Source organism: Populus alba, chromosome 8, assembly GCF_005239225.2.
Source record: "Populus alba chromosome 8, ASM523922v2, whole genome shotgun sequence".
NCBI classification, from domain to species: domain Eukaryota; kingdom Viridiplantae; phylum Streptophyta; class Magnoliopsida; order Malpighiales; family Salicaceae; genus Populus; species Populus alba.
In genome coordinates this window covers 16,449,014-16,521,102 of record NC_133291.1, presented here as the reverse complement: position 1 = coordinate 16,521,102, position 72,089 = coordinate 16,449,014, and the positions used below count along the sequence as shown (strand labels likewise).

The 72,089-nt window shown below is 32.6% G+C and overlaps 3 protein-coding genes and 1 non-coding gene across 5 annotated transcripts in view; 2 read left to right on the top strand and 2 right to left on the bottom strand.

Moving 5' to 3' along the window:
* LOC118039438 (uncharacterized) overlaps nucleotides 1-5,617 on the top strand; it is a 5,676-nt gene extending 59 nt beyond the window's left edge. The window contains exons 1-3 of one of the 2 annotated variants that reach the window (XR_012170509.1): nucleotides 1-2,142; nucleotides 3,213-3,928; nucleotides 4,149-5,617. The exon at nucleotides 1-2,142 is cut by the window's left edge and continues 59 nt beyond it. This is a non-coding gene — a transcript (uncharacterized protein). Of the gene's footprint in view, nucleotides 2,143-3,212 lie in introns of both variants that reach the window. The other variant, XR_012170508.1, reaches the window with a different exon arrangement.
* Nucleotides 5,618-35,581: 29,964 nt separating this feature from the next.
* On the top strand, nucleotides 35,582-36,622 carry LOC118039461 (uncharacterized). The gene has a single exon (XM_035046165.2). The coding sequence runs from the start codon at nucleotides 35,582-35,584 to the stop codon at nucleotides 36,620-36,622; it is 1,041 nt and encodes a 346-aa protein (XP_034902056.1).
* Nucleotides 36,623-38,199: 1,577 nt separating this feature from the next.
* Nucleotides 38,200-44,243, bottom strand: LOC118039460 (zinc finger CCCH domain-containing protein 58). Its single transcript, XM_035046164.2, has 7 exons — nucleotides 43,796-44,243; nucleotides 43,567-43,712; nucleotides 43,322-43,387; nucleotides 42,856-42,975; nucleotides 42,436-42,741; nucleotides 42,035-42,352; nucleotides 38,200-39,313 (listed from the first exon to the last, which is right to left on the bottom strand). The coding sequence occupies exons 1-7, from the start codon at nucleotides 43,881-43,883 to the stop codon at nucleotides 38,918-38,920; spliced, it is 1,440 nt and encodes a 479-aa protein (XP_034902055.1). The 5' UTR covers nucleotides 43,884-44,243; the 3' UTR covers nucleotides 38,200-38,917.
* An 8,367-nt stretch (nucleotides 44,244-52,610) lies between these two features.
* Nucleotides 52,611-54,223, bottom strand: LOC118039437 (F-box protein At3g22700). Its single transcript, XM_035046133.1, has 2 exons — nucleotides 53,058-54,223; nucleotides 52,611-52,704 (listed from the first exon to the last, which is right to left on the bottom strand). Exons 1-2 carry the CDS (start codon nucleotides 54,221-54,223, stop codon nucleotides 52,611-52,613), a joined length of 1,260 nt encoding a protein of 419 aa, XP_034902024.1.
* Nucleotides 54,224-72,089: the final 17,866 nt, after the last annotated feature.

The window sequence follows — 72,089 nt, the reverse complement described above, 5'->3', positions numbered from 1 at the left end:
CGATGGACTGAACGGCGATTTACGTGTCGATTCCCGGCGATTTGAAGTGTTTGAAATTAATGCAGATTTTGAAGAAGGAAAAGACGACGATTATGAGTATGAGAGCGAGGAGGAGGAGGAAGAAGAAACTGTGAATGATTGTAATAGCGATGGCTTTTATGAAGGAGTTTGCTGACGGGGAAATGTGAATTTGTTAGATTTTGAGGGTGAAGAAGAAGTCGAGAAGGAGGAGAGATTGTTGGCTGTGACGCGGTGTTTTGTCAGGGCGAAAATTTATGTCAAAGCGGGAGACGGTGGGAATGGAGTGTTGGCTTTTCGGCGCGAGAGATTTGTGCCAATGGGGACCGTCTGGAGGGGATGGATGTAGAGGATGGAATGCTTCTGTAGAAGTTGGTGGTTCAATGAATTCTTCGTTTCCATTTAGGAATATAGTGTATTATAGGACGGGGAGAGGGGTCCATGGGCAAGGGATGAGCATGGATGGAGCGACAGGAGAGGATGTTATGGTGAAAGTGCCGGCGAGGATGGTTGCTAGGGAGTCTGGGAATGAGGAGGTTTTGTTGTAGTCATGCCTGGTGGGAGAGGGAATGCTGCGTTGAGGTGTGGGACTGATAAGGAACCTAAGATTGCGGAGAATGGTGAAGAGGTTTAGAAATAGTTAGGGTATTTTTAATCGTGATTTGTGTTTCACTGTTTGTTGTTAGGGCTACTTTCTGTAGGTTGCCTTTTGGATTGTGTGTGTATTATAAATTGTTTGATTTTAAGTGTTTGAATTGGCTTGTTAGTATAGTTTTTTGTATTGATACTTTTTGTAGTACTGTGATTTAACTTGATTGATCTTGCTTTGCTTTGATTAAAGCCATGATCATGAGAATGGTGACAAGTCAGTATAATATACATTTTGAACTCCGATTGGTTTGCTTTGATTAAAGTGATTGATCTTTCTGCTAACGTTCTGCATTTTTAATGTGCTGGAGTTGGTTTATCTAGTGTTGCATGACTAAGAATGCTATGTTTGATTATATTGTCGAGGTTAATACAATAAAGTTATTAAATTTCAATTGTTTGTTAGGCTTGAGGGATATAGCTATATATTCTGGAAGAGTTTGTTTTGATATGTGCTCATAAGAAAAAATGGCGTGCATGAACAGGTGGTCGAAGCTGGAGCTGGAGCTGGTCGCAGATGTTGGAATAGTGGGTGCCCCAAATGCTTGGAAAAGCACACTTTCGAGTGTCACAAGTGCTGCTCAGCCGGCATTTGCAAACTATCTTTTTACTACTTTACTTCCTAACCTGAGTGTAGTTTCATTTGATTATGATTCTACAATGGTTTTAGCAGACCTTCCAGGTTTACTTGAAGAAGCGCATCAGGATTTTGGTCTAGGTCAGAGTTTGTACTAGACACAGAAAGGTGTTCTGCCCTGGTTATAACACTAAGTTTTGTAGTTTGAGCTTGTCATGCTGCCCTGCCATGCCTCTGTAAGATTCTCCATCCTTGAGTTCTTTTGGGTCGCTGGAAATCACGTGATGTGCATGATATTTTTCTGACAATTGGATCAGTGACTTAATGCAAAATCTAATTTGATAAGAAGATAAAAAACTGAGTAATGTTGATCAAACAACAGTGAACTTAGACAGAGCTCATGAATGATAATTTGAATTAATGTAACAATGTGATCCATATCTACCATCTCTTCACCCATGGTTCTCATATTTTCTTTCTTTTCTTGTCTTTTTCATTAAGGACATTTGGATGGGCTTCATACTCGCCTTTTGGATGGGCATCATCCTCTCCTATTATTTGTTTGATATTTCTACTGATAGAGTCTATATTGTTTGGGATTCCTAGGTACATGTTTCTGATAGCTCTTCACAGCAGCCAGAATTTGAGTTTATTCTGTTTGTCTTGAGCTGGAAATGTTGAGTCCTGAGCTTCCTGAGAAGACCTATGTAGTTGCCTACAACAAAATGGAACTTCTGGAGGCATATGAGAACTGGCTGTTATTCAAGGAAAAGCAACAAGCACATGGGATCAAGACTTTTTGCATGAGTGCTGTGAAGAGAGAAAGTACACACATGAAGTGATCCGTGCTGCTCATAAGCTTCTGCAAGAAAGTAAAGAAGCCAATAAGGGGATTGAAGGTCAAATTTCTACATCTGATTTATTTTTTAAATTGACTTTAGTAAAGGCTTGGTAGTCATGCTTGTGCTTTTAAAATCATGTTTCATATCCATTATTTCAATCCTACAGTTTCTTGAAGAGCTTTCATCTGTTTTAGGTTGGACCCGTCCAGAAAATTTGAAATTTGAATCATGTTTCTGATATGGTACAAAAGCAGCAAGGAGCTCTTATCATCATTGCCTTTGAAATCTCTTATGAAATCCGTGCTGTTTATACTATATTTTTCTGTCACCTCTTGTATAAGCATCTTTGGTTGATTATGTTCTTGTTCATCTCGCCTCAGCTTGCCAAATATGATTTCAGATTATAATGTATTCATATGTCTTCTGTCTGAACATATGTTCCAGTGACCTAGCAAGGTGATGCTGACTACGTTAGGTTTCAGTCCAGGTAGAGGAGTGTGCAAAATCCTTGCTGTCATTTTTTACTGGAATCTCAAATTGAATTTTCTTCTCCTCTTTTTTATCTTGGCCAATGGATCACCAAACCGCAAACCTGCGTTGTGTACCTGGTTTGGCCAATTCAGTTGACAAGAGCATTTTGTGGATGTTAGTATCCGTACAATGATTAGGCACAGTAGAACCTTGCTGGAACGAACTAAACTTGTTTGGAATACAGAATCATAAGGAACTGTTTAACTTTGGTTGTGTACGATTCTCATTTCTGTATTATTATTTGCATTTAAGTTTCCTGGTTTTCATCAGTTGGGAAAAAATCATCATCTTGTTAAATAGCTCTATTCAATTGCTTCTATTTTCTATTAAGGATCCATTTTCTCCAATTATGTTTGTGCATATTTAATCAATGATTCAGTTGATACTCTATGATAGAACAAAATTTGCCAGAACTTGAATGCTTGTGCGTGATCATTGATTCCCATTTGACATTTGACTATACTTTTGTTGTCAGTTTACATTAGATCTGGCATATTGTGGATTGCATAATTTATATTTTTCAGATAACATCCTTTCATCCTGGTTGTCTCTACTCTGTGTTGCATCTGAAGTTTTTAATGCATAATTTTGAACAGATACAAAGATTCTGAGAGAAGATTCCAACATGTGTTGGAGGCTTTTGGTGTTAACAAGCCACTCTCGAAGATGGGAGTCAAGGAAGGTGACTCTGTGATTGTTGGAGAGGTGCGTAGAGCTTTTATCCTCTTGATATGTCAACTTAGCTCACCATGACTTTCTTAAACTCTCTCTCTTTCACATGTTCTTTCATAGATTCTAGCATGCAAACTTCCATCACGGTTAGTTGCCACTAACATTGGTGAGACCATGTAAATCAGGTAAGGTACATTATCAACTTTGAGTCCTAAACTGCCTCTGCTGAAGCCCACAAGCTTGTAACTGATTCAACAGAGATTCCAATTTTTAAGTGGATAACAACTCATATTTCTCATGATGTCCTATTCTTTTCTCAAGCCAACCTCATGTCCACCTGAAGTTTTTTTTTAATGATTGTCATTTTTTTATAGAATTTTATTCTAGTCCATTGTTAGCAGAATTCTGATTGGTCTATCGAATGTGAAGAAGTTATCATTTGATCCTACCAAATGGAGTGGGAGTAATCCTTCTGTTCTTAATTCCAAGAGTATAGTGACTGAGTTTCTTAGTATCATGACCATAATGATAGAATACATACATGGAGCAAAGTGACTGCAATTTATTGCTCTTCTGCTTATTGACAGAAAAAGGGGACTTCTTCAGAGAAATAGTGAAGCTTTTCCTTGAATATTTGCAAGTAAGCCACTAGCATAAAACCAACCCGCATGCCCTGTTCTTGTCTATATAACTGTCAATGCATTGTGTACAACTTTCTTATACCAATGACATTGTTGCTTTTATTGGGTGCTAACTAGCAGCTATAGCGTATTTTCTGAAATTACTCTGGGTTGCACACTTAGCAATCCTTTGTTACTTTTTTCTATTTGTTGGGGCTCTAAGGGGTTGAAGAATTGCAGGCTCTGAAGTAGCTTCATCTGCGATTTTCCACAGTGGGCAGATCATGGTTGCGGCCTATTTCATCCCACTGATGGCATGCAGGTTGCTACAGATTGCCACATAGAATAACCATGTAAAGCAAACATATGCCATCTGGGAAGATGTGATACTAGTTACCACTAGCAAAGGCAAATGAAAGTGGAGATCAACGCCCTTTTGGCCCTATCCTGTTGTCTGATAATGAGATTACTTAGATAGAGAACGTAAATCATAGATTCAGCACAAAATGCTAGAGGTCAGTATCTAGTTATCTATCCTTCTATTATTTGCAGGGGTGATGTTTAATAGATCTCGCTCAAATTGAAATAATGCTTGTGTAACCTCCTTGACTGAATTTGTCGAATAATTTTCTCAGACCGATTTTCTTTCCATTTCCTGCCTCTTCTCATCAGTTACAAAATTGCAAGTGGTAGATGTGACAAACAGATGGATATGCTATCTTTATGTCGACCTCTTCTTGAATTTATGTGGGATTTACCCCTCTAATGATCATTGGAAAGAGCTAGCAGAACAAGAATTCAGGTATGTAACGATTCGCTTCCGTGGTGGATCCTCCTCTCTGCTTTCTTGCCCCTGGAGGACTTTGGTGCTGCAATCCAACCGGTACAGCCCTTCACACTAGGATGGCAATGTATATCCATTGATCGGGATTTGTACTATTCATACCAAAACCCGAACCCAAAATTACTATCAAATTCCTGACTTGAACTCGGAAAGGTATGGATTTTTGATATATAAACCCAAACCTGATCGGTTGGGTGTCTATTGGGTATTCATAACCCGAACGTGAATGTTATAGTTTAGAACTATTGAATGCATAATTAGCTTGTTATATATGTAATCTTTTCAAAATTTGAGATTATTTTTTCTTTATTTCAGGTGGGGTTCGGGTAATATTCATTCTGAACCTGAAACCTAATATTTTACCTTTGAATTTTATTCAAATATGATCGATTCTAAAAAAAATCCTACGTCAGGTTTTCAGGGTGAAATTGCCGTCAGTATACACTGCTCGAAACGAACTGATTGGTTAAGGAATTACATGAGAAGATCTCGTTATGGGAATTCAGTTTCTTGGATCCAATCGATTTGGATTTGGATAACTCTAATATATCAGGATTTCCAGGCACTGGATGAGTAATCCACCCCCTGTCAGTTGGATCAAATATTTTGGGGTAAATTTATTCTTTTCCAATTAGTTTCTAAAAATGTTTTCCAATTTTTTTGTGAATCAATAAAATAATTCACCATATATGAAGACAAATACAACCTACGATTGTGGTCATCTATGTATAATGAAATATTCTACTTCAAAATTATTTTTTAAGAAGTTTTCACAGTTGGATAATTATTAAAATGTCTGGTTAATTAGGTTAACATAATGTTTTATTGATTCTAGAAAGAAAATCTCGTTATATATGTGTGTGTGTGTGTGAATTTAGGTGCATAATTATAGACAAAAAAAAAAGATACAAGTGAGCTTTTGCACTTTATATCATAGTGGTCATTATATAAAAAGTTAATAACTTATAATTTTTTAATAAGATACCATACGATCTTAACAAAAAAAGACAAAAACAATCTCATTGTGATTTCAATATGCATAGCTTTAAAACCAAGATTGTTTCGATAAATTGGCTTAGAATCTGTCTCTCTAGGATCTAAATTGATTTAGGTTTTAAAAAAATAAAGAAAGGAATTGATTAGATCTTATTTGTTAAAAACTTGGATTGACTCACGATCTAGTCCATTTGAGTAAAACTTGATAAAAAAAAACTTGTTTATTTTACATTATTTTGATATTTTTTTAAAAATATGAGTTAACCTATTTAAGCAATAACCTAGTTGATTTAAAAGGTTTAAAGACAATTCAAATTACTAGTAAAAAGCATGATTTAGCTTAAAAAAAATTCAAAATGCATTTTTTTTAAAAAAAATATTAAGACGATGGTATATTAGATCAATGGGGGCTTCACAACTTAACCTGTCAAACTCATGATCGGACCATGGATTTCATCAGGCTTAACAACTTTGTTTTCTCAAACTAAATTTTCCTTAATGAAATTATAATAAAAATAAATATTCACAAAATTAAACACCAACCAAATATTGAAATATTTATTTAAGACTACGATAACTTTATATAAAGCAAATTAAAAGCAAATTATGAAGATGAATTCAAAATCAATCGAATATTGAAAGGTGATAATGACCAAAAAAAAAAACTTTAAAAAATTTGAAATAAAAAAGAAGAAGGGAAAGTACTTGGCTTTGTTATCATACCCAACACAACAAGTTAATTTTAAAATCTCCTTACTCGACTTTTTGTGATCCAATGAACTTAGCGGGTATAAAAGTAACTCGAATGACCAGTAAAAACATACTTAGTTTTTTTTTTAAAAAAAAAATCTTAAGATGACTTTCTTTTAATATTGAGACGATAACATATTGAATCAACTTGGACTTCACGACTTAATTTGCAAAATTCATGACTTGAATCATGAAATCTGGTTTAAAACCTTTGTTTTCTTTGAACTATTTTGTTATTAGATGTTATGATAACAAAAAATAGATATTTGTAAAAATTAAGTATCGATTAAATATCAATATTTTTTTTTGATACTACGATAATCTTATAAAAAAAACTAAAAAATTAATTATGATGATTGATTTATAATTAATAAAATATTAAAGGATGAAATGTAAAGAAAAAACTGAAAAGTATAATTTTTTTTAAAACAAAATTAAAAATCATTTTTTAAAAAATACATATAAACTAATTACTAAAAACCTTTTCAATTGTCTTATAAGAGAATATAATTTCTTATCATTCCGTTGAAAAAAATTTAATATTTAATCATATTCTCATATTTGCATCAAAATATAAAAAGCACAACTATCATTATTATGAAACATGTTTGGCTTAATAGGTTAATAAGGTCTAAAAAAAACTCAATTCAAAATTAACATGGTTTGACTAAATATATATTTAGTATTATGGTGTAAGGTGTTTTTTTAAAGTATTTTTCAATACTATTATTTTGATATTTAAAAAAAATATATTGATATGAAACTAACCTAGCTCAACACGTCTAATTCAGAATTATTGATATAAACTAGCCTAACTAAACACGTCCAATTCATGATCGGAGAATCTAGCCGGAACGACTTTGGGGCTGGGTTTGATAACACGAGCGAGACGTGACAGATATAAAAAGGTGCTGGCAACTTGTGGAAAGGAAGTACGTAAAAGGGTGGTGTCTGCCATAAAACTAGAACAAAGGACAGAGGCTTCTTCTCATCCTCAACCATCCAATCTAAATCCAACAGTTGAGAATGAATCTTTGACCAGATATAACTTTAAGATTCGATTTCACTGTTCTACAAGCAGGCACAAATAATTTACATTCGTCGACAAATCTTCCCCGTGCATCTTCATCGTACTTATACACGTCCAGATATCTGACACGTGTCCATTCCTGATTTACGAAGAAGATTGAGCTTTCACTCTGGCTTAGCTCGAGCCTTAGGTAGGCCATATGATGACTTGGAAATAGTATCTCGTGGGCCCATGTGATGACTTGGCAATAGTGTCCGAAGTTCTGTAGTCTATGTACTAGGTTTGGTCTTCTTGAGGTCACGTGGCAGTGTCCCACTTGCTGGTTTAAAATTGTTTATTGTTGGGTGAAAGGACTTTTACTGTTTGACAAATAAGCAGATCTTTCCATGCAGTGAAATAGTAATTACTTGTACTTGGAATTCAGAGGCACGACTTGGGTATACGGGGACAAATTGGTCAATTAGCTTATAAATTAAAAAGAAACCGCAAATCAATAGGGAAATAACAAATTTTGCTGAAAAAACTTTAAAAAATCCCTTTTCATAACCGTGGTATTTTAATTAATTTCATGTTTTTGAAGAACCATATTAATTAAATATTACAATTCTAAACTATAATATAAATAAAAATTTTGGATCTATTCCATGAAAATTCTAGCAATAAATTTTTCTACTTCTAAGTCTAACAAAAAATGGTTCTTAAGATATTTATTATTTAATTTGTTAATCTAATATTTAATAGTTAATAATTTTAGAGGGTACATTTTTAATTTTAACAAAATTTAAGCAAATTTTTTTTCTATACAGAAACTACATACAAAATTTTACCTTGCTTAAAAAACCTTCTAAAAAACCACAATAACCAAACACAACAAATTCTTACATTTCATAATCACAAGTAGCATTTTCACATTTCATAATCACAAGCAAGCATTATGACTAAAAAAAACATATATACATGCAAAAAAAATCTCAAATACTTAAATAATACAATATTCTAGTAATTGAAATACTAAAACATATCAACATAATTTATTTATCTATTTACGTCTATATTCTGAACTAGATAATTCAGACTCATCAAAAACACGATTACATCTTACTCCTACTTATGCCTAAATAACCTTATCCTCTACTATGACATCATCAAGAGTTAAACCATGGTCTTATCTTACATGACAATTTAAAATATAATTACATAAATTATTAAATATTGTTAAGTAATGAAAAAATATATTTAAATATTGTTACGATCCCGGTGGAAACATTCTCCACTTGATATCTATCCTGTAATCACATGATTGAAGTGTTAGTGGGTCTGGTGGACATGTACTATAACTCATGCTCTTTATGATCATAGACACGCTCTCTGTAAATGCCATCTTCATGTTTTCCAAGAATGTCGTCATTGTAATTTGGCCATTCAATATGAGAAGAAGATTTGCTACATTGCGTATGTGACATCGTATATAAGAGTACATGTGTTTTATATGAAATTAAATAAGTTTAACATGTTTTGCCAAAATATCATAATATATTTGACCAAATATTTGTTGTCATACAATTGTATTATCATCCATACATTGTCAATTAAGACATGTTTTTCATTATGGCATATGTCATTGTATATTTCACACCTATAATATGCATGACCCTCTTGCATCCATCTTGTTATGAAAATGAGCAAAAATTCATTGATCACAATTGAATTTTCATTAAGAAGAGTTTGTTTCAACTCAAGATCCAATGTAATCACTTTATTCTAACTCATCTGGTAATGAACAAAATGTTATGCCATATGTTGATCTATAGCTCTAAAACGTGTAATAATTATTAAAAAATTATATAAAGTCTTAGTGATTCTCAGCATAACATGCCAGACCGTGTGAACATGAAATATCCCATTATTTATATCAAAAGTAACTACAATCATTTACTTCCCATCATATCGCCTATATAAATGTGTGCTATCAATACTAATAAGTGGTCTATAGTGTTTAAAACCTTCAATACAAGCTTTAAATGAAAAAAAAAAAAAAAAAAACTCTCTAAAAAACCATTGTATTATTATCAAGATTTTATTTGTGCATCGAACCAACAACTATTTCAGGATTTGATTCCTTTATTTCCAACAACATCTTGATAATGTTTCAAAAAACTCCTCATATGAACCAAAAAGATGCCGAGACACCCTTTTGTTTTGCAACCTATGCTTTTTCATATGATATTTTATATTTGTAACGCAATTTTATTTCATCCTATATGCTTGTAACCATCATTGAAAGATTATTCATCATAATGGTTGTTCTAGCATTAGCAATAAAATTTGTATTGAGTTGATGATGATATTTTTGGACAAAGATCTAAACACATGTATGTAATCCTTTTAACTCTTCAATATCAAATGAATCCAATCTTTAATGATATCCCCCACACAAATACAGCTTACATTTCCATGTTTGCATGCATTGTATTGAACAAATACCAAGTTCGATCATTGGACTCGGTATTCAACCAAATATATAATGTGCCACCGCCTAACTATATTAACCAATTTATTTTTATTATTGAATGTGTGTCCAACCTTCAAATCAAACCTCCTTGACATATGTTTATGACTAAATGCCCAATAACAAGAAAAAACAAAACTAAACCCAAAAGCATCTCCAAATTCAGGAACAAAAAGTATTATTTCATCATCAACACTTACTGTGATATCCAGGTCTAACATCTCATCATCTTCATTGTCACTAAACTCAGAATGGTCAAATCTATATGGATCAACAAATGAATGGACAAACATAGTGTTGTAACCCATTTTTGGATCCCCACAAAAAATAAAATAAATAGCCAAAAGAGGTTAGAAAAATAACAGGAGGCATGAAGCGCCCAAAAAATGGTCAGAAAAATTAGTCAAGGAGGTTAAAAATACAAAGATGGATTTTTGACAATATATTCTTGAATGATGAGAGCCCTGGTGGATAAGAAAATTTGATTTTTGAGGAGAAAAGTTCAAATTTGGAGGTTTATGGACTTAATTGGATTTTTAATTGATTTTTTAGAGGATTGGAGTGCAAGAAAAATTGATTTTTAAGTCAATTTGGGCTTTAATTAGAAGAAATTTAAGTTCTGGGGCCAAATTATATTTTTTAGGAATTTATTAGGTCAAATCAAGGGCTTAATTGCATAAATATTGAAGTTTAATGGCCAATTAGGGGCTTAATTGTGAAAACCTGAAACCAGGGACCAATTTGGAAAACGAAGATAGAGGGGGCTGTATTGAATTGATTCAGGGGCCTAATTGAAGAAATTGAAAGTTTATTGATCAATTGAGGGCTCAATTGCATAAATCAGAGGACAAGGACCGAAGTGAAAAAAAGCGGTGGGAGACGGAAACTGAAAGGGATGCAATTGAAATGTACAAAATATAATTGAGGGCTGATTTGGAAGTTGACGTGCTGGCGCCATTTAAATGAAACGGTGCGTTTTGTCCAAAACGACGCTGTTTCATGGTTTTTTTTTTTTTTTTAAAAAGGAAAAGCTCTGAACGGTGTCGTTTTGAGACACTGTTCCTCTTTCTTCTTCCCCTGGACGTGCAGCAGGGGAAGAGAGAAAGATTTTTGTTTTTTCTTTAAATGTTGCTGCCTCTCTCCTCCGCCAACGCCTGCCACGACCCGAAACCCCACGCCCTCTCATGATGAAAAGTCGGGGGAGCCGCGCCTTGCCAGTCGCACCCACTGGCCAACCGACCGGCGCTGCCCTGCTCCCCATGCAGCCATGATGAGGCCCCGCTCCTTTTATAAATGGAGACTGAACGCCGGCACGCGAGGAGGAGGAACCGAGAGGAGGGAGAACCAAAGAGAAAGACGAAAAAAAGAAAAAAGAGTGAAACCGAGAGAGAAGGAGAGAGAGAGAGAGACAAAAAGAAGAGAGAGAGAACCAAAGAAACAGAACGAACCGAAAAGAACGAACCACTAAGTAAAAGCCGTTTTTTTCTCCACCCCTGCAGCAGATACATTACTGTTTGGAGCCGCCGTCCGTTCCACCACAGCACCGCCAGTGAAGCAGTCAGTCGCCGTCCAGGAGGAGCGACACCGCCACCATATCCTCTGCGCTAGGTACACTCCTCTGCCCCCGTGATCTCTTTTGTTCGCCTGCTTTTCCTTCTGCATGCAGAATATTCACGCTGCATGCAGGAGGCCGGTTCTAGCCCAGCACTGATGGTTTGCTCTAACTGGGCCAGGTCGTTTCTGGCCCAGTTATGATGCGTTGATGGGCCAGATTGATTCTAGGGTCTGGCCCAGACAAAGAAAGGAGAGTTTGTTATTTTGGGCTGAGTCCGGCCAGTTAGTTGGCCTGGCCCGGCCCACATACTATTTTATATTATTTACTATATTGTTTTTATATTATTTATATATATGTGGATATATATCAAAAAAAAATTAAAAAATATTCTGAAAAAATCCTTGAAAATTATTTTTGATTTTCCTGCATATTTTTATCAAAATGGCTTAATATTGGTTTATATTTTTATACCATAAAGATACAAATCCAGTATTAAAATACCCGATTTTCGTCAAAACATCAAAAATTTTTTTAAAATAAAAAATGTTTTGCTTTCAAAAATTCTAAAAAATCCTTAAAAATATTGTTGATTTTCCTGCATATTTTTATTAAAATAGCTTAATATTGAGTTGTATTTTTATACCATAAAGATACAAATCCAATATTAAAATACCCTGTTTTCGTCAAAAGATCAAAAATATATATATATATATTTACATAAAAAAAATGTTTTTATTTTAATGCATACGGCCTACTATATATATATATATATATATTATGACATCGTATTTTTGCACAACAAAGAAAATTTCGAAATAATATCTGTATTAGCATGCATTTTGGCTTTAATAATCAGTTTATTCAAGCCATGAGAACTAGGCCAATATTTCAAAAATTCCAAAATATTATTGTGTTTTTTTTTAGTATTTGGGATTACGAATTTATACGTAAAACGTATTCCTAATATTAAAAATAAAGTTTTTGAATAGACGTTAGAACGATTAGGATTTTACTCGATAAGATAAAGACCTCCTTACCGAGGAGAATTTTTCTTGAACCATGGACAGACCAACAACTAGAAACACAATAACACCTTAGTTTTTATCAGACAATCAAACAATGCAGCTTACCTTAGGTAAGGCGTATTTGGGGTGTTAATACCTTCCCTTTACGCAACCAGTCCCCGTACCCGATCTCTAAGACCAGTTAGGGTTCCTAGTGACCAAAATACTAGGTGCGACTCCCATTCCATTTTCTACCAATGAATTCCTTGTCTATACTTGCCACATAGAAATAGATATACATTTCCTAGATTTAAAATGGGAAACAAAATATATTTTTCGCCGCGACGCCGCACACGTGCGACACATAGTATCATCAATCTTTTATAGCAAATCATACGATAATAAATTGTTTTTATCTCTACCAACTGACTTTGAAGAATCGAAAAAAGTTGGAAAACACAAGAATTTTAGTCCACTATTCACATACAATACCATATTGTTCAATCAACTTTGAATTAAAGAATCAATCATTATCTTAAAACTATCATCAAATACAATCAGTACAAGATAATACTAATATTCACCAATTTGATACCTCCAAGTTATTTCAACATCAATACCATTATTTTCCACCCAAGTCCATGACAAATAATTTGTTTCATTTTCATCTATAACATGTCTAAATTATCATTTAATAATAAAATGCTTCTGTCATTATATGAGATATTAGTGTTTACATCAAGAACAATAGTCCTACTGTAATGCCATGACATAAATATGTTATAAGACATTTTGTAAAAAAAAAAAAAAAATTGGATTCTAGTCAATTGAACATAATTTTTACTAAATTGTATCACATCAACCTAACTAGCAAAATTCATAGCAAATTCAATCAAATTCCTAAAATTTAATGCTAAAGCATACTTGACAAAAATGAAATCTAATTGAGATTCATGATATCAAATATAATTGATATTTTCATGCTCAATTGCATCAAATCAAACCTAAATTCATAGAAAATTAAAACAATTCAAAGAAAATACTAAATTAAGCAATTTAAACAATTCAATGCAACGTGTAATTCATGATAACTTTAACACATTTTTTATAACCCAATTTTGGACCCCCCCTCAAATTTATTTCCTTTTTTTTTAAATTAAAAATCCAAGAATATTTTCGGGACACAAAAAGATAAGCCTTCAAGTTGTAAAAGAACAAACACAAGAAGAATAGCCAAATTGAGATGTTTTGACAAGATGGGATGAAGAAAGGAAGAAAATTGGGGTTAAAATAAAAAAAAAAATTGACCAAAATTAGAAGAATTAATTCAGTCTAAGGACTCAATTAAACTTCTAACATGTTTAATTGACTTCTTTAAAGAACTTAATTGAAGAAAAATTAAGTTTGAAAGTCAATTAAGTAAAAATCAGAAGAATTAATTAAGTTTAAGAATTTAGTTAAACTTCTAATGGGCAACGAGGATTCAATCAAGGACTCAATTGAAGAAAAATCAAATTTGAAGGTCTAATTCGGATCAATTTGCAAAGATTGGTAGATTAGAGACACAATTGAAACTTTGAAAGGCTAAAGTAGTGCAATCACGAGTTCAATTGCATGAAATTCAAAGTTTGAAGGCTAATTGAGGGGTAAATTGAAGAATCCTAAAACCAAGAATCAAGGTGAAAGAGGTGCGCGCATTCAGGGTCTGAAATGGATTAAAATCAAGGGCAAATCAGAAGAAACTACAAGTTTAAAAGTGAATTGAGGATGAAATTGAAGATATACAAGACCAAAGGCCATATTAAAAAAAAGTGCTAAAAAGTGAGGGTCTAAATTGACATAATCATGGATTTAATCAAAATAAATAATGAGAAATCAACCCAAACAGGCTAAATTTGATAAGTTGATTGGGGTTCCTTTTTTCAGAGCATTTAATGCTCCCTTATGCCTTAGATAAGATAAAAAAAAACACTCCTCTAATAGCCCTAACATCATACTACCTCCCAATATGATTCTCATCGAGTGGTTCCCCTTAGAACCGCTCCAACACCGGTTCAAAATCACTGACTCAACGAACCCTTAACAACCTAGTTTAAGAGTACTAGGTTGATGGTTTGGCATCAATGGTTGGGATCATTCTAGGGGGATTAAAAAGGGTTAAAATTTGAGTCAGGAAAGAGGATATACATCTCCATCACCTGTTATATATAGAAGCCTTGTTTAGTTCAAAAAAGCAAAAGGAATCTTGGGTTCCAGGATATATATATATATATATAACCTTCTCCCATCCTGACTACAATAACCTTCTCCTTATTTTTCCTAGCCTGAAACCATGCTATAATCGACCCCTAGTTTTAGTTGTAAAGAACAAAACAAAGCATTATTGCCCCCCATGTTCCAACCAAAAGAAAAGCCAACACCTTACACTACACCAACACCTAACACTTTACTAGTAGACCTAAAGCTATTCACTACCATTTTTTTCCCACAACACCTCACAGTCCCTCTCCTCACCCTTAAAACCAGTTATCTCTAATGTAAAAACTAAAACCTACACAAACTTAATCGCCAACCATACAAAGGGAAGAAGAAAAAATAATTAACCTTTACTGCCACCAGCCATCCTTCAGAATCAACCGCCAGCTTCAAAGACCAATCGACAACCTAAACCACGACCAACCATCCATCAACAATTATTTCTTCTACCAAAGGACAAGAACCACAATAGCGACAGCTCCACCTTAGCAGCACACCCTACTTTCCAGCATTCTTAGTGTTTTAACTTATTTTTGGATTATTCCTCAAAATTTTTACCTTTTTTCTGTTCAAAATATAAAATAATAATAAGAAAAAAGGAGACTAACAACATGAAAAAAGCTGGCTGAGAAAGTATTTCAAATGTAGAAAAATCAAGCTGTAATTTTGGATGGAATCAAAAGCCTTATTGCACCATATTATACCAAAACCTGGAGAAACAATATAGATTTAAGGTCAAATTAAATAATTATTGAATGAATTTGCATAAAAAAAATAAGCCTAAGGATATAATAAGATTTTTAATAAGCCAATTTGATTTAATTAATGGCTAAATTAAAGTTTAATTTTTTTTAAGAATGAATTTAGATCCAATTAAAGGATGTAGTTATACTTTAAATGAGTCATATTAATTTTATTAGGAGCTTAATTGGTGAAAAATTAAGTTTGAGAGCCTAATTGGGCATGATTGAGAAGATTGGAATTTTAGAAGACTAAACTTGGATTTTACAAACTCAATTGGTTTAAGTCAGGTGTAAAATCATAAGAAAATCAAATTTTTATGGTCAATTAAAGGTTAGATTGAAGAAATTCACAACTAAGAACTATTTTGAAAAAGACATTGAACTTTGGAGACCCAATTGATTGAAATCAAGGGTGAAATTGAAGAAAATTGATAGTTTAATGGTCAATTAAGGTTAATTTGCATAAATCTGAAACCAAGGACTACAATGAAAAAGGCGTTGAAATTTGAGGTTGATGTTGAAGTTTTTCAAGGATAAAATTGCATAAAATTAGAACTTCAAGGTCAATTAGGGGTGCAATTGAAAGAAATTAAAAGACGGAGGACCAAATTGAACTTTAGCATAATCCCTAAATTAAATGCCTAAAAGCCAAAACGATATCATTTTATTTCAATGAAACAACACGTTTTAACCGGACAATAAAAAAAAAAAAACTGCTCAGAGATCTACTTTTCAAGAGCATTTAATGAATTATCTCTTTATTAAATTTGACAAAACTTGCACGAAAATGATGGACTGACACTTGACAATACCCTAATATAATTTTTTCTGGTTGATTGACACCACAACAGTTGTGGCGTTGGCCCAAGAATGCCAACTCATGTAACCTTCAACTACCAAATTTGACAGTTCATGAAAGCCACTTTGAGTCAACGGTTGGGATCCTTCCCAGCTGAATCAAGGGCTAAGATTTGTCTTCAAAAGAGACAAAGTGTCCCTCTTCCACCCCCTATAAATAGGGTGGATTCCATATCCTAAAGGAGAATAAATTAGAGCCCAAAGTTGGTAAAAAATCAGCATTTTCCCATGTATTTTTTCTTCTTCTCCACCAGCCCTCTTCTTCCTCTTCTTTCACTGTGCCTCCACTGCCAATGCCACCACCAACCACTCACTGGTCTTTCCTGCACCACTAGGAACGTCACCAACCTATTTTCTCCTCCAGCCATGCAAGCTTTCATCTCCCTTTTCTCCTCCACACCTCTCAACTCTTTTGCAAGCAAATGAAAAAAATGTCATTAATATAGGTTGGGTTGAACCCGTTTCAGCCTAGCCCAATGTAAAAAAATGAAAAAAGAGAGAAAGAGAAAGAGAGGCTATGTCTCTTAGGTCATAGATCGGCCCAACCCGACTTGGCTGGGTCCAACCCAACCAAATATATTTAATAATAATATAAAAATATAATGATATTAAAATATTAAAAAAAAAAAAAAAATCATATTTTTCACTGGTCATTTTAAAAATATTTGTTGTTGGCCCCTCAAATGTTTTTCCAACCATTTTACATAATATCATATTGTATATTTATAATATAAAATACAAATCCAGTATTAAAATACTAATTTTCTCTGAAACTTTTATAAAAAAATTGTAAGAAAAATTTAATTAATTTCCTCTTTTAAAAAACAAAAAACTATTTTGCTATCTTGCATACGACTGAATCCTAAAAAATTTTCAAGCATGTTTTTATATATATAAAAAATTGCATCTTTCGCATGTTTTAAAATGTAAAATGGTTATCATTTTATGATTATCCATTAGGGTATAAGCCAACATATCAAAAACTCTTCACCAATCATTTTGTTCACTTTAAGAGTTAGGGTTTAGCTATAGACTTTAATACATGTGGGGGAGAGTTTAAAACTACATAGTAAAGTATACTCTCAGGTATTAAAGATACAAAAAAATAAATGTGATGCTAAAATTTGGACCTTAGAATAGTTAGGCTTTAACCCGATAAGGACGAGACTTCCTCATGAAGGGAGATCTACATTGAACCAAGACAAGACCAATAGATAGAAACATGACCTAAAGAAACAATCAAAAAATAATGTAGCTTACTTTAGGTAGGGTAATGTGTCTTTCCTTTGCATAACTAATCCCTTACTCAGACTCTTGCATACCATAAGTTTTCTTAGTGATCATAATACTAGGTGACAACTTCTAAACTCTTAATCATAATTTTATGATTATACTCAAACCACCTTTTCAACACACACTCTTAGGAGGCAGACCTGTCGTCACTTGACGTTGCACCCCTCGCCACACTTAGCTTTTTTAGACTTTATTGAAAAGTCCTTTAGTTGGAACAACAACAAACGAGATTGTTATGACTTTAATGAAGAAAAAATATGTAGCTTCCATAAGGAGCCTTTGATTCAATTATGATCAATAACAAGAGTTCAAAGCTTTAATAGCCTTGCTTCATTATTTCTTCTTTATTAAAGATCTTTTTTCTTAAACCTTCAGATCATGAACTTCCACCTTGTTATGAACTATTCTTGCACAATTGACTATATGGCTTATGTGTTTGATTTAGAAGTAATATAATGGCTTGTTAACTGTATGCTAAAGACCAGGAAACCTATGAGTTTTTGTTTTGTTTTTTTTTTTTTTTTTTATGAGAGGATGCTTGTAAACTTTTGTATTGATTTAAACCTTATGTTTCTAGGTATGACATGATTACTGGTGACATGACCAAAAAATTGATGTCTTCTCCCAAGTGTAGGAGTGTCGAAGTAATAAATAACTCGACAAGACTAGGGTCAAACCATAAAGAGGTTAATTGTATAAATTATAGACAACAACAACAACAACAATAAAGAAGAAGAAGTTGATGAGAACTTTGAGATAGAAGATTAATGTAAAGATCAAACAATGATAAAAACAAATGTCAAGGTTAGAGGATCCATTAATGATATTTCAAACAAGTATAGTATAGACTCTTATTATTCAACTGGAAACCACACACAAAGGAGGTTCCAATCGGATGATTTGTCATTAATAGCTCATTATAAATTGTTAACATGATCATATTAATTATCTTATTTAAGTAACACTAAAATTTTAAATATTATCAGGAATTCATGATGTTAACTTATGTTAACAACAAATCAAGTTCCTTTCATAGCACATGTACAAGTTATACCATACGGTTGGGCTATGAGAGTGCCAAGCATTTGTTGTACCAAGTGTTATACAACACAAATCTAGATTAACCATTTAACAAGCAAGGTCTTAAGAATTAGTAAGATAAAAAGATAAGTCATGTTAATATTAAACATTAAGGTCCATGTTGAGTTTACACTTTACTTATTCTTACACCATTAGTGTAACCTTTTCACCTTGATATAATAAACTTAGTTAAACATAATGAAGAAGAGAAACATAAATAAACAAAATAATAAGATAAATAAGATACAAGTTAACTAAGTAAATGAAAGGAAATGAAAAGCATAAACAAGATATTAATGAAACAAAACTTAAGAATTACAAAAAATATAAAGAGAGAGAGAGAGAGAGCAAGAGCAAGTTCTTAATCTGAATAATAAAGCTCTTAAATGCATGGAAAATATCTCATTTTATAGGCCAAAATTTAGAACTATTGATTTGATGACTAATTGTTGAGTGGGTGGCTAACTCTTGACTTGGTAAAAATCCTTTTCTTGTCTGAACAAAACGCCATTGCTAACATCAGAACTGGAACCAACTATACCATGAAAGTTATAGGAAATTGTCTTATATTTCCAAGAAAAAAATATTGAGGTCATTTGAATTTCTAGAACTCGAAATATGGGTTGAACACTGAACAGTGTCTGGGCTGCAGGGCAGATTTAGACTTCTTTGTTGTTGCTATAATTTGGACTTGAAAAAGGCCTTTTTAAATCTTAGACTCCACATGAAAGTTGTAGGCCTATGTCTTACCTTTCCATTCATATAAAGCATACCTAAATCCGAGATTTATAGCTCTAGATATGACCTAATTACCAAACAATGTTCTAGTTTGGATTGTACCAACATCTCTTTTCTAAGTTTGGCCCTCTTTTTGTCCTTTCAATTTAAGTACTTAAACTCATCAATAAATCCTTTCATTTATGTGATAGGTCTGCATTTAAAATGCACATTTACCATAAATTAAAGGTATCTTATAGTATTAGATATGTTATTATAAAACATGATTTAGTTAAAGAGTTATTGATACTTTAAGTGCAAAATGATGATATAAAACCTTGATAAAAATGCACTTTTAAGTACTTATCAACTAGGTATTGGTTTTTTTTCAAGAGGTTAGAAACGGGGTATGAGGATGGACTGTAATCTTCTGAATATTTTATGATTTAAGTTTTAAGTGTTTGTGAATTGGGTTTCATTTGACGAGTTAATATTATGAAATAATAACTTGTGGGTTGAGTTTACAGGTTAGGTTGTTTGTCTTATGAGCGGGCTAAGCTGCAATATAGAGATGTGTTGTTGGGCCGATGTTTATGTTTAAACATGTCCTATAATTCAAAATTACACGGGATATTTTTAAGAATGTCGATATCAAAGATTCTTGACATCATTAGCTTTCACATCAGGAATAGCTAATCAAGTTACATGGGATTATCGATATCGACATCACTCGTCAATATTATTAACTATTCTTAACCCAAATAGTTAATCAAGTTCAATATCCCTCATTTTCTAGAATGGTCATGTGATACGGTTCAGCCCTATGATACGACCCAAGTAAGGTCAGATTCAGATTTTGGCGTAAAAAGCGCAACAATCCAGGTTTACGGCAACAATCATAATTATCAATCTGACCGTTGGATTGGGTTAATATTTTATGTGGCCTCTCCAAACATGTTTTACTACCTTGGGTTAAAACTTCAAGTCAATCGGAGTTCGGGAAGGAATCGCAATACTGGTCAATGGAGTCTGTATAAATTTTGTTATTTACTTCCATTTGACTTGTGGACTTTCTATTTGGTTATGATTCTTTTCCTACAAGGATGTGGCAGCTGGTTTTGGGAGTTTCCTAGTTCCACAAGGATCTTTAATGAGCTGCAATATAATCTACAAGTGTGGCAGTAATTCATTAATGCTTCAGAATCCTTTTCGTATAAGGATTCCTTAATCATCCTAGCTACACAAGAAAAGAAAGGTTGGTGGTATTTTTATTATTTTCTTTAATGTTTGGGCTTAATTAAAACTTTGTTTTAAACTAGGATCCAAGGCATGTTTGAATCAGGTTATGGGCTTTTCAGTTTAGGGTTTTGGGCCAATTTTGAGTGGACCTCATATAAGTCCACATAAGGGGTTTGTTAGGATTAATTTTTCAAGAACTATTTAAACTCATATAAGCCAAAATTTCGGCAGCTTTGATGAATATTATTATGAATTTTTTAGTTTTAACGTGTGAGAGTGATTCTTGCATTATTCAATTCTTGAACAAACTGAATCTGGTATTTTTATAAGGATTCCTTAATCATCCTAGCTACACAAGAAAAGAAAGGTTGGTGGCATTTTTATTATTTTCTTTAATGTCTGGGCTTAATTAAAACTTTGTTTTAAGCTAGGATCCAAGGCATGTTTGAATCAGGTTATGGGCTTTTCAGTTTAGGGTTTTTGGCCAATTTTGAGTGGACCTCATATAAGTCCACATAAGGGATTTGTTAGGATTAATTTTTCAAGAACTATTTAAACTCATGTAAGCCAAAATTTCGGCAGCTTTGATGAATATTATTATGAATTTTTCAGTTTTAACATGTAAGAGTGATTCTTGCATTCTTCAATTCTTGAACGAACTGAATCTGACTTATCGAAGATTAACTGGCTTTGTGGCGTCATTCTACTCATTTCAATAGTGTTGGTGCCTTGGGGCAAGTTTTCATTGTGTCACACTCTTATTAGACCTTTTTCGGCTTTCCGGGATCAGATCTCAATCTTCATTGTGGGTTGCGTGACCACATAATCATGATGTTCGCATCATTATGCCAATGTTAGTAAACCTTACTAACATCATTAGCCTCCCGTACTAGGGATCGGCTAATAAAATTCAAGAAGCTATTATCAATAAAGTCCATTAATATATTTCATTATTCTTAATCAAATCAATTAATCAAGTCTGCTTTCATTTCTCATTTATTTCATCTTATCTTTTCTCTTTTAGGCTTCATCCATAGATATGAATTCCAAGAATTGAAAAAATTACCAAAATTACCATTATTTAGTGAAAGTATAGGTATATAACACCTACCTTCTACAAAAGCTCGGCCCGTGCTTCCATTTTGGTATAATCTAAATTTCAATTCTTAATTGGTTGAAAAATTTCAACCCCTCCCTCCCTGCATACAACCGGCCCTCTCCCTTTTTCTCCTCACAATTTCTTCACTTGTTTCTTAAAAATTCTTTTGCCAAATGATGTTTTCCATATCAACCTATCTAAGACTTGTAAAATCTAGACAAACTTTTATATTTCTCTTAGATTTTTTATTAAAGAAATTTGGAATTTCTCCCCTCTTTTTTGTTCATGTTGTTGGCTTCATGAAGGAAGAAATGGGGTATTTATAACCTCATTCTTCTTAATTACACTTTGACCTCATATCTTTTTCTTTGTTCACAATCTGAGTCATCTTCTTTTGTCTTTCATAATTTTTTTAAAAAATTTGTGTAAGTTCGTTTTCAAGGTTTACATGATTTGTCATAATCTATTTTTAGGTTATTCTCTAAATTTTATCTTTTCATCTTCCCCATAAAAAAAAAAAATAATAATAATAATAGCAAGAAGGCCGACAATATAGCAAAAGCAAGCTAAAGAGCATTCCATATATACAAAAAATCAAGATGAAATTTTAGATGGAATCGGGAGCCTAATTATACCCTATTGTACCCAAAACTAGAGAGACACTAACCGAACTTAATAAAGACAAAGTAACACTAGCATTCATTCCCAATTAATAAACTTGACATATGAAGTACAACCATGTATGGTTAACAAGAAATATGTGATAAAATTAAGCATCCTAAGAGATAAGAATAATTAAACAATACTTAAATGTGTTTTAACCACATGAAAAATTGTTCATCTTGAAATCAAAAGAGGAATTCAACAATGTATCAATTTATGATACTGTAAGAGATAAAATGTTTGAAAATAATGACATGTTAAGTAGTATACTTACTGAATAAAAGATCTCAGTTCATCACAATTAAATAACACATAATTATTTGTCTGTCTGAATTTTATTTCAGACAGATATCTTCCATGCACAACAGTTTTTGATATGGGTTGTCCAAAATGAAAGAATATTGACAAGTTCTCACTTAAAGGCACTTCCCCACCATAGTCATGCATTGGAACACGGTTAGTTTTTATTCTCAATTAAAGCTCGAAATGGTATGAGATAAATATTGAGATCTCTTTAACAATATATGCCTCGCATGTCAAAACCTCAATATGCACCTTGTTTTTTGAATGATACAAAGAAAGATAAAAAAAAAAGGTCTTAATTGCGATGCATATGTAATCCATAACCTCTCGAATGGATACATCCATCTATAGTGGTTGGGCCTCTAACTTTTGGCTCAAACAGTAAATGTACGGGTAGAAGCTCCATCAAGTTGAAAAACGATGGAGGGAATATCATCTCAAGTTTACATATTTTGTGGACTATATTTGTTTGAAGCCTCTACATGTGTTGTGTCTGCAACTTGTTGTAGTATATATCTCTAAAGAAATAACTGATCTCCATAAGTGCATCTCATATCTCATTTAACAATAAATTTTAGTAAGCTAATAAAATGAGTGTTTGCATAAACATGTAGCAGTTATGACTCTTCATTCCATACAATCTATAATCCTTTAAATTCACCAACCTTTATATGTTTTAGGCATATCCATTAGGAAAACACAGACTTTTAAGTCACTGGTAGACAATTAATTGTGCATTCTTATATAACGTGAAGATGGCTTTGGGCTTTGCGACTCGTGACCCAACATAAACCAACTCTATATTTTTACGGTGACAAATCAAAGTTATATGCATTATAGCCTTGATGTTGTCATTTGTCTTCCCCTTCACGTCCATAATCATGTTAAAAATATTCTCAAACATGCTATTTTTTATTTGCATAACATCAAGAATATGGCGAAGGTATTGGTCTTTTAATAAGAAAGTTCCCAGAAAATACTTCGCTTAACCCAATTATAGATCAAACCAAAACTAGAAAACTTTTGTTTACCAAATTGAAAACCAAACACAATGTCATCCTACTCTGACACCACATTATACAATTCTTCACCCGAAAGAAGCGGTGGTGCAACATCCCTTTCAACTTTGCCAGCAAAAAAGTCCTTGTTCTTTCTATATTTGTGATTCGTTGGTAAGAATCGCTGGTGGCAGTAAAAAAAAACATTTTACCATTGTTTGTTAATATGAATGCTTTGTTATTTTTCATACAGTACAGACATGTTAGTTTTCCATGTGTGCTCTAACCAGAAACCATTCCATAATCAGGAAAATAACTGATAGTCTACATCAAAATTGCTTTCATTAGAAAATTCTATTTCCTCAATACATCATAAGTCAAAACTCTGGATGACCACAATTACTTTAACTCATCAATCAAAGGTTGAAGAAAAACATCTATATTCTAACCTAGACTATTAGGACAAGGTATGACTATAGATAAAAACATGAACTCTAGTCTCATGCACATCCTTGGTGGTAAGTTATAAACTACAAGTATCATTGGCCAACAAGAATAAAGAGTAGCAAATGACCCGAATGGATTGAATCCATCTTTATATAACTCAAGACACGCGTTCCTTGATTCCACTAAAAATTAAGGCACCATCACTCCATCCACCACACCATGTGATTGGTGTTATGTCATGGGCTCAACAGTTTTTGGTGACATGAATAACCTCTATAGTCTAGGTGTGATTAGGAAGTATTTATGTTTTTTTTATGTGTAATAAGAGTCCTTCCCCTGTCATTTATGGGTTTATAACGAGAATGCTCATAGGTTATGCATTTGGTCAACTTTGTATTTTCAAGGTAGTACAACATGCAGAAGTTGAGAAACATGTCAATTTTTTGATATCCTAGACCGAGTCGTTTCATCATGAACTTAGTAGCATATAAGTTCTCTTTCAACCTGTTCCCTTTGGGTAAAATGCTTCTCGCTCATTTAACAATTCCATCATAATTAGCCTTATTCAACCCATAATCCGACTTGATGGTGAACATTTGTGCAACAATTGATAATTTACTGTGATTTGTGCAACCATCTTATAATAGTTCGTCAAAATCTTTCAAAATATCAAAAAACCTGACAACTTATGTATTAGGTTCAAAAAACCTGGCAACTTCTGTATTAGGTTCTTTATCTACTATAAGATATTAATCGTTATGACCCTGATTTATTCTCATCACCTCCATATCCATATTCCTATAAGGATTACTATTGTCATCTACAACTCCATGCATGTTACTGGCACTAAAAGTTGACCCAACCATCCTTTGTAGCATGCAATCGTGAGAAACATATAGTTCTCCGTAAACCTTTTTTGTAGAAGATGCAACATGATAACATTTGGATCAATGAATGTTTTATTCTTATACCTCTTGCATGGACATCTAATACCACTTCCACTAATATTACTCAGATTAGATAGTGCGTAATTAATAAAACCCTAAATCCCATTATAATAATCCATCATCCGCAACCCTGGGTGAATCTCGATACATCCATAAACGAGCATTCATTACTTATATCAAACCTATTTAAATAATGATGACAACATGTATTAATTAACTACATTAACTAAATAAATTTGCAAAAATATTGGTTTAGCTCAATCTAATTTAATAGTTATCTTAATTCATTATCAAATATATATCTACATAAATTTAAATTTCTACACATTTACTAAAAATTACAAATCAACAATAAAATTGATAAAATATAAAAACAAACTCGTTAAATAAGTCATTATTTATTTCATCACAAAACATCAAAGTCAAAAATTTAACATAAGTTTTATCAATTTATAAACAAATATAATTTTACAAAATCTAAAACAAACCATAACATGTACAAATCATAAATCCACATAACAATATTGTATGAGAAAAAAACTATAAAACAAGTAAACACCTAAGCAAAATACCTATACTACGATAATATGCTAAAAAATTAACATTTAAAAATTGTGTAAAAAAAAAGGGTAGATTTGCTTACTTAAGGTGGAGATTTCTCAATAAAATTTGAATCAAAACACGGATGTTGACAAACCGAGTATTGTGGTGGTCGAATTTGTTGTGGGAAGTTGAATTGTATTGAGATTGAGGGGGTGGTTGTTTGTTACAACAAAAAAAAAGAATGCATAAAGAAGAAGGAGAAATGAGGAAGAGGGGGAGGATGGTCAATCACCAAGTCATAAATTAAATATTACCAATAGATTTACCGACTGAATTATTCTGTCGGATATTTTATTGATAAAAGTCTCACATCACAATACAATTTGCCTTTTTTAATCCCACTGTAATATCGTTCGTTATTCCATAAGTAGATACTGAGGGATTATTTATGTCAGTATATTTACAAATGAACTTTACCATTGAGTTTATTTTGTCGATAAAGTCATCGGTAAAACTTACATGTCATCGTACTTTTCTGGCTTTTTTTATTCCTTCTTTTCCCACTGCAATTTTGATGGTATATACCGATAGAATCTTTCTTTCAAAAAAAATTAAATTGTATACAGTCAAGTCTCTTAAAAATAAATTATATTTGCATATTTTAGCATATTAAAAAAATCAAAAAAATAGTTTTTTATTTTTACATGCATTTTTGGATTTAGTAACCAATTTATTAAAGTTATGAGAACTTGGCCTACGTTTTAAAAATACCAAAAAAACTCTAGAATGGTTGAGTTTTAACTTGATAAGACAAAGACCTCCTTGCTAAAGAAGACTTTTCTTAAACCTTGGACATACTAAAAGTTAGAAAACACAACAATACCTTATTCTATATCAAACAAACAAACAATGCAGCTTACCTTAGGTAAGGTGTACTAAGGGTGATGCATACTCCTTTTACACAACCAATCCTCTTATTCAGACTTTGAGACCAGTTAGGGTTCTTAGTAATCAAAATACTAAGTGGCAACTTCACCCCTTTTTTTCCTGATAAGAACCAAGAATTCTTTACGGATGAACTTTATCGTCAGGTTTATTCTATTGGTAAAGTCATCGGTAAAAGTTGCATGTCATCGTACTTTTCTGGCTTTATATTATTTCTTTTACCACTGCAATTTCGTTGGTATATACCAACAGAAACATTTCGTTGCTATATACCACGAGATATAACGATGGAAAAATATATCGATAAAATTCACCATAATATATCGACAGAACAATTCCATTTATATTCACCAAATTTTTAATAGTGAAATATGGTATTTTCCTTTTTTTGGGGCTAAAGAGTTTGTGGGTTTTAAAGTTAGGTTTGGATCATTACATTGCATTATAATCTATCATACCTTTCTTTTAATTACAAGCTAAATAAAAAAAAACAAAAATCTTTCTTTCAAAAAAATAAATTAAATTGCATATGGCCAAGTCTCTCAAAAATAAATTATATTTGCATATTTTAGCATATTAAAAAATCATAAAAATTATCTTTTTATTTTTACATGTATTTTTAGATTTAGTAACTAGTTTATTAAAGTCATGAAAACTTGGCTTATATTTAAAAAATATATATATAAAAAAATTCTAGAATGATTAAGTTTTAACCTGATAAAATAAGGATCTTCTTACCAATAAGGACTTTTCTTAAACCTTAGACACATCAAAAGTTAGAAAACACAACAATACCTTAGTTTATATATATACAAAAAATGCAGACTTACCTTAGATAGGGTACGTACTCCCTATACACAACAAATTCTCTTATCCAGACTCTGAAACCAGTTAGAGTTTCTAATGACCAAAATATTAAGTGACGACTCCATTTTTTTTTTTACTGATAAAAAAAAAAAAAGAATTTCTTGTTCTTTTCCCATCACCAGAGAGATCCCGAACCAGAAGGACAATCAACGTGATACTGCACACGTGTGAAAATATTCATGCTTTATTGCATTAAATTCATAATGCATAGCTGATAACATTATTAGCTTACTCCAATAATCCACACAAAATCTCTAATTTAACAACTTATCCAAAATTAAATGTAACACTATAAATTGAACTTATTTTCATGTTTAACTATATTAAATCAACCTTAATTGATGGTATTCATATCTAATTTATCATTAATTTAACCATAAATTCAATCTAAAAAATTATTTCATTTCAACTAAACCATACATAAATTTATAGCAATGTAGTATGTTTTCCTTTCTTGTAGGACTAAAAAATGGATTGGGGCGGCGAGGGCAAAGGTAGCAACAACAAATCTTGAAGAGAAAAACATCCAAGAATGCTTAGAGACTATGATGAGTTTTATTTTTGGGGCGTTTTAAAGGAAAAAAGAATGAGTGTTTAGTGGGTTTTTTAGAGAGATCCGGGTATGTCGATTTGGAGAGAAAGAGAGAGAGTTGTTGCATCTACTGTGTTCTTCGGTCCGAGGAGGGTTTTAATTTCACGACATGCTTCATAAGCGCAACATGTTAAGTTATCGCACTTCTGAAGCATGACATGTTTAATTGTTGCTTTTTTGAAGCGCGATAATTATCTTGTTGCACTTAGGAATATAAACATTTAGTAAATATTGCACTTTTAAAGCGCGATAATGTGAAAGTGTGCTATTTCACCAAATATTTTTCAAATAATGCTATTTTATTAAAAATTTTAAATTATCATGCTAATTTTAAAAAAAAAAATCCTATGTATGAGATAGCAATATATTATATACTTTTAAAGTGAGGAGTTTTTTAGATTTTTTTTAAATAGCATAATTGAAAAAAATATTTTACAAATTAGTATATTGAGGGAAGATTTTTTTAATATAGCACAATTTTGTTGATTGCACTATTCATAACCTTTTAAAATAACAAAAAATTTAATAATTGCATTTATCTCATTAACACAACACTTAAAATAAGATTTTAATAATTATATTGATGGAATCAACACAACCTTTTAAATGGTACTCATTTTATCATAAACCTTAAAAATATATTTTTTAAGAATTATGCTAATAAGATCAACATAATTCTTTAATAAGTCACACTGCTCTTAATAACACAACCGATAAAATTATGCTATATTTCAAAAAAAAATTATATCCATGTTAGCTTGTGAAGTGATTATAGATTTTAAAATTATATCAATGTTAGCTTGTGAAGTGATTATATATTTTAAATAATATGTAAATTATATAGTGACAAGTATTGGTAGCTTGGTTTTATTATTTAAGCTTGCTTACAATATCTATACACCAACTATGCTAGAGTCCATTAGTTGAATATTGTCTATCCAATTACAAATAATGTATCCTCTCACAAATGTTATAATATCAACATGTTATCCAATTCTTTTGATACCAAAAGTGCATAAAAAAGATTGTAAATGATGGTGGATAATACTATTGCAAGTTTTTTTTTTAAAAAAAAAAAAAACATAATTGTTATTGTTCATGATTTTTTTTTCTTATTTTAATGGTAAATTTGGTCCTTCTCGTGTCCTTTTTTTTTCATAATGAGATTTGTTAATTTTATATGTGCTAATTAATTTCATCATACTCTCTATAATTGTTGATATTTTGTGAACATTAGATCTACCTATTACACTATCAGAAAATCAGTGAAAACCAATGAAATTATCAGTTAAATTTTTTCATCAGTAATTTTTACCGACAGACATAATTTCATCTCTAATTTTATTGGTATATACCAATAGACCATTTCTGTCGGCAATACAGTTGGTATATACCGACGAAATATGTATGTCTGTATATACCGACCATATTGCCGATGGATTATGTAATTTTTTGAAAAGTTACAACGGTGTGATGATGTGGATTTTTTCAGATGATTTTACCGACGAAATGACTGAGGGATTCAAACTGGGATCTTTGTATAGTGACGTGGCATAGTTAGTGATTCCATTGGTAAAAGCCAATATATACCCACTATATCAACTCTCTTTTCCACTATTTCTCCTTTTTCTTTCCCATCCCAACTCTCCCCTTTCAAATTACAGCCAACCACTAATCCCAACTCCGCTCTTCTCAACACAACCACTCAAGTGTAATGGTGTAGTGTTAATAGTGGATAATTCTCAATGATTAATGCCACACGGTTGCACATGTTGCCATTGGCATCATGAGGAAAAATGGTTATATATAACAAGTAAAGAGTAAGGGATTATACTAGGATAAAATTAAAGCATGGGAATCAAATGCTGGACTATCGGTCCAAATATTTCAACAGAAAATGTTCTATAGTTCCCTTGCACTGTTCCAAAGGGCAAGAGACATTCTTCATGGAGACATAAGTATTCGAGGGAGTAAACAACCGTTTGCCTATGTAGTTTTAAATTAAAAAAAAAACATGTAAATGTTTTTAATTTGAACCAAAGTAAGTACTTTCCATCGATCATGCATGTGGATAAAAAAAACAATATCCCAGCTTATTCGTAGATGTCCACGAATGTGCTTGACTGGAAAGGGATTATTAGACGATGAAAGGCATGAATCTCTCCATTTTTATGTGACGATCTCCGTTCAACTCAAAGTTTCTGTCTCTATTTTAAAAGAAGAGCAAGAAAATCTCTGCGTTCAAAGTCCAACACTCTTTCCCCTAAATCCTGGGGTGTCCCTTGACACTGAGAAAAAGTGTGCTGTTTTGGAGAATGTGCAAAAATTCTCATCTGACCAGACAAGTACACTACCATACCATGCCAAGAGGAGGAAAACTTGAAAGCGACCCCTACATGGTGCTCTCATTTTGAACCAAAAGGTGCCCTTTTTTAAAAAAAGAAAACCATCCCATCCATTTTGAGGAGCTGAAAAGCTTTACCAACCTTGCATCCTACCTGGGCTCGCTCCTTTCCAGATAGAGCTTGCTTGACCAATTGACCTTTCTTCTCTTCTTGATCAAATGGTGAAGTCTCAAAACCTACCTTTCATGACAAGGAAAGCATATATATACCTCAGTACTTATATAATAATCACAAATATTACTCTGAAAATAAAATCTTTTTGGTAATGTTCGGTTACTGAACCACACAAGAAAAAGAGGCAAAGGTTGTTGGATTCATGCTTTGAAAAAACATAATTTTACTACACGGTTGTCTAATGAAAAAAACAAGTTCATTTTTATGTTTTCGGTTTCATGTCTTTAATTAAACATGTGTGCACACTATTTTTCTTGATAGGGTTTTTGTAATAGCTCGGTCTAATTTATCATATGTTGTTCATTTTTATTAAGACCAGTTATCACTTTTTAACCTGTCGATGTGAAATATTACAGGTTTTCTTGTCAATTACAATCACGTAAAAAAAGGCATTCATAGAATGATGCTCATTTCCATGAAAATTAATAAGAAAAGGGACTGCTTTCTTTTTCATCTTGTTCTTGTTTTGCCTAACGTTTTTGTTCCTTTTTTAAAATGTTCTGGTCCACATGGACATTGCTCGATACGCTCATGGGGTCAAATGGAACCCGTCCAATTTATATCTATTTGTTTCTTCAAATCTTCAGTGGAAGAGTCAAGGGTCATAGATTCTGTGACCAAGCCATTAATTCTTTAAGAGAAAAGAAAACCATTGTTTATTTTCTTAAAATATTACGGTTAATTATATTAATTTTTGTATATTTCACCTCTCTCCCATTTGGAACTTGCCGTATGAGTTCATTAATTATATTATATTATATAGTCTATGATCGTTAGGCAACAATGATGGCCTGTGACAAAGCATCGTGTAGAAAAGAGAAATGCTAAGAACAAGAAGAGAGGTATAATCCATTTGATTGAAAATTATATATGATTAGTTAATTAATTACATTCCCAATGCCATTAGGCACGTGTAGGATCATCAAAGAGATTGAAAACAAGAGGCTTTCCATGCTGGATTTGCCAAGAGATGTATATTGTATAGTATATATATTGCCAAGAGATGTATTAAATGTGGATTTAGCTTATGGTAATCCTTACGCAAAAATATGTTTGAATAAACTATAATTATAGCTTAGATTTTGAAAAAGTGTGTATTTTGAATGAAACTAAATATTAATTTTTAAATAATTAAGCGGTCATGTCAGAAGCATAAAAGCAAAGAAAACCTAAATAAAATGTGTTATATATATGTTATATAGTGCCCCCCAGGCTGCAACTTTTCCTTGCTTGGGCAGCTTAATCCACCTTTGCTTTGCTTTACAAAGCTTTTGACTATTAGCCCTTTTCACTTACTTTATGAGATCACAGGCAGAGTCCCGGCCCTCCCTCCCGTGTCCTCCATTTGCTTTTCCTGAATTTTATTGAAAAGAAACTCTTTTTAAAAACAAATTATTTTTAAAATAGGCCATTTCTTGAATTAAAAATATTTAACTTATTTTTAAAGGCTAAAATTCTTGAATTAAGAACTGCATAAATTTCTAGAGTTTTTTTTTTTTAACAAAATAGGCCATTTCCCTCCTAATATTTAACTTTCCATCAATGATGTAGCATTTTACCCTGCTTTAAGATAAACTTATTGATGTGCATTTTTAGGATTCAGAGGCACTAAATTTCCAAGCCTCGGGGGCATTGCAAATGGTAAATATGGAACAAGCTGGCCACGTTCGCCCAATGGTAAAAGGTTAATTATAACTTAGTCCCTATAAGATTATTAATTATTTTTTCATGGTTTCAGAAAACTATATATTTAATCTCAAATCATTTACAACTTTAACTTCCTTTTTTTATCCATTCCATCTCCTTTCTCAATTTATTTTTCAGATATAGATTATGGGAAAAAAGAAGAAGGCAGATAAGATGAAAAAAAATTAATAAAAAATATATATATTTTACGAGCAAAATACTACTGAGTTAAGCATGATTAACCCGAGTTAACTCATAATCATTTCATTATTTTCTATACTACAAGTACTAATTAATTTATTTTATCAAAATGCAAGGACTAAGATAAAACGTTTGCTATAAATTTAAGAGGAAAATATGTGAAGTGAATATTGTGTAGCCATACTATTCACTCCCTCATGTTTTACCATGAAGTACATTGTTTACTTTACTATAAAATTTAAAGGGAAAAAAATATACTAAACCTAGTTTAGTTCATGGTTGGGTTCACCCAATAAGTTTTATTGTGGATGGCACTGTTCACTTTTTTTTTTTGTTTAAGAAAAAAGAATTTTCATTTTTTTGGTTTCTATTTTTTAAAATTAATTTTAATCTTATTTTTATTTATATTTAAGATTAATATCTCTTCTCTCTTTTATGGTATTTAGAAAGCCTATTTGAAATGAAAATTATTTTTTAATTATATATTTAATTTTTTAGGAGGTTTTTCTAATTAATTTATATTTTTAAATTTTTTTTGTATAGATAAACTTTATTTTTTAAAATAAAAAAAATTATTTTCAAATAATATTTCTAAATATGGAGCCTTTCATATTATTATTTTTTCACTTTTTTTTATTTAATCAATTTAATGTGTGTGTCTATTTTTATTATCATTTGATTGAATAAAAAAATTATTTTAATTAAGAAATTTAGCAAACATAATTGCGTAAATGTCAATCTTACAAAATTAAATATTTTGATCCACATTTATCTCTTAATTTTTTTCAATTTTTATTTTTAGTTATTGTTTATGGCTTTTTTTACTTATTAACACACATAGTTTTTCAATTAATTTGATTAATGTATGTATAATTTTTGTTTTTTCACTTTAAAAAAATTAGATACAAAAACTTGTTGATTTTTGTTGAGAAACAATATCTAACCAGCGATAAAACACGGGTCAAATATCTAGTAATAAACTAAAAGGGGTGGTGCTTTTATTATGCATTAACTCACAAAACACTATTCATTTCAATAGTTTTATATATATATATATATATATATATATATATATATATATATATGTTTTTTTCTTTAATTTGTTGTTTTTAGACTCATCAAATTAATCAGGTCATATCACATTAACTTCTACACAATTTAAAAAAAAAAAAAAACAACATTAGCAATGTATGGATTTATTTAATTTTTTTAGAGTTTTTTAAAAGAAATTAATTTGACCCTCTAGTATCTCCTGTTGCAAGAAAAGTAGAAAAGGGGCTGACCAAACTTTTCAGATGAAATAGCATATGGCACATGGAGACCACAGTCAAATACTAAAAATTGGTGTTTGCTTGAGGCTAAAAAAGAGAGTCTAATCAGGGATTTTACCTGTAAAACTTGTAAGTAAATCAATTCTATAAACCGACAAGGAAGAGAGGGCTGAAACTTTGACTTAAGGGACCTTTACGAAGGCAACCTTTTGTTCTTTTACTCTGAGGTGGTGGGGTGGCTCCCAAGACACAAGGACACGAGAGCCAACATAGATTATCTTAATCATCAAGTCCTTAATGCTTCAATTTCTGCCCAGTTGAGATCATTTTAACTGCTCCCTTTGAAAAATCATGATGCAGACAAGAACTTACATGCAACTTCTTTGATTTATTTTGCATAAACTGCGGATTCACATGTGCTTATGTAGCCAATATAATTGAGGTTTAATATTGATGATTGCTCTTCAAATTCAAATATTTGATATTATCTAAGATATTAGATTATATTAAAATCCTTTCTAACCAGCAAAACCACTCCATCATTTTATTGTTATTAAACTTAGTTTAATTTAGTCGATTAATTTGATGACCCGTCAACCTGGTTTCTAACCCGGGTAAGATTTCTATATGTTTCCCTTCCATTAATTGTTTTGATAATGCAATAATGTTGCCTAGCTCAAGTAGAGCTACAATAGAGTGCCAAATTTCTTGTAGACAGTCTAGTGAGCTAGCTACTTGGCTTGCACGTGATTTGTTTTTTTATATAATTTAGGTTTAAGTTTAGCATTATCTTGTGCTCAACAAAGTGGCATTGCTTGCATTTACCTGATGTAATGTTTACATCAAAAATACCCTCTTAGCAAAACAATTAGATGTCAAATGAGACGTTAGTTTTTCTTTCCCTCGTCAAATAAAAATCTATTAAAATTTAGTCACATATGATCTCCCCTCTCCACTTCCTTTGCAGAGAAAATTAATATCAACATCTGCCACTCTCGGGTGTGCATTGTTTATGCCTGACTCTAGCTTGGTATTTAATCTTCTTCAAGCTCGTAATTTTCGTTTTTGATTAATGATAAAAGTGATCCATTAAGCACAAATAATGTAATTTTAGTAGCAATAGGAATTACAAACCTGCAATTATTCAATTTTTTAAAAGCATTGTAGAATGTTTTTTAATATCTCATATGCATAAACTCAACTCGAAAATTAATTTAACATAGCATCTGTGTTACGGGTTGAACCTGGATTTTAACATTGGACAGCAAAAGTTGTAGTTTCCAACTACAAGAGTTGAAGGGCAAACTACACACATCTTGTCCTCCCCTTTTGGTAACTAAGTTAGAGTAGAGAATCTTCATATTCTAGGTACAAAAAATTAAAAAGGGGGGGAGGTTTTAAAAGTAGGTGGAAAGGAGGGCATGGTCTTCCAGAGAATGACATCTACAGTGTCCCTTTCCTTCTCTACATGCCCAAATCGGAGGTCTTTAAAAGGCATCATCCCCTACTACCTCACTCACTACAACACAAAATCTGAACTCTCACTTCTCCTCCTTACTTTATTCACTCACCCTTCCACCCTATAGCTCTCTCCTTCACATCATTGTCTCCTCTCTTCCCGTTCCTCGAGTAGGCTCTGCTCACTACTTGTTGCAGCAATGTCCACCTCCAAAACCTTCGATAAACCCTTGGAAGGATACGACACCCTTAACATCCATGCAGGCTTTGCTCTCCTTCAGAGAAACACGACCCCGCCTCAAACTGGTGAGAGGAGAGGCAGAAGAAAACAAGCAGAACCAGGGAGGTTTCTTGGAGTTAGGAGGAGACCTTGGGGTAGATATGCCGCTGAGATTAGAGACCCGACGACAAAAGAAAGGCACTGGCTTGGCACCTTTGATACTGCCCATGAAGCAGCTCTAGCTTATGATAGGGCTGCCCTTTCCATGAAGGGCACTCAAGCAAGAACCAACTTCAATTACTCTGACAACACAACCATTCACTCACTTCTTACTCCATTTGACATTCAAGCCTTCTTGCCACAATCACAGTTCCTCACTAACACCCAGATTAAACAACCAACCAATCAGAGCAGTGCTCCTGTTAAGCTTGAAACTTGTCAGAATATGACCCCAAACCAATCAAGTAGCGATACATATGCTGAATCTTCTGATGGATCAGCTCATGAAACTAACAGTTTCTTTTTCTCGAATGAAGATTCTAACTCGGGTTACTTGGGCTGCATTGTTCCTGATAACTGCTTGAGGCCTCCACCGCCCTCAAGCCCCTCTTCCAGTAAAACCTCCAGAACCACCAAATCCAATGCTTCAAATGATCAATACTCCTGCTCCATGGCCACAGCTTCCCTTGAAGATCATTCCCAGTGTAACAAGTACGCCCCTCCTCTCGAAATCACAAATGTGCCAACCAAGGCATACACTCCTGGAAACTTTCCTGGCTTTGATGAGCTCAACCATGGATTTTGGGGGGGCCAACTGTCATGGGATGGCAACTCCGGTGACCTCTCAGCAATGATGAACAGCCCATTAATGGTGGAAAATGTGTGCATGGATACCTTGTATAGCATCGACAATCCTCCTACTTATGGCTTAATGCCCCAGGCTTCCTCTTCAGTATCTAGCTCTTCGTTATCATATCCAGCCTATGGTGATGCAGTTAACTTTGGATATTCACTCTTTTGAGTACTGCTAATTAAGCTGCATGCACGTATCAGGAATTCTACAAGTCATGATATCTTTGTGTTTTTCATTACCTGCAAATCCTTTTACTGTAATTACCCTCAATGTTTTCACATTCGAGCAAGAAAGAGATTTGGAATGTCCATCCTGTTCCTCTTAATTACCACTATTAATCCAAAGTTGTTTGATTAAAAGTCTTAATTAATCTAGTTAGCTAATTATTAATTCTATTTTATGGTGCAAAAAGCGGGACTATAGAGCCTGAAAACCTGGGCTATAGCAGCTCTCTCCCTTGCTTTTGTAGGGATTTAATGAATAGCAGGACCAAACACCTTTTGGTGCTTCATTATTAAGTGCAAATACTGAGTGCCTGATGCCTGCCATTGCGGCTCTTTGCCTAATCTTTTTTAGACAATACTAAGATCACATGCCATGGATTTGTGCATGCGAGCACAACAAATTCATGATTCATTAACAGCTCATAAATCCTTTCCATTAAATTCTTGTACATAACAGTTAACAGCTTCATTGCAGCTCTCTGCTCTACAATACAAGGTGTAAGAGTTTTCACAACTCCAGTGTATGTGCAGTATCCGTCCGTACAAACTTAGCTTCTTCAATGGGGGACGGCTAGGACTAGGAGGAGTTGCGTAGGCCCATTCTCCCAGCTTTCTAGCATTCAGGGCTTTCCTGTGCCTTTGGTCCCAGCCTCTAAAAAGTCCAATTATCGAGAGAGGGGAGGGAGCAAAGCTGCAAGAACTGACAGACGGACGAAAACTAGATAGGTTCATCTATGAAAAATGACCTGCCCTACATTATTGTACGCACTTCATGTTAGTGGTCCAAATAAGTTGAATTATTGCTGAATTAGACTCTATTTCTTGCATTTTAGTTCACCCTAGATCCTGGTTTTAGTTCATTTAGAAGTTTATGTGCAGCTTGTGACGGCTGAAGTAACTAGACCATAGTTTCTTAGCTAGCTTTTGCATTTTGAAGAACATCCCCAAACTTGAATGCATGCAGCCTCATTGCTCTGATCCAAAAACCTTGAAGAGGAAACTCATTATAAAGTAGCTGCAGGAAAAATAGACCCGATAACCCATGAAGAAATTGCCAGGGAAGAAGGGGATCACCCGCCTATCTTAATCCCTGTTAGAAAGTCTCCAATTGGCCATTAGTAGAGCTCACGAGCAAGAAAGGTTTTTCACTCAATCAATAATGGCCGAAAAGGATTTCCAAAAACAATTTCCATACAGATTTGAAGAAACCAAGCCGGCAAATACAGTGTGATCAGAAGAACCAAGTTTTGAGACAAGTACATGCCGCTCAAGGTGGAGAGACCATATCTAGAAAAGCTTGTGTGCTTGCTAAATGTTCAACACAATAATCCTCTAAAATCTGCATAACCACGATACCAAGCCCTTTTATTCCCTCAATAGTGTGTTTGTGTGTGTGTGAGCGAGAGCATATACCAACAAATTTTCCAGAAACCATCATTTCTAAAGCTATAATCATATAGTCTTTTTCTCTAACAGAATTTTACCTGATCTGGCATACATACAAAAAAAGCACATGCAAAATAAATGAAAGAGAAATGATTATTACAGTCTTGAGTGACTCTTCATATATTTGTATTTCATAATAGATCCATCAATAAAAATTGCAAGCATTTCAATTGTCACAACATAACTATGTACCTAATCACAAGGTAGCACTGAGATGCATGCCACCTTCGAGTCTTTGTAATTACTTCTATTTTTTCACAACAAACCCCAGATAAAAGAAAAAAAAAAAAAAGGGAGGGGGAACAAGAAACCTTCAAGTTCCTTTCTAGACAAATTGGAAGCTTGTTCCCAAATTTAAAGAAAATCGTAAAGTGATAGACATGAAGACACAGCTGATGTAAAAGGAAGAAGCTGTAGGATTCATCTTTTTCATTTTTGAAAAAGGATTGAAATATAAATTAACAGACTCCAAAAAAAGGGAGATGTGGATGCAGATTTTCCTTGGGAGGGGAACTGTAGATTCATAGTTATTTGAAAGAACGGTTGGATGGCTATATGGGGTTTGCTAAGATTTTTGAGAAATGGCCATAGCTTATTGGATATAAAAAAGGATGGCTATGAGATTATATGAACAAGGAAATTATCAAAGCTAATGTGTGCTAGACCTGAATCGTGGAACCATCAGAGCTGGGAAACTAAAGCCTCCTATTTGATGGTGAAGCCAGAAAAAAATGCCGCTTTTCATGAATTTGACCAGAAAGTGGAATGGACAGGAGTTGTTCGATATCTTTACTTAGATTGAAGTGCGGGTCCCTGAGCTGCTGCTGCTGGTGGTGGTTGAAGGGCCAGAACTCCAGCCTGACTGTTGCACATTCAAATGAGGAGCAGGTCCACTCTTTGAAAAAATTGAACCGACTGATCCACTGGGTGTGCTCGTTGATGAAGACAACCTAGTTGAACTGGAGTCCTTGCTGGGTCCTGAAATAGGTTTGGACCGCAAATCTGAAGATGAGGATGATGGGGCAAGAGTGCCAATTGAAGAGCCCACCAGGTAGGGCGCAACTGGCATATCAGCAAGAGAAGATGCAGACGGGCTGTAACTCAATGTTCCCATTGGATGATCGAATTTGCATGCAGGCCCAAACTTGCACTGTCCACGTTGTGTATAGTGAGAACAAGTTGGAGCACCCTGATTAAGAACGTAGTAGGTCAGTATTCAACTTGTAAATAAGTATATGAACATGTGGAAGCCCACAAAACAGCATGCCCTGATATGACTTTATATACAGCTACATCAGTTCAAAGAGGAAGAGAAGTTATATATAGCTTACTTAATGACTGTGATTGGGAACTTGAGAACCAAGATAAACATGTAGAGGATGCACAGTTAACAAAGCAGGATTATTAGGATTTCAGGCTAACAAGTGATCCACACATAGGTACACGTGTAATTGTTAGAGCAAAAGCAAAAAAAGACAGAAGAAACTGCTAATGCAATTTATTGAACAAATTACAAATCAATCAAATTATAGAAGGTCCCAAGGAACCACATAAATCAATATGCCATCATGACTTGACATTTAAAAATGACCTCACCTCGATGATGACCTAGAAGTTTGAACATGCAGAAGGCACTGTATGGTCTTTGATTTTAGTTTTCTTGGGGGCCGATCAAAAGATCAGCTTCAGCATGAGAAAATGAAATAACAATCATAAAATGAGACATGATGGCCAAAGAAATAGATGATGACAACTGTTTTCAAATCTTCTATCCCCAAGACAAATTTGCCTATACAATGTAGCTCACCTCTCCAACCATGACTAGATATAACTTTGAGACACTAGAGACAAAAAAACACTGATCCCATCACTCAGTCCCAATAATATTCTCTTAATAAAGCATGAACCCAGAATTGGTTAAATGACTAACAAGTGCAAATTACAGCGATAAAGCAAGTACCACTTGCAAAATAAGTCCATGATAGTATGCTTAAGTAAATAAGTAAATGATAGGGATTAAGACAGGAAAAAGAATTGTCTGCCCAAAACCCTAAAGCTGCTTAAGGGATGCAACAAAGTCCAGTACATCATAAAGACAATAACTTGTGACATCAACACATCTATTACGTCTCCACTTGATCTCCATTATCAACTCTCTTCATTACAATGTAGAACTGCATAAAGACATGCCTTTATGAGTTCAATTTATCCACCTCATAATCATACTGACAGATGTTCCATCCCAATTCACAACTCAAACAAATCCAACAACTTAAGAAGATAAGAAAGCAGCAAGGATGAATAAAAAACATGTCATTGCAGTCCCTAAGACAAGACGAAGATAAAAACATTAAGACAGAGGAGCCTAACCCGCTTCCAAACTCCCATGTTGGCCCAAAAACTACCAAAAGAAAGAGTGGTGAAAACAAATAGGGTAGCTAAATAAATTCCAGATTTTCTTTGTTTCTGAGAATACAATCCCAACAAACAATTTAGACAGAAAATGGACATTCCCAACAAATACTCTATCCTTGATATGTAAACATCAAAACACTGTTTAAAAGACAATCAACATATTAAAAAGATGACCTTGTGTCATAGTAAGCTATTATCTCAGGAAGTGAATCACAATTTCATTGTTTAGTTGATGATTAAAAAAATGCTCCAGACTTATGGTAAACCAAGGAATATGTGACTGATCAGAGCACAGAAACAAAAGGTAGCATATATGATCTCCCAAATAATGTCAAAATAAATCAGAACTAACTGAAAGAACAAAAACACATCCAGAGGAGCAAGATAAGCAATAAGGAAAGTTTAGAAAGAAGCTTCCACAAAATATGTCAAATTATTTCACCATGCAATCAGATCACCCTATAAAGCAGAAAGGTGAAGTGACGACTACAATCCAGATATTAAATGTTAATCATAGGACTCAAAAGCTGATTGGATTGTTTTCCAACTTGGCACTAATTAATGGAGTGATTATTTTAAACCAGGCCAGAATATAAAAAATTCTTTGAAAATGTCCATTTCCATGTCAGAGTAGCTTAACTCCACGCAATACTTAGGTACAAAAGCTGTGAATCCAAGAAGCTATCAAGTTTAATGAGTGGAAAAGAGCTGTCATATCATGGGAATAGACTCTCCTAGTTGCCTATCAAGTTAAAATATCCCACGGAGAAGCAAGAAAGCACATTACTTCTTGTATTTCACTTACAGAAGCATAAATGCAGAAGACAAGAGACAGAAACTTTGTAATGTTCTATACATGAACCACAGATGCAATCTAAAGAACCATGCCACTTAAAAAATTCCAGAGTCAAAATCTCATTCGCACATGGTGTGCCAGCATCACAAGGCAAAAAAAAAAGCTACTTCAAGAAATATAATTGAAGTGAAAAGACTCACCCTATAAAGCATCCAGAGATCAAGGGCAAGTACCACCCAATCACCTACTCTGATAAGATCTCAAAAATACTATACTAGAAGCAGGCAGGTGTGTGCCACAGTTGTGTCAAAAGTTTCAAGGTTCTAACCACACAAAATGAACTTTGTTTCACTAAGACTCTAAAGAGAAAGAACAGCTAACAAAAGGAAGGTTAGAATTTTTCTGACGAAAATGATAGGGGGGCAAGAAGGGGAGTGAGAGAAAGAAATGGCAACTATACAACTGCAGCATTGTGGTCGCATCACTCACAACAAATATAAATTCATATAATTCAGAAAATCCTGTTTCAATGATCTCCACCAACACTAGTCATAAATGCTATGTTGTAAGCAACAAACAAAAGGGGTGTGATTAATTAGGACATTTTGCGACTTTATTAGGTAAACAAATTAGTAATGCATGCCCTGACATAAAGTAATAAGGTATCACAATGCCAGAGAGTTTTAAGTAGATACTTACTGGGCGTAGAGGAAGACCAATGGGGCTAAGAACAACATTTGTTTTTGACACTACCAATTCTGGGGGGTGATGATATTTACATGAGGATCTGAATCTACAATCACCAGTTTTTATGTAATACTGACATTCCGGCTGGCCAGGTCTTTCAGGGAACAAGTGCTCCTTCTGGATACTGCTTGAAGGACCTGTTGCAGGAGGTATGGATTGAAATGCTCCAGTATAAGCAGGTGCAGAAGGAGATAGTGCTGACATCCCGTAGACTGATCCTGGGCCAACTGCAGGCTGAGTATTAGGAGAGGCTACTGGACTTACAGGCGCCTGCACCAGAAGAGATTACAACTACTATGAATAGAAGTAGATGGTCAGAATGTAATGAAATAGAGGAATTTCTATTGACCTACCGGGTAAGGATTCCAACTTGGATATGGAACTACGCTTGGGGAAAGCAGCACAGGACCGTAAGGACCTTGTACATATGAGCCTGGCAGCAGAGGAGGCCTTGCAACCATTACGCCATACTGTTGAGATGAAGGGACAGAGGGAGATTGCACCGAAGGATATAAAGTAGGCCCAGGTACAGGTGCAATTTGTGGAGCCAGTGATTGTGCTGGAATTTGCATGTTACCTGGCTGTGGATGGTGGAACTTACATGTCGCCCCAAACTTGCACTGCCCTGTTTTAATGTAGTATGTGCATTCCCTTTCACCCTGTTGTCAATTAAAACTAAAAGAATCAGCAAGCTTGAATTCATACCCAGTGCAAAAAAATACCATCGTGATCAAAAGCATAAATCTTAAATGTCCATGTAAAGATATACAGACCGGGCGTAATGGGTATCCATAATAATTTAGTGACACGGGACTGGCAGAACCACCTCCCTGCTTAGGATGGTGGTACTTACAGGAAGCACCAAATTTACAAGTCCCCGTCCGCATATAATACTGCAAATAAAGCAAAAAAACAGCTCAATCAGTCCATCCATAAATCCCTTCTCCCATAAACCATCAAACTCAACCAAACCAAACGCACAATTAAACAGCAAAACTCCTAATTCAGCCCTTAACATATACAACCATATGATAGCATCCACATTCTCAGAACAAATTTGCAACACATCCCATAAGACACGGACCAGATATAACGCACTTAATCAACACACATTGCATCAGCGTTCCATCACACTCGGTCAAACTAATCATATCTTTAACGAACACACATTGTCCACAATCAACCATTTGCACATACAGCAAATCACAGTAATCATTCAAAACCAGCAAAATTACCTACCTGGCAAAGCGGCTGACCCACTCGCTCTGGATACTCCGCTCCGCCAGCCCTTGCTGCTCCCAGCACCTATAAAACAACATCAACCACAACAATCAACCATACCACCTCCACGTATCAAAATTACTTACAAAACTAACCCTCCCCCAAACACAGTTCCAAAAACCACAAGATCAAGACTAGCTACCAAACACGCACCAGTTAAAACTCAATTCAAGTCAAACCAAAGTAAAATCAGTCAAAATTACCGCACTCCGGTCACGTGGATGATTAAACCGACACCGAGCTCCGTACCCGCAAAACCCGGTTCTCAAATAATACATACAATCTTGCTCATTAGGTCTCTCCGGGTATTCGGATTCTGTTTCCCCTAATCCCAATTGCCAAACACCCTCTGCATCAACCACATAATCATAATTAATCAAAATCAACAAAAACAGATAACTGTTAAGTCACAATCGAATTAATGTAGGCCACCTTCAAGTCCGGTTTCCGGTCCTGAACCCGTCCATTCCAGTGCCGGATCGGATTGTGAGCCTTCATGTGCCCGACCGTACCGGTCCATTTTACACGGACCAACTCCCTAATTCCACGGAACCGGACAGAAACTGGAGTGAGACCAAGCAAGTTCCTCCGGTCCTTGTACAGTTACGAAATGAGAGAAACCGTTTTAGGAGAGAAAAGGTAAAAAGAACTGATGAGATGTTTTTGTCTGTGCTTTTTGGTTTTTTTTTTTTTTAAGGAGAAAAGGAGGGAGGGAGGGAGAGAGAGTGAAAGAGGAAGACAGTGTTTGGTGTTCGGTTTTTATGGAGGTTTATGGATTTTGTGAGTTGCTTTCACTTTCTGTTTCTCTCTCTCTCTCTCTCACTCACTCACTCACTTCAGCGATAGTTGTTGTTGATGTTGTTTGATCTTTTCTTTTGTGTGTGTGATGGTGTTGGTGGTTTATTTATACGCGCCAAACAGAGCAGCCACAGCCTAAAATAATTGTTCTTTTTAAGGTAATTAATTCCAATAAAAAAAAACAAATAAATCAAGTGCGACTTTATTTACTAACTTTATATACATATATATATATATATATAAAAGAATGTCTCTATAAAAACTGTAATTGAATTTAATTATAATATTTAATTTAAATTTAATTAATAAATAAATTAAATTTATATAATTCAATTATTACATTTTTTTAGCATCTTCTTATTCATTCAAATATTTCTTTAAAAAATAGATAGATAAAACTAGATTTAACATTAATTGTTTTAGTATAATAAATTAGAGATGTTGACATGTGATTTAACTTTATATTATTTTAAAATATCAAATTCTATTTGAAATTTATTTCTAAGATGATTCCACATTTTAAAAAAAAAAATCATTTAAATATTTTTAAAAAATATATTTACCTTAACTTAATATTTTTAGTGCATCTTTGAAATGTGCGGTTGCTTTTTCTTTTGCATATTTTAAAAAAAATATATTTACCTTAACTTAATATTTTTTTTATTTTTTTTATAATTTTAATGTGTTTATATAAAAAATATAAAAAATAATTTGAATATATTTTTAAAAATAACTACATAACATTAACAAAGTGTACGGTTGTGTGAGTTGGATATGACTTAGCATTTTTGGGTTATGTGGGGACATGAGCTTGTAAGGTTTTGTTTATTTTTATGTTTTAAAAGGTTTTTTTTTTAAAATTATTTTTATTTTATTTTTTCCTTATTTAAAATTAAATTTTTAATATTTTTATATTTTTTTATATGATGATGTTAAAAATATTTTTAAAAATAAAAAAATTATTTTATTATATTTTTAAATAAAAATTATTTAAAAAAATAATCACCATCACAATCTCATATATACTCAGAGAGAAAAAAGAAGAGAGTTGTCTTTTGGATCAAGAGTTATTCCAAAATGGTTAATGAGGGAGGAATATTAATTTAAGAGATTAATTAATCCTGTGTGAGCGAGTACATGGAGGTGCTTTCCTCTACGTAGCATGCAAAGAGGATCTTCCTTGAAATTGGAAAAGAAACAGTTTCTTTTCTTTATGGCTCTTTTTATAAATATAAATTAAAAAGAAAAGGTTATCTTTTCATAATAAAAAAAAAAATAGTGTCAATTTAGGTAGAATGGCATGTGAGTATTATTTTTTTTTTCCTATTGGTTTGGGTTCAAATCAATTAAAAAGATTAAAGGAAGTATGAAAGAATGAACTCTCTTCACAAAAATATAACATTATAAATATCTATAATTTAAAGTTTATTTAAAAGTATATTAGAGGTTATTTTTTAAAGTATTTTTAATTATAAATATATTAAAATAATATTTTTTAACTTTTAAAAATTTATCTTTGACATAAAAAGAATCCAAAAATATCAAAAAAATAATTTAAAATTAAAAACTGTAATGTCAAACAAAACCTTAAACATCAACTAAAAGAGAAAAGAATTTTATTGTACCTCTCCTCACAAGTCATTAAAAGAAACAATGTTTTTTTTTTTTTTCTAGTTTTAATTCTATATGTTAACATTAAGGTTAATAGGGATTGCGCTCCATAGTTTTTTTTTTCTTTTCAAATTACTTTTTATAAGTTTATTTGATCTTATTATCTGAATAACAAGTTTGATAGGTTAACTTAGCTGACTTCAAGTTTTTTTTTTCTTTTTATTTATTGATTGTTCCCTTAATTTTATCATTTGATTTTAGATTCATTGAGAATTAGGCTTTTATGATTTATTTTGGTTTGTTTTAATAAGGTTATTCTTATTTCATGAATCGGGTAATGAGTTTGTTAGATTATAATTTTTTTTCTATCTTTTTTAATTGATTTTTCAATTTTTATTTCATCATTTGATGTTAGGTTTACTGGGGATTTGAAATTCATAATATTTCTCAATTTACTTTTTTATGAGGTTATTTTAGTATTATAATCTGAACTGCGAGTTTGACGAATTAACTTGATTGTTTTTTGATTCATGCAGTCTATAGGATCATATTAGGTCAATCCCTATATAGTTTTAAATTTATTTTCTACTATAAAAAACATTAGCATTATCTCAATAATTTTTTAAATTAAAAAAAAAATAATTCGACCTGCAATGTAGCGCAAATAAATTATTAAGATTTTTTCCAAAAGAAATAAATTGTGGGTATTTTTTCTTTTTTTTGTATATAAATTAAAAAGGGACAAAAATTGATAAAGATTGAGTGGAAAAAAATTATGAACTACAATTTCTTGATCTTTTCAACTTTGAACCTTTTTTACTTTCTTCTCTTTCTATTTTACAATAATAATAAATATTATCACATCAACTTTTGCATTAATCAATATTAAATTTTCTTTACGATCCTAACAATGCATTTTTTTTTAATATATTAATTGTTGTCTTTTATGATGGTATATGGTTACTATTTTAAAATAAAATAGATGAAGATAAGAAAGAGATCGAATATTCGTTTGTATGCATTTCATGTTTTTAAATGATATAACTTTAATTTAAAGTTATTTTAAAAACATGTTTATTTCATGTCATTGTCTTCATCTCTCCAGCTTTATTATCTCTATATCTCTAACTAGTAGCAGGAATAAGCCAAAAAAAAAAAAAATCAAAAAATCAATTAAATTAAAAAAATTAATTAAATCGAAAAAGCTAAAAAAAAAAATAACCTAAAAAATCAAACTATGATAAAAAAAAAACTAATAAACCAATTAAAATTTTTAAAAAATCAACGGATTCGATTTCAGTTTTATAAGTTAAAACCAAAAAAAACTAAATTGAATCTAAAATAATAAAAAAAATTGAGCCAAACCAGAAAAATTAGAACTAGTTGATTTTAAATGGTTTTTGTTTTAAAATAACCAACCCAAACTAAATAATCGGTTTGAACTAAGTTTGATTTTAAAAAAAAACTAAATTAATTATTTTTTTTATATAAAAATCAAAACAAACAAAAAAATATCTCAAACCTTTAACTAGGAGACACTAACACATGAGAATAATTAATCCCTACTGGCATGCACACGATCCGAATTTAAGAGTTAAAAGTAGAAATTAATTAATCTTCCTTGTACAATTTCGTAGAGTAGTTGTATCTTCTATCTGCAAGCTAGCTAACTATATGTTATTTATAATCCAGATCTCTCCTTCATCGATCCTGCAGGTATCTCCAAGAACCCTAGCTAGCTAGCTAGCTAATTGTTGTGAGTATATGTTATGTAATATCCAGATCTCTCCATCATAGATCCTGCAGGGATCTCTATGAACCCTAGCTTCTAGCTAGTGACAAGATTACAAACACAGAATCAAGAGATTTTGTCAGCTGTAAGGTGGAAAAGGGTCACAGTTCTTACGAACTTTTTTAGCAGTAATTAAACAACGATTAAAGACTACAAGTAAGAATGATGGACTTAATTTGTCATCAGAATTAAGTAGAATTATTCACTTGCAACTACTCATGTTGAGATTTTCACAAGGATCCGAAAAGACATGAACCCTGTACGTAAATCTCTCCACCCTCCGCAGAGCACGTGAGTTTGATTCCATTTACCACCGCAAGGACAAGGACAATGAGGATGGCTGGCCCAACTGTACCAAGTTAGACCTGGAAAGATAGCAAAACACCCAGCTCCGATCGTATTCAGAATGGGAGCTGGCAAGCTCAGCCAAAAAAGGAGGAGGAGCGAGGAAAACTCGCGACGCTCGGGGGCGGCCGGAGGTGCTGATATCGGGTTAACTTAGGTTTTGAATTTTTGTTTTTACAAAAATAAACAGGTTTTTCATCTGGTTTTGTCTACGTCGACTAGATCAATTATATCAATTCAAGTTTTTTTTTTTTTTTTGACAAAATCAGCTGCTTTTTTAAATGGTTATGAAACTCGGGCTGGACCAGATCCCTGCTGTTCCGGGTTTCATAACCATTGTCGGTTTTTCTATTATGACCTGAAGGGTAAAAACAAGATGGTATTCTTCTACGAGGACAGATGTTTTGTACCCATACGTACCTTTACAAACATGGTAAAATTGATAAATGATCCTACTACTACTACTACACGTCAGATATTCGATTTTTAAAAGAAACTGTCTATTAAAAGATAACTTATTGCGATCCTACTCAAGACTTAATTAGAAAAAAAATCTAAATATATGAAAACTAAGTTAAAAGTACTTATAATATTAAAAAAAAATGTATTTTAATCTTAATTAAAAATTTTCATGAATTGATACATAGACTAATATAAAAAAAATATTAGTCTAATATAAAAATATGAATTATGAAGATAAAAATATTTTAATCTTAATTGATACATACATACATACATGCATATATATATATATATATAAATATCTTTTATTGTAGAATAAAGAAAAGTATGAGATTGATATATTTAATTTTAACCTTACAAAAACATGGAGAAACTCTATTTGGTATTGTGATATATAATCTATTTTAAAAATATTTTTCTTTCAAAAATATATTAAAATATTTTCAAAAATTTTTATTTTATTTTCAATATCAACAAACTATAATTATTAAAAAAACACTAAACAATTTTTATTTATTTTTTCAAAATAAACGTACTTTTAAAACTAAGTAGAAAATCGACTCCCAAGCATGCACGTAATTGTCACAAACTCAAATGATGCTACCATTGGTTAGTGGTGTTGATTTTATCATAACAAAGACGTTTCAAACAAAGGACAGTAGACAAAATTAGGATTAGGGCATGGTTTTCAACCCGTAAAACCCTTGTAAAGATAGAATGCAACTTTTTGCATGAACCAACTACGAACCGCCACGTGGTTCTAAAGCACGGGTTCCGGTCTTCATCTTTAAGCTGCTTCTTACAGTATCTCGTGGCTGTGGCCTCCCCACGTTCCCTTAAGGTGCGTGATCACGCGCAGTTAAAAGTCACAGAATCTCTTGTGCTACCCCGGAAATTCACGTTTTAAGGTGGTCCCTCTAGTATTCGGATTTGGTCCAATCGGTCACTTTACTTTAATGTTAAAAAAGCAAACTAAACACTTTAAAATATTAAGAAATCTTAAAATTATTTTTAGAGGAATAATAATAAAAATTTATTAATGTCAGTGAAATATTTTGATACAAAATACCAAAGAACAAACTTTATACAGGAATTTGGGTTAGTGATCAATGATTGAAATATTGTCCGAATGATAAAATCAAATAGAGGCTAACGAAGAGGAAACATTTGTCAAAAATGATGTTTCAAGGACTTGATTGACTAAATTAATAGTGCAAGTATGGTGTGCTGCTCTAACCCTTAAAAGGGCGAAGAAAAAACTATTTATTACCACTAAAGATAGCGTAGAGTCAATCGCTTTGCTAGAGCGTGTGATTGTCCTATTAAATCTGCTAAAATAAGAGCTTGGAAGAGGTAGCCATCAGGGGAGAAGTTTTCAGGTACATCCGGTTGAGCTAACCTCTCATGAATCAAGGGTTGATATCCTGCCTCGGAAATTTCACTGCGGTCGTCTGATTGGGAGATAGGGTAGTAGGTGAGAGGTCTATATAAATTTATGATCATATACGTTAAGGAAATGACCGGATGTATTGGGTAGGAGAAAGGGTTGACGGGGATGGGATAGACAGGGGCAGCCGGTCATCGGGTGGGGAGTGGGTGCTGTTATGACTTGGACATGTTCTTGGCCACATGTGGGCACTTTAGAAGATTTGGTATTAATTGCTATTGATTTTGTAGCGTAGTGAGCATATCTTACATCATCAACGAAATGTCGGCGAGCCACTTGTGGGAGTAGTGGGTGTGCTGTGGATAGTTTAGCTGTTAACTCGGAGGTCCGATGAGTTGATCTAAAAAAACACGTGTTCCCAAATTTTATTCATGTTAAGTTTCAAGTTAAACGGTAAAAGACTAGCATATTCGGCCAAGCATTCTGTCGTGGATTGAATTATCTTTTTTAAATTTTAAAATAATATTAAGTGTATAGTGATTTTTTTATAATATTATTAAATCCGGTTTGATTTTGAAACATATGAACTCAATTTCTTGTCTAATTCAAGTTTTGAATAAAATTACATGAGAGCTGATTTAAAATAAATTATTAAATTTAATGGGTTCAAAGACAATCTAGATAATCATATTAAAATAATACTAGATTAGATCGTTCTTGATCATCCTATAACTTGAGTTATGAATTTTAATAGTTTAATAATTTTATTGTTTTTATAAATTATTTTTGTTTAATTTTTTTATAACATTATATGTTTTTAAAATTGAGCATCAGCTCTAGAAAAATATTTATTTGAGATCGTGATAATTTTATAAAAAATAAAAAAAATTATATAAAAAATAAATTAAAACAAATCATATTCTAAATCCTGTAAATCAATTAATAAACTAAAAAAAAATCAATAACAAAAGATAAAAAATAGTGGTAAAAAAAAAAAAAAAACTGTGGATTACTTAAGTTTTAAGGAAGAGTAAAAGATATTGACAACTTGACTGATGAGCTATCAATAATCTGATGAAACATGATTTAATTCCTAACTTGGGCTTTGGTGGGCTTGCACGTTGGTATGTGGGCTTGCACGTTGGTATGAGCCATATCTACATCAGCTTTGTGATTTGTTGGGCTGTCTCATCGCATTAGCCAATTTCGGATGCATTTATCTTTAGTTCGTTCTTCTTTTAAGAATTAAAATTAGTAATAAATAAAAACATTATTTATCACCATCAGAAAGATTTATTCTTAACTCCTTTTCATGCAAGTAAAGAATTTTTATTTCATTTTAGGAAGTTGAGAAATAAATAAAAGTTGATTATTTTTTTTGTTGATTTATTTATTTATTTTTTCATGAAATTCTTGATTTTATGTGCGCAAAATCTTATATCTTTTTAAATAAAATTCTTTGTTTGGCTTCTGAAAATAAAATAAAAAAAATCTAAGGAAAAAAAAACTATCTTGAATAAATAAAAACTTAACCAAATTTTCTCTAACTTGTGCATAAATCTATTTCTTTCCTAAGGTTTTACTTTAGCTTTTGATAATGAAATAAAAAATAAGCTCCAAAAATAGAAAAAAAACACATACAAAGAACATTTTTTTTTTTGCGTTCTTAGATTTTTAAATAAAGTAAAGATTTTTTGAAAATAATTTTAAAAAATATTTGTTTTCAAAGGTAAAAAAAAAAATAAAAGATTAGCTAGAATAAATAAAACCCTAAAATAATAATATTTTGTCTTGGGATAGAGAGACGGAGACTATTGGGACAGAGAGGATCCTTCTTGTTTTCCAATGACTCCAATCTATTTTAAAATTATATATATATAAGGGTTTTAAATTAAAAAAATATAAAAAAAAAAGACATAGAAGAAAAAATTCTGTTTTTTTTTTTTTAAAAAAAAAATTGGTTCCATCCGGGTTCATCCAGGTTATAGATCGATCTGCTGGACCTACTAAATTATTGCACCAAATTATTTTTTTAAAAGCTCGGACCAGTCCAACCATCAGATCAACCTGTTCAGGCTGGTCCAGGTTTAATAACAATAACGATGACTATTAGAACTCAACAGGTAACAAACTTGGCCATGCATACTGCTATGCTCTCACAGAGAGGATCCTTCTGTTTTGAAATAACTACAATCCACTCCAAAACTGTATTAAAGACAATTTATTCTTGTGTTTTCGTCTTCAACCAAACACGTTTCTATCATTCCTGCATCTGTCCTTCTGTAACTTCAATATTGTTTTAGTTCTTGCATCAAACATCCAGCCATGTTTTTGTTCTTTACAAAAGCATCACTGCTCCAATAAGTGGAATGGAAACCAAGTTCTTGCACAACAAAGAAAAAAAACTATTACCATAAACAACTAATGCCTTGGTGTTGGGAGCTTCTCGACTCTTCAGAGAACAAGAACATGTAACTCAACTCAAGAGAACTTTCCATGAAGTCTCAGCTAGTCCATCCTTGTCAGTTTGTCCTGCTGAAATCTGTTTGATGGTCATGAACTTGCAAGAACAGGTAAGAACAAAGCATGTACATAGTCACTATTTGTAATTATCGATTCCTTCAGCAAATTTCTTGTGTTATGTCTCACTATCTCTCGTACCATCAAGTTTCTTACGAGTTTCGAGCACCTTAGCCACCAATTTAAAAGCTATGCTTTAGCAGACAGTGTTATCAAATTTTTAATCAACCTATATGTTCCTGCTAAAATGTTGTTTACAGCAAAAAGCAAAGCGCATAACTAACAACTAAGATCACGTAGATATTGAAATAAAAAATCAGAAGAGCTTAGTACTATGGAGGAATGCTCTCAGAAAGTTGATCGTGACTGGTGCAGTTATATGCTCCTTCAGAAGAGGACTTGTCATCTTCTCTACCAGCTTGCTTCCTGCGTGTGACCAAATTGTCAGAATGCCAGTGATTAGTAACAGATGTAATCTATGTGAACTGATTGGACTGAAAATCTCAACACATGAATTCCAAAATGTCAACAAATACACATGTGAACCCTCTTCTGTCAAAAGTATAGAGCCAATCAAGGGAAAAAAAAGCAGCAACTGATAAATATCAAAAATCATTTAAAGCCTTGCATACAAGCAACACCCTAATTGTTCTAACACAGGGGAGCCTGCATAATGTGCCCTCAAAGAAGCTACATGAATGTGTTCTTGAATCACAAGAACTTCAAGTGGGAATTGCTCCTTCCTGTATTAGCAACACCATGAGTGGATAACACATTACCTTGACATCTTCAGCTGTTCTCCTTTTCCTACATCCTTCAGCGAAACAAAGGATGGTTTGTATGCAATTGCATATTTGCTTCCCTGAGTCTGACATATTCTAATAACTTTCATGAATTGCCTTCTTGTGTCATACATAACAAAACGTTTATGATTGTTCATCATCAAGATCAATCCACTGTTCAAGAAAATCAAGGGCTCATATACGTTGACAAAACCTAGGTTTTTAACGGTGAACTGTTTGGTCCAAGACTGCTTGTTCCCATACTCCTTCATAACCCATATTTCAAATTGAGTATCAGAACAAGCGTTGAAGAAAGACACGCCCAGACAACCTTCAAAAACTGTCAAAGTAACATAGCCATCATCAAAGCGAGGCGGCAAGGACAACTGGCTAAATTGCTCATTTTCAAAGTTAAAAGAACCTATACTATTCGCACAATTGTTTTCATCACGAAGTTCCCAATGGATTGATCCGCACACAAAACTATCGAACACGACAATATCAAGATAGTGAAGAGCTTTGTGAATACTTCTCCATTTCCCTGTACCAATCGTGTATATTTCAGCCTCAGGTTGGGAATCAGGCCCTTTCTTCGATTTAAAAGTGTGCAACACTTTGTATTCTTTAGCAATGGCACTGTATCCCAAACTGAATCTACTCTTACGCCTTGTACCTTGACCAGCACCGAGTGGAATGGAGATATACTCCCCCAAAATTGGATTGCACAGATAAATGTCATCTCGGAAGGTTTTAGATATGCAAAGAAGCCCATTACAAGAGTTTTCAATCAAGAAATCATTATTATAGGGTAGGTTGATTTCCTGAACAAACTTCATTTCTTCAACAACACGGAAGCGCAAACCAACAGGCTTTCCAGTTATTTGGACAAGCTGGAGGCTTCTTGGTTCAGGATTGTTGGATATGCTTTCGACTAGCAAGCTGGTGGGTGATCTTTCAAGATGGAGTTTGGCAAAGAAAGAATCTGAGATGAAGTGAAGCCAAGTCTTGCAAACACACCGGCAATTCAAGATGGTCTTGATGGGCAATCTTGATAGTATGTCCATTGTCAAACAGGATGCAAGGTCATTCATTGGACATTCACTGCTTGTAATGACAATAGGGATTTGAGAACTTGATGCACTTTTTCTTGGATTATCATCCATGGAGAGGGTGGTTTCTTGGTTTTCTTTAGACTGGTTTGCTTCAACAAATTGAGAATTGGAGGCGACAATATATACTTGAGGATTGGGAATGACTTCTTTCAAGGCTCATGCAACCTTTTTCTTCTATTGAACTTGGTCAATCTTGGGCTTTAATAGCAATTTTCCCCAGGCATTACGAGGATGAGGGATAGATATCACTCTTAAAATCACTAGACCCTTACCTTAAATCTGATGGTGCTGTCCTAATTTATGCTTTATTAAAATTAAAATTAAAATTAAAGAACTGAGTAGTGCAGTGTAGATTGAAATTGATATTATTATTTTTTCTAAACAAAATTAATTAACTTGTTATTAAAAGTAATAAAATCTTTTTCATAGAATCTATTTGTTATTATTATATTGATTAATGATAAATTGATATTTTAATATTCTATTGGTATAAGAAAATATTATTTTAAAAAAAAAAACTATTATTCATGAGCTTTAAAATCAAAATCTAAACACATTTAAAATAACTAAAATATCTTTAAAATCAAAAAAAATTTTTTTAGCTTGTGTCAATGAGTATTATCATCTTTTCATTCCAATTTTTTTATTATAATCAGGCTCACTTAAAAGTTATTTAGTAATTTAATAAATATAAATATTATTAAAAAAAGTTGATGACGCCACATGCTTTTCGAGTGGCGCATGAGGAGTTGCTGGATAACCAAACTTCAACTTTCAAGGCAGCCTTTAATTCGTCATGGTGCCTCCTCAATCACCAAACAACATATGTGGTCAATGGACATTTTGTGGGGGCACCAATGACCTTTTGTTTTATTTTTCTTTTTTTCTCTTCTCTTTAATTTTCATGTTTGACCCTATAAATCTTAAAATCAGCATTTTAATTTGTTGTTTTCTTCTTATTTGATCCATGTTCTCTTGATTATTTTTTTATATGAATTTTTTTATAAAACTGGATTTTTTATTGCATCCTTTGATTTTCTCATAAGTTATATTTTTTTTTCATATTTTTTGATTGCTATTTGTTGTATTTGAGATCTTTTTTAAAATTTATTTTTTACGATTTCATTTTTATTTTGGGTTTTTTCCTATTAGATTTGATTTCTATTCTTTTTATTGTTATTTTTTTAAAAAAAACTTTTTAAATTGATTTTTTTTTCAGTTTCATCTTTTAGTATTAAATTGGTTGGGAATTGAGATTTTTGATTGGGTTTAGGTCTAGGATTTAATGGGCTGTAAGTTTGAGAGATTAATGCAGGTTTAAGAGATTCGTCTAAGTTTGCTTGTTTTTTTTTTCTTTTTCAAAGCTCATGTTTTTTCTTTCTAGTTTCATCCTTAAGCATTTATTTAATTGAATATTGAGCTCTATTATCTTTTTATTATTTTTTTATCTAAGATTTTTCACTAATTTTAAAAATGACCTAAGTTTTCGTTGTTATTTTCATTTATTTTTCATTCTTTGTTGAATTTATCCTTTTTCACTTAACCTTTTTTTTTATTATTATTAAATGAAATTATCTGATTATATATAAACACTAGATGCTCACTTCATTAGATTTTGTTTGGTTTGCTTTCAAGGTAGTTACTTTAGTGGAGCATGCAACTTTTTTTGATGTTGTAAACTTGCAGTATGACCTTTTACAACGACGTTAAAAACCGTCACGGTGTGATCTTTTTGGTGGTGGAGCGGTGTTAACGATAGAGTGATAATGAGTCTCCAATGAGCTTTCTTCTTCTTCTCTAGATTATGATATTGGGAGCTCATTTTTTATATTTAATTGTTGCTATTTTTTATTCCTTTATTTATTGTTGATGTTTTTATTTTTTTATCGTATTATTAAATTAAACAAACTAATTGAAGCTAGTTATGTCAATGAATCAAGTGTATGATTTTTCTTGCATCTTTAAAAATTTTGATGTCGCCTAAACATCCTTTCTTTAGGTTTGAAAAAACCAACGACGTAATATATATAGACCACATATCTAGTCACTACTATACTAAGAGAACCAAAAATTGAAACTTTGAGAAAAAAAATTGATCCTATAATGCATGCAATGTGAAGTGTGTGAATTCATTTAAATTTATGTTATCAAGTTAGATATAAAGATTTATATAATTTGTACTAAAATAAATCTTGGACTTGTTGATTGATTTTTTTCATTTAATTTTTTATGCTTGTTGATGATCTTCATATAAACATGTTTAAACTTGTTCTCAATAGTTGAGAATAATAGAATGATTTAGGTTGTATCTTAGCCAACCTTTTCTATATATATATATATATATATATATATATATATATGTGGCAGAACACAACAATAACTGTAAAGATTATAATATTGGAATAATCCTACATTAATTTCCTATTCAAATATATATATGTTATACATTGTAAAATATGCCCCCTTAAGCTGATCCTAGAGTAGAGTAGTGTTGTTTGAAACTGATATTATTATTTTTTTTCTAAACAAAATTAATTAACTTGTTATTGAAAGTAATAAAATCTTTATCGTAGTAATTATTTGTCATTATTATATTGACTAGATAAATCGTTTTTTAACATTTTGTTGGCACAATAAAATAACTAAATTACTTTTATTTATTTTTTAAAAAAATTAGTATTCATGAGCTTTAAAATAAAAATTTAAACACATTTAAAATAACTAAAATATCTTTAAAATCAAAATTTCTTTAGCTTGTGTTAACGAGTATTTTCATCTTTTCATTCTAATTTTCTTGTTACAATTAGGCTCACTTAAAAACTATTTAGTAATTTAATAAACATAAATATTATTCATAAAGGTTGATGACGCGACATGCTTTTCGGGTTGCGAATGAGGAGTCACTAGACAGCCAAACTTTGACTTTCGAGGTGACTTTTGATTCTTCATGGTGCCCCCTCAATCACCAGACAACACATGTGGTCAATGGATCTTCGGTGTGACGCCAATGACCTTTTGTTTTCTTCTACTTTTCTTTCTCCTCTTTAATTTTCATGTTTGACCCTATAAATCTTAAAATTAACATTTCAATTTGTTTTTTCTTTTGATTTGTTCTATGTTCTCTTGATTATTTTTTTTATATGAAATCATTTATAAAATTAGAATTTTTTTAGTACATCCTTTAATTTTCTCATATGTTAGATTTTGTCCATATTCTCTTGATTGTTATTTGTTTTATTTGAGATCTTTTTTAAAATTCATTTTTTATGATTTCATTCTTTTTCTGGTGTTTTCCCTTTAGATTTGATTTCTATTCTTTTTATTTTGATTTTTTTTATTTTGAAAAACTTTTTAAATTGATTTTTTTTCGATTTCATCTTTTAGTTTTAAATTGGTTAGGAATTTAGATTCTTGACTGAGTTTACGTATAGGATTTAATAGGTTATGAGTTTGAGAGATTAATCTAGGTTTAAGAGATTCATCTAAGTTTGGTTTTTTTAAAGCTCATGTTTTTTTTTTTTCCAATTTCATTCTTAAGCATTTATTTAATTGAATATTGAGCTTTATTATCTTTTTATTAATTTCATTGTATAAGAGTTTTCACTAATTTTGAAAATGACCTAAGTTTTCGTTGTTATTTTCATTTATTTTTCATTCTTTGTTGAATTTATCCTTTTTCACTTAACTTTTTTTTTTAATTAAATGAAATTATCTGATTATATATAAACACTAGATGCTCCCTTTATTAGATTTTGTTTGGTTTGCTTTCAGGGTAGTTACTTTAGTGGAGCATGCAACTTTTTTTGATGTTGTAAACTTACAGTGTGACCTTTTACAACGACGTTAAAAACCATCACAATGTGATCTTTTTGGTGGTGGAGTGGTGTCAACGACAGAGTGACAATGAGTCTCCAATGAGCTTTCTTCTTCTTCTCTAGATTATAATACTAGGAGCTCATTTTTTATATTTAATTGTTGCTATTTTTTTTATTCCTTTTCATTAGATTTTGTTTGGTTTGCTTTCAGGGTAGTTACTTTAGTGGAGCATGCAACTTTTTTTGATGTTGTAAACTTGCAGTGTGACCTTTTACAACGACATTAAAAACCATCATAGTGTGATCTTTTTGGTAGTGGAGTGGTGTCAACGACAGAGTGACAAGTCTCTAATGAGCTTTCTTCTTCTTCTCTAGATTATACTGGGAGCTCATTTTTTATATTTAATTGTTGCTATTTTTTTATTCCTTTATTTATTGTTGATAATTTTTTTTTATCATATTATTAAATTAAACAAGCTAATTGAAGCTAGTTATGTCAATGAATCAAGTGTATGATTTTTCTTGCATCTTTAAAAATATTGGTGTTGCTTAAACATCCTTTCTTTAGGTTTGAAAAATTTGATCCGGCCCTACGGTGTAACATCACCTATCTAGTTACTACTACACTAAGACAACCAAAATTGAAGAGTTGAGAAAAAAAATTGATGCTAGAATACATATAATGTGAAGTGTGTGAATTCATTTAAATTTGTGTTATCAAGTTATATATAAAGATTTATATAATTTTTACTAAAATAAATCTTGGACTTGTTGATGGAATTTTTTCATTTATTTTTTCATGCTTGTTGATGATCTTCATATAAAACTGTTTAAACTTGTTCTTAATAGTTGAGAATAATAGAATGATTTATGTTATACCTTAGCCAACCTTTCCTATTTATATATATGTTGGCAGAACACGACAATAACTGTAGGGATTACAACATTAGAATAATTCTATATTAATTTCCTATTCAGATATATACATGCTATACATTGTATAATATGTCCCCTCAAGCTAAGGGTGAAGGATTAACCCGAAGCTTGAATCGAAATGTTGTAAAGGACGCAACAGAAAGTGCTTTGGTGAAGAAATCAGTAAATTGATCCTAAAAGGGGATAAAACGAATCTGAATCTCTTTCTTTGTAATCCAGTCATGAACAAAGTGATAATCTACCTCAACATACTTAGTACGAGCATGGAAAATAGAATTCATGGAGAGATAGGTTGCGCCAAGGTTATCACACCAAATGGTAGAAGCCGAGATGGAGGGAGCATGCAGATCTGTTAACAAATATTAAAGCCAAATGACCTCAGCAGTAATGTCTACTAAGGCTTAATACTCAACTTCAGTATAGGATCGAGCAACTATGCATTGCTTGTTGGATTTCCATAAAATCGACATCTGACCAAAGGAGACAAGGTAACCACTTGTAGACTTGCAATCATCAATACTAGTAGCCAATCTGCACATATAAAACCATGGAAAGCAAAAGAAGAACCACGAGTGATATGAAAATCATAAGATGCCGTACCTTTAAGGTAATTCAAAATATGTTTAACAACGGTCTAATAAGAGTCTGTAGAAGCATGCATAAACTGATAGAATCTATTAACAATAAAACATATATTTGGGTGGGTAAAGGTAAGAAACTGAAGAGCACCCATGATTTGACAAAACCTTGTAGGATCAAAGAATGAAGTATCCGACAATATAGTAACTTTCAGAGGAGAGACTGAAGTGTTAAAGGGTTTGCAAGAAGTCATACCAGCCCGAGTGAGGATGTCAAGAATATATTTGTGCTAATTTTATGATGTCGCTGTCGCACAAATTAATTACCCTAGCTTCAAACACAACACACAAGATAATATAGAGCAAGTAAGGGATCGATCCCACGAGGAAGGTTCAAGTCAGATTCTTATGCTAGATGATATGCAATTTGAGGGGGGGGTTTGGACGTTATCTAGGCTAAAGCAAAATAAAACAAAAAACTATCAAATAAAATTTAATAAAATCAGAAAATTATCAAGAGAACAAACCTTGGTCGCAATCACACATCCACCTATAAAAATCAGAACTGATCATGAAAACGAAACATCAATTTATATTTTGAATATTTATCTCTTCTTAACATTGGTTAGTTAACGGATCCGCCGTATAACTAACCCTAACCATCAAATACCCATAGTGTTCGCACTAGTAATTTAATTCATTAGTAGCTTTAAGAACTAGATAAGTTTATTAATCAAGAAAACATAACTGTCCCCAGTTTATGTTTGATTTGATTGAATGTTCTCCCTAAGATTAATAACGTAGATCCACCACAATTATTAAACTCAATTGCTTCACAAGTTCATATACCACAACTCCGGTTTTGATATCAAAATAGATTGTCTACAATAAAAACTCAGAGTCTGCTCTAGCAATTAAAATAAACAATCATAGGAAAAATAAGCATAGGAGAACAAACACATTCATCATATAAACTGAAAAGAAAAGGTAAAATAAATCTCACAGTTCTTAAAATCCGAAGGTTTTTGTGTCCTTGCAATCAAGAAAACGAGTTTAGCCTTGCATGTTTATTGAATAACTAATAAAAAAGATGGAGGAATGCATGATTTCGGGTTTCTTAGAGTAGGGGGTGTTTTTCTCCTCTTAGCTGGCTGCCCCCCTTCTCTTCTCTCATTCTTTTTATATCCTATAAAACCCTAGTCTCTATTTTACAAAATAGTCATCTCTTAAGTAGATTGTTTACATTTAAGTACTTCAATAACTATTTTCCTAAAAAAGAACAAATAGTCTTGCATGAAATCTTCAAGCTTTAACTTAGAGGAGCTAAATTGCTGAAATAAAAACTTTGATATCGGTTTAGATGCTTCGAAACATAATTTGGACTCGTTTCTTCACGAAACCTGTTTGCTGGCAAATTCAGTTGTCATCTTTGAAAACTCATATCTCCCTCATATGACATCTTTTTTGGCTGAAATTTGGAGCGTTTATAGACCTTTGAGTTAGGAATAAAAAAAATTGAGTTTGCATCAATTGGACTTTTGTAGCTCTAGATATTCAAGTCGGAATGACTGAAGGTCAACATTGGTAGATTGCGAGATTTGACTTTGAAAGCTGCGATTTCCATGCTCTTCCTTATTTTATTGTCTTGCCTTATATGTCCAGAAAAGTATGGATGTTAGCTTTTTAATACCACTGGAATCACTTCATTTTGACCTTTAGAGCTCATGCTCTGCACAAAACATCGACTGAAGGTCAAATATGCCAATTACCTCCAATTTACTCCTTTTTGCATCTTTCATCCAAAAGTGCATTCAAAACATAAAACAAAGAATATCAAGGCATTTTATATATAAAACATATACAAAACACTAGTTAAATGTGGGTGAAACTATCAAATAATATGGTTGCATAAGCTGACAAAGCATCAAACCCATACCTATAGACTGAACTTCAATACCTATAAAGTAGTGAACTGCGCTGAAGTCACAAAGCTTGAATTCAGAGCTTAGTAACTGTATTAGGTGATGAAGCATAGCAGAGTTGCAACCTGTAAGCAGAATATCATTAATGTACACTAGAAGATAAAAGATATTAGTGCCATCAGACAAGATAAGTAGAGAGGTGTCAACCTTGGAGGTAAGAAAACCAATGAAGAGCAAAAAATCACTCAGATGAATGTACCATGCCCTCGGTGCTTGTTTTAAACCATATAATGGCTTATGCAATCTGCACATATGAGATGAAAGAGTAGAGTCAACAAAACCTTGAGGTTGTTTCATGTAGGTCTTTTCAGTAAGAACGCCATTGAGAAATGCATTATGAATATCAAGTTGATGAATCTTTCAATTATTCGAAATTGTAATTGAGAAGACTAATCGGGTGATGGCTTGCTTAATAATTGGGCCGAAGGTTTCAGAATAATCAATGCCTTAAATGTTGGGTAAAACATATAGTAACAAGGCATGTTTTATAGCACTCAATGCTGCCATCAACACGACGTTTGATCCGATACACCTATCTACTGCCAACAATGTTCATCGAAGGATGAAAGGGAACTAAAGACAAAGTGTGATTAGAGCGCAAAGCCTTGATCTCATCACATACACCGCGGTCAAAGAACCATAGGGTGTTTGCTAGTTAAGGGCAGTGATGTAGGAGAAGACTATGGCCATAAGATGTCATGCTACAATAGATAGGAGGAGAAATCAACCACAACATCTAAGCTAGCCGAAGGGGCTGAGGGAGAATCTACCGCAAGTAGAGGACTAGCGGTAGAAATAGGACTGTCAGCAGAGGCCTAGGTAACAACTTTGACATTGGCTAAATGAGAAGGAGTAGAGGAATAATCAGAGGTTGTCCCTACACCAACAAAGGGATCATACTAGAAAGTGGGGAAGATTGATTTGCAAGTTGTATTTATAGCAAAATGATTAGATAAACATGCATGTGATGATGGGCAAGGGAGGGGTGAATGCTATGGCGGGTGGGTTGTTTGTGGTGGGAGGGTTGTATTGGTGGGGAACAATGGTGAATTGAGTAGATTTGGGAGGACAATAGTGGCAGTTTGGGTGGGAGGAGTAGAGGAAGCCTTTGCAATTTGTTCAGAATTATCAAATGGAAACATATGTTCATGAAAGCGGACATGATGATATAAATGCATTGAGATGCAATGTCAAAACACTGATAACCAAGGTGCGAGGAGTAGTAACCAAGAAACACATATGAAAAGGAACAAAAATCCAATCTATGATTGTTATAGTGATGCAAAAGGGGAAAATAAAGACACTTAAAAGTATGCAAAAAGTGATAATCAAGAGACTGTAGAAACAAACAATCAAACAGAGATCTATTTGTAAGAACAAGAGTAGGCATGTGATTTATAAGATAAACTAAGGTTTCAAAAGCATAATTGCAAAATCAGAATGGTGCTTTGTATTGTCCTAGAAGAGTAAGTCTTGTTTCCATAATATGCCTATAACAACGTTCTAGTGTGCTATTTTGTTCATGCGTGAGGACAAATCAGATGATGTTGAATACCAATTGTCTTAAAGAAAGTGAACAGCTTGCGGTATTGACTACCCCAATCAGTTTGAATAAATTTTATTTTTATTGAAAATTGATGCTCAACGAGAGTCTGTAATTGGTGAAAGACAAAATAAACATCAAACTTGGCAACAAGAGGATAATTGTAAACCCCTGGTTATAATTTTTATGGGTTATTAAAATATGTGAATTTTAATCAATAGTAAATTAGGTTACATTAAATTAAAGAAAGCTAAATAAAGATAAAAATAGTGAAATTAATGAAATAAAAAGTGAATACAATACTAAATTATTGAATAAAAAAACATTTGTGAGGATAAAATGAATACGTAAGATCAATAGAGGTCAATATTCAAATAACAGAAGGTTTAGTGTTTATGTACAAATGATAAAAAAGGGTGGGGATAAATGTGCAATTAACAAGATGATAACACTATAAATATCATTCTGTTTACTCTCTTGAAGTGACTTGCAGGAGCAAGAGAGATTTATAGAGAGGTTGGAGAGAAGACATATTGATGGTAGAAAATCCGACAACTATAACTCCACCTTCCACCATTGGATCAAAACGATATTCGAATATGTTGTTCTCCTCCATGTCTTGTACATTTTCACTGGAGAGATTTTCTATATCAATCCCAGTTTGAGAGGTATCGCGGGAGGGAAAGTTTTGGGAAAATACACTTTTGGACAATCTTTGTTGCCAACTGTTATCTTCTCGGGCCACTGTTGGATCAAACTATAATTTGGATATGTCATTCTTCTTGATGCTGTCTAGATTCTGAACAGTGGAGATCAGAAACAAACACTCGGTATTGAAGTTATGCTTCTCCCACAGTAGGTTTGCAAGTTTGAGGTCACATCAGGTAAACCTATATTTCTGAAAAATTTAACCATTTGATGAAGTTGATATTTGGATATGTTATACTCATAATAATGCATTATAACTTGACCGTATGGATTATTTAGAATATTATTTTTTGTTATTTATGGTTGATTAGAACTGTTGTTAAAAATGATTTTGTGTGAATTGAATGAAATTAGCATGAAAAGAATAAGGGAACACTTGGTTCCTTAAGGCCATGCTTTTAATCAATTATGCATCAAAGGGGGATGGTGTTTAATTTGACATATTTAGCTTGATGACATGTGTTTAATTGTGTCAAAATGAGAAAAAAAAATTCATGTTGAAATGTCAAGGATTGTGTTTAGAAGAATATTTGTTTGGAAAGTTTGTGAAATGGATAAGAATGTTTTATATTGATGCTAAGAGGGAAGATAGAAATAAATAAGATAAATTGGCTCTTAAGAAGATATTTTTAACACTCTTAAACAATATGTGATATGGCTAGGGGTTGAGATAAAAGAGAAAAAAGTTAAATTAAGGATGCTGTGTGTAAATGGAAAGGTTGATGAATCTAGACAGATTTGTCTCCCAACTTTTAGAGAGAATTCAAGTAGGAGGATGAGGGAATTATGATCAAGTTTCTCATAGTAATTGTATTTTTGGATGTCAAATAACTAAAGAAATTGATCTTGCTTAATTTAGAGCTGTAGAACTCTGGTTATGGGTTACCAATCGACATTGGGTCATGATGGACTCTATAAGGCAGTGGGACTGATTAGTTGATGATCAATTTTGACTATTTTAGAGATATAACTGGGTTCTCCTTCCTTTAGAGAACTTATAGCCTTATATCTGAACTTTCCAACAAGATGAATCTTGCTTGAAATAGAGTTCTATAACTCTAGATACAGTTAAAAATTTAAGGAGAGTTTGGACAATAATAATTCAATGTTAAGACAGTAATGGTTGGATAATAACAATCCAATGTTTATTGATGAGCAATTTTGACTATCTTACAGGCAAAATTGGGTTCTCCTTCTTGCAGAGCACTTGTAACCTCGTGTATTAGCTTTTTAACAAGACCAATCTCACTTAAAACGGAGTTCTATAACTCTAGATATAGTTAAAAATATGAGAAGAGGTTGAACAATAACAATTCAATGTCAATATAGTAACGGTTGGATATTAAAAATCCAATGTTTGTTGATGAGCAATTTTGACAGTCTTAGAGGCAGAACTGGGTTCTCTTTTCTTAGACAACTTGTAGCCTCGTGTATTAGCTTTCCAACAAGACCAATCTCGCTTGAAACAGAGTTCCATAACTCTAGATATAAATAAAAATATGAGGAGAGGTCGGATAGTAACAATTCAATGTCAAGACAGTAACAGTTGGATAATAACAGTCTAATGTTTGTTAATGAGCAATTTTAACTGTCTTAGAGGCAGAACTAGGTTCTCCTTCCTTTAGAGAACTTGTAGCCTCGTGTCTTAGCTTTTCAACGAGACCAATTTTGCTTGAAACAAATTTCTATAACTCTAGATATAAATAAAAATATAAGGAGAGGTCAAACAATAACAGTTTAATGTTAAGACAGTAACAGTTGGACAGTAATAATCCAATGTTTGCTAATAAGCAATGTTGATTATCTTAGAGGCATAACTTGGTTCTCCTTCCTAAGACAGCTTATAGCCTCGTGTCTTAGCTTTCCAACGAGACCAATCTTGCTTAAATCATATTTCTATAACTCTAGTTATAGTTAAATATTTGAGGAGAGGTTGGACATAAATAATTCAATGTCAAGATAGTAACAATTGGACAATAACGGTCCAATGTTTGTTGATGACCAATTTTAACTATCTTAGAGGCAGAACTGGGTTCTTTTTCCTTCAGAGAACTTGCAGCCTCGTGTCTTAGCTTTCTAAAGAGACCAATCTTGCTTGAAACGGAGTTCTATAACTTTAGAGATAGTTAAAAATCTGAGGAGAGATCGGACAATAACAATTCAATGTCAAGACAGTAATGGTTGGACATTAATAGTCCAATGTTTGTTAATGAATAATTTTGACTGTTTCAAAGGTAGAACAAACTAGATTCTCCTTCCGTCAGATAATTGTAGCCTCATGTCTTAGCTTTCGAATGAGACAAATCTCGCTTGAAACAGAGTTCTATAACTCTAGATATATATAAAAATATGAGGAGAGGTCGGACAATAACAGTTTAATGTCAAGATAGTAACAGTTGGATAGTAACAATTTAATGTTTGTTGATGAACAATTTTGATTGTCTTAGAGGCAGAGCTTGGTTCTTCTTCCTTCAGAGGACTTGTAGCCTCATGTCTTATCTTTTCAATGAGACCAATCTTGCTTGAAACGGAGTTCTATAACTCTAGAGATAGTTAAAAATCTAAATGAGAGGTCGGACAATAACAATTCAATGTCATGAAAGTAACAGTTGGATAATAACAATCCAATGTTTGTTGATGAACAATTTTGCCTATCTTATAGGCAAAATTGGGTTCTCCTTCCTTTAGAGAACTTGTAACCTCATGTCTTAGCTTTCCAACGAGATCAATCTCGCTTGAAATGGAGTTCTATAACTCTAGATATAGTTAAAAAAACTAAGGATAGGTTAAACAATAACAGTTCAATATCAAGACAGTAACGGTTGGACAATAGCAGTCCAATGTCTAGACAGTAACAATTCAAATATAAAGAAAGGAATGATAACTATGGTTGGATAAAGGATGACAACATTAATGGGTGTCTTGAGAAAAACATAAAATATAATGATAAAAATGATTGAAAGAAAGATCTATTAGCTGTTGATATGATTATTATAAAATATATCATTGAATGAGAAAAATTTATGATATGAGCCTGTGATTGCAAGAGGGACCACCAATGTGGTGCAACAATAGCAGTAAGGGAGCACGAGTAGAGCTTCTATTGCAGGTAGGTGATCCTTACCTAATTTTTTTTAGTTAAATTCAAGAATTTAATATGTTAATAATGTGAGATGTAAATTTGCAACGTTGGATATTACGTGAAATGATGGAAGTTAGTATAATGATGTTGTTATTTTGGATAATATTTTGAATGTATGTGCGCATTCAAAGTGAACTGCCTTTGTATGCATTGCCAAGTGATGAGAGTACCACTAACAAAGAAAATATGATAAGTGTAATATGTGTTTTGACTAGCATACATTTAATGTATGTTAGGATCCCAGGTAATGGGGGATCCCGAGTAAGAGGATCAACATGTATTGGCTAGCATACATTTAGTGTATGTTAGGATCCCAGATAAAGGGATCAACATGTATTGGCTAGCATTTAGTGTATGTTAAGATACCGGGTAAGGAGATCACCTTGCATTGAATCTTATGAGGTGATGATGATACTAGTAAAATTGATATCGGTAATGTGTTAAATGGAATGATCATGGTTGATCTTATGAAATCTTGAATGGAGGTTGATAATAGAAGAGGAAACATTTTTTAGTAATTGAAGGAGAAAGAGTTTCCAATGAAAACCATAAGGGAGAAGTGAATAAAATATGGATGCATGTTTGTCTTTTTAAATTTTTGGATATTTGTATTGCTATATTATTATGGTTTTCATGTTTTAATAATATGTATTTTGTTTCAGGACCATCGCATGCACGACATGAGTAGATCCTAGCTTATGTTCACTTTTTGTAGTCTAGGTTCTAAGGAGTATATCTTTGTATTTTGTAATATTACAACTTTTATATAACTTAATTGTATAATTGATGTTTAAACTTGAATAGATGAATTTAATTCTGAAATTCATATAATCATGTTTCATGTATGCGTGTTCATCTTATTTATTCCTCTATAATGATATTTGTTGTTCAAATGTTATATATGTTGTGGTTGTGATGATGATGCTGTTTGTGGGATTGAGACCGAGGATGATTGGGTCGTGATTAAGTTATGAGATGTAAGATGACACGATCAAAAGATTGATGTCTTCTCCCAAGTGCAGGAGTGTCGAAGTAATAAATAACCCGACAAGACTGGGGTCGAACCACAAAGAGGTGAACTATATAAATTATAAATAACAACACAACAACAATAATAATATAACAACAACAACAATAATAATAGTAACAACAACAACAACAACAATAACAGTAACAATACTAGTAGTAGTAGTAGTAGTAGTATTAGTATTAGTATTAGTATTAGTAGCAGCAGCAACAACAACAACAGTGATAATAATAATAAAGAGGACTTTGAGATGTAAGATTAATGTGAGGATTAAACAATGATAAAAACAAATGTTAAGGTTAGAGGATCCACTAATGGTACTTCAAACAAGTGTAGTATAAACTTTTATTTCTCAACTGGAAACCACACACAAAGGAGGTTCCAATCAGATTATAAATTGTTAACATGATTATATTAATTATCTTATTCGTGTAATGTCAATACTTGTAAATATTATTAGGTATTCATGGTGATAACTTATGTTAACAACAAATCAAGTTCTTTTCATAGCACAGACGTAGGTTATACCATACAATTGGGCTATGAAAGTGCCAAGTATTTGTTGTACCAAGGGTTGTTCAACACAAATCTAGATTAACCATTTAACAAGCAAGGTATTAAGAGTGAGCAAGATAATAAATATAAAACATGTTAGTATAAAGCATTAAAGTCCATGTTGAGTTTATACTATACTTATTCTTACACCATTAGTGTAACCTTTTCACCTTGACATAATAAATTTAGCTAAACATAATGAAAGAAAGAAACATAAATAAATAAGATAAGAACATAATTATGGAAAGGAAGTGAAAAACATGAACAAGAGATTAGTATAATATAAAATAAAACTTGAACATTACAAAATACAAAGAAAGAGAGCAAGAGCATGATCTTGATCTGAACACCAAGATGCCTAAATGCATGGCAAATGCCTCCTTTTATAGGCTAAAATTTGAAACTATTGATTTGATGAATTGCTGAGTGGGTGGCCACATCTTGACTTGGTGACAATCCTTATCTTCTTGTTTGAACAAAACGTCATTGCTAACGTCAGAATTTGAACCAATTTTACTTATGAAAGTTCTAGGAAATTGTCTCAACTTTCCAGAAAAATAAATTGAGGTCATTTGTACTTTTAGAACTCGAGATATGGGCTGAACATTGAACAGTGTTTGGGCTGCAGGATAGATTCAAACTTCTCCGTTGTTGCTATAATTTAGATTTGAAAACGATTTTTTAAATCTTGGACTCCATATGAAAGTTTTAGGTCCATGTCTTATCATTTCATACATATAAAGCAGACCTAAATCCGAGATCTACAGCTCCAGATATGACTAAATTACCGAATAGTATTCCAATTTGGACTAAACCAGCATCACTTTTCTAAGCTTCACCCTCTCTTTATCTTCACAATTTCAGTAGTTGAATTCATCAATCAATCATTTAATTTATGTGATAGGCCTGCATTTAAGATGAACATTTACCATATATTAAGGTATCTTATAGTATCAGACTTGTTATTATAAAACATGCTTTAGTTAAGGAGTTATTGATACGTCAAGTGCAAAATAATGATATAAAACCTTGAAAAAAAATGCACTTTTAAGTACTAATCATTAGATATTAGAAATGTAAACAGGGTATATGTCGATAACTTAGAATCTTCCAGTATAGGGGAGACTCTGTTAAAATTTCGGTAGACTTGCATATAAGAATTGGAAAAAAAAATAACTAGTATTTTTTACTTACCAAATTATAGGAAAGTAATTATAATCAAATATGAAAGTGTGGAGCATTACAGTTGGTATCAAAGTTACTGGATAAGGTTCAATGGGTTTATAAAATCCAAAAGATGCAGGAGGTAACACAAATAAAAATTATTGTATTGATAAGTGTTATATGATGCTCATAAAGTAATAAAGCTTTTTAGATTTGTGGGAGATTAAATTGCCTATATGGTTTAGACAAATCAGGATAAAGATATCAACAACTATGTGGTTCTTGATTTCTTAACTTATAAAGAGCCAGGGATGAAACCTTATGATTTAGATGGATTATAAGGAAAACTTAAGGAGATGGATGAATCAACAAAGGTTGGACCTTTTTTGAATGTTGAACGGTTATGTGACCAACACTATGATGACACATATGATTTTATATTGGTAAAAATATTGAACATAATTGCCGGCAACAAATTAGAAAAGCCCATAAGAGGGTGAAGAAAAAAGGGAGGAGAAAGCACATGAACTTTTTCAAAATGGTTCCAAAACGATGGGAAAGTTGTCTTTGCCCTTGATTTTTTTAAATTTGTAGAAATTAGCTAGGAAATGTAGAAATGTATGGAAGTTGACTATTTATAGTATGGAGAATTTTGGAAGTCGTGTTTTGAAAAAGTTTAAAATATGTGTAGACTCAATGTAAATATGTAGAAAGTTGATAAGAAAATGTAACGGATTTTGTATGATTTTCTTAAATGGAAAATCTAGTTAAATAGGAAATAAAAGGAGGAAGTGGTGAAATGGCACAATTGGCAGCGTGTATTTTGCCCCTTGCTGCGCTGCAAATTGCCTTGCTTGCCATCATTGTTGGAGGAGCTAGGGAGGCTGCGGAAATCAGGTTTGGACACAGCAGATTTGTGCCCTTTGCTGTTGAACTGGTTGGGACGCCATCTTCTATGGAAACAACCTTTTCTGCGACCAAAATTTCCAGGAGACTGGCGATGAGAAAAGAAGACTATAAGAGGGGTGTTGGGCGTGGGCAGCATAGGTGAATTGACGACAGCAAACCCTATGGATGAAAGAGATGTTTTGTGAAGGAATTCATGTGTTAGAAGATGACTATGAAGATCAACATACGAGAGAGGCTCTACTTTGGTCACAAGACTTGTTACTAAGTCCTTAAACTTTCCTCGAAGGCTACAAAACACATTTAAGTTGAAATACTCCAGCGATACTGGTCGGCCAAGAGCGGCTAATTTATCAAATAAGGCCTTAGCCTTTTGCATAAACTGAGTTATCGACTCATCACCTAGTCAAATATCTTAAAGGGAGCCATGAAGTTGCATAATACGCGAATTGGATGCAGAAGCTAGAGCTTGCTCAAGTGTGCGCCAAACAGAACTTAAAGTTTAGCAATTAAGAACAAGATGGAGAACTTCCATGGATAACAAAAAAAGTAGATCACTTATAATGAATTGGTCTTATAGTTTCCAATGAAGAAAGAATTGATTTACCTGAAGAGAGGTACCATCGGCAACAAGAACATATGGAGAGGGACAAAAGTTTGAATCATCAACAAAGCTGAAAACTCCTTGGCCTAGGAGATACAACTTCATCTGCATTCGGCAATATAGATAATTGGTGTTCGTTAACTTGAGAGAGATTACTTGGTGAGTGTGGGAGAGGGATACAATGCTGGAGGTAGAATTTGAAATAAAAGCAGCATAAGAAGGATGTAGCAATGGAGGATTGGTTAGGTTGAAGAGGGCATGGTCCACCATCTGTATTCTGTGGCCATGGTAGAACAGAGGCATTAGAGGAAGCAGGGGCTACGACAGATGAGGAAGCTGACACCGCCGATGCTGTAGAGAGGGAGGTAGCTTGTGGCTGGGATGAGAAGTCCATAGTAGAGAGAAGAGAAAGTGTTTTAATTTGTTTATGGCTCTGATATTAAGTTGAGAATAATAAAATGACCTAGGTTTTACCTTAGCCAACCTTTCCTATTTATATATATAAATGGCAGAACACAACAGTAACTGTAGGGATTACAACATTGAAATAATCCTACATTAATTTTCTATTCAGATATATACATGCTATACATTCTATAATATCAATCAAGTATATTATTAGTCTAATTTCATTTAATTATTATCATAAAAATACATAAAATATTAATATGTGACCTAAAAGTCAACACGCTATTCATATAAACAATGAAAATCTTATTTTTTATTTTCATTTTTTAATTCTACCTTCCAAGCTCTTTTCTTCTAAATTCATCCTTAACATTTTATTGATCTTGAACTGGTTATAATTTATTTTAATTTATTTTCTATGAGATCATTGCATTCTTAAGTTAACATTATGAAATTTGGTTGATGTTTAGTTTTTCCAAGTGTCTATTTTTGTTATCATATCATTAAAAAAAAACTATTTTAAAAGACAAAAATCTTAAATCCATCGGA

Excerpts from the sequence above, each read along its gene's own strand:
- LOC118039437 (XM_035046133.1), bottom strand. The coding sequence starts at position 54,223 with ATGGATGATAATCCAAGAAAAAGTGCATCAAGTTCTCAAATCCCTATT. Across the intron at positions 52,705-53,057 it reads GAACAGCTGAAGATGTCAAG|GAAGCAAGCTGGTAGAGAAG; the intron begins GTAATGTGTTAT and ends GGTCACACGCAG.
- LOC118039460 (XM_035046164.2), bottom strand. The coding sequence starts at position 43,883 with ATGGACCGGTACGGTCGGGCACATGAAGGCTCACAATCCGATCCGGCA. Across the intron at positions 43,388-43,566 it reads ATCCACGTGACCGGAGTGCG|GTGCTGGGAGCAGCAAGGGC; the intron begins GTAATTTTGACT and ends GTTGTTTTATAG. Across the intron at positions 42,353-42,435 it reads CAAGTTGGAATCCTTACCCG|GCGCCTGTAAGTCCAGTAGC; the intron begins GTAGGTCAATAG and ends CTTCTGGTGCAG.
- LOC118039461 (XM_035046165.2), top strand. The coding sequence starts at position 35,582 with ATGTCCACCTCCAAAACCTTCGATAAACCCTTGGAAGGATACGACACC.